This window comes from Cupressus sempervirens, chromosome 6 (assembly GCF_028749045.1).
Source record: "Cupressus sempervirens isolate cs-2001-9-10 chromosome 6, ASM2874904v1, whole genome shotgun sequence".
Lineage (NCBI taxonomy): Eukaryota > Viridiplantae > Streptophyta > Pinopsida > Cupressales > Cupressaceae > Cupressus > Cupressus sempervirens.
In genome coordinates, this window is record NC_143123.1 from 616,592,447 (window position 1) to 616,653,394 (window position 60,948).

The 60,948-nt window shown below is 34.1% G+C and overlaps 1 pseudogene; it reads left to right on the plus strand.

The window, feature by feature from the left end:
- The first annotated feature begins 9,300 nt into the window (after positions 1-9,300).
- On the plus strand, positions 9,301-59,878 carry LOC149553753 (protein CTR9 homolog pseudogene; annotated as a pseudogene).
- Positions 59,879-60,948: the final 1,070 nt, after the last annotated feature.

A 60,948-nucleotide genomic window follows, 5' to 3' on the forward strand; every position in this document is an offset into this window, starting at 1 on the left:
TCTTTCTAAACATACGTGTCAAAAATTGTATATAAAAACTTGTGGCCTATTGTTGATCAACTTGACATACTAGAGAAACAATCTGCATATACAAGTTTTAGTCTTTCCACTTTCTTATTCGAGTTCTCTTTTACTGTATTAGAATTACTGATTAGTGCTCATAGTGCATAGGATGCCACTTCAATTGTGCTCAAGTTAGTATAGGCAAATATATCATCGGATGTTTTCGCTGTAAGACACTACTCCAATTGCCTCTGCAAAATGAAAATTTTGGGTGATAAGTATTATCTGAGGATAGAGAATCTCCTTAATACATTTTCCTTGTCAAACTCAATGCTTCTAATAGCATTGTGGATCTTCTACATCTCAATTTCAAAATCTTCAATTCTGGCCTCTAGTTTTTGCAATCTTGTAGTGAGTATATGAAGCTCACTCATTTGGCCTTTGATCTTATTATCAAAATCTAATAGGTAACTGCATGACATTGCACACTGTCCATACAATTTCTTACCTTCATATGTTCTTTTCCTCAATTTTTTGATCCACTAAAGTTTTTAGATCATTTCTAACATTTGTGCATACTATATCAAATAGTGATGTATCATGTTTGGCCTGTGCTTGCGCTAAAGCTACATCAACTAAGGTTTTGAATTCCTCATCAAGAGTCTTCACCAATTCCTTTTCTTTCGATTGCAAGTCTGGACTAGCTACAGTTATAGTAACTATCTTCTACATTTTGTACAAGATTTCAATTAGAGTCTTCTCCAAAGACCTTACATATTTGTTCTTTTAGATAAACTTGCTCAAAGAGATCATTAGACCCTTTTGATCATCATCATCTGATGGTATTGCTATTGTTGTTGCTGCTACTGGAGTTGCAATTGGAATGGGTATAACTGCAATCTTTTTCTCTTTCTCAACCTTCTTTTCTTCTTCCAATTTCTTAGTTGCTTATACTGCTTTCTTCCTTTGCTCTTCATCTTCTTTCTTCTTCTTCTTCTTGCTTTCTTTTCTTTTCTTCTTCTGCTTGCTTTTTCTTTTCCTTTTCTATCGTCTTTTCTTCCTTTAACTTCTCAATTTCTTTCTTCTTCTTCTTGATTTTTCTTTTCCTCTTCTATCCTCTTTTCTTCCTCTTTACTTTTCTATTTCTTTCTTCTTTTCTTCTTCTTCATCACCTTCAGAGCTTGAATAAGTCATGATATTGCCAACAATGGATTGGCCAAAAGCTGCAAAAGGATTCTTCTTTGCATCCATAATTATGTGTGTATTGTCCACTTACATGGATTTAACACCCATAACAATATGTGGTGGTGAGAGTGCTCGTGTCTCTTCTACTTCTTCCTCACCATTGGAAGGTGTACTGGCTTGTACATACACTAGGCTCTTAGGCTTAGATTGTGCACTCACCTCTATTGCTGTAGGCATTGAGGTCATGTATTTCACAATGGTCTCTTTTGTTTCCTTCTACACATCCTCATAGTTACCTACCATTAGAAGAATTGCTCTTCTTTTGTTCCTCAACAAGGGCTCAATACCCTTCAAAATTATGTCTGAGTCCTCCTTGGAGTTAGTTACACACAACTTGTTGATCATTGTTATTCTCAAATTTTCTTCTTCTAACAGCCCTTTCTTTTTGTTCAACAACCTATTAAATAGGTCTTCTGGAATCTTATTTTGTATACTATCAAATCTTTTATTTCGTAGTATCATGTTCCTTTCTATCCATGTTATTGTACAAACTATAATACTTATTTAATTGCACAAAATTGTGATGCTTTCTTGCGTGTGGCTATCCTCCTTGCACGGCTTGCTCCACTGGTCTATCTTCAATTTCATCCTTAGACTCTTCAGAATCATTGACTTGCATTGTTTTCCTTCTCTTTCCTAGTCTAATGGTGGTCTTCTTGACCCTTTTCTTGGTGGATGGTGTTGGTTCTTTTTTGACTTTTACTAGTCTTTCTAATTTCCTCTATGCAACAGGTGCTTCTACCTCTGGCTACCTCCTAGATTGATCACTTTGTGTCCTTATTGGTTGCACTTGCGCAACTGCTGCATATGGCATAATAGGGGCTTGTGCACATGGTTGTGCAATGATTACACCTTTTGAAGGTCCTGCAACGACAATTAGGGTTGCGGCTATCACTTTAGATTGCCCACTTGCCTTCATTTCTAATGCAATTCCTTTTGCCTCATTGAATTCTTCATGAGTCATACTTGATTCCTTAAGGATGGAATCAGTTGCCTTTTCTACTTTCTTCTTGCTCTCCTTACTCTGTAGGTCATAATGAACTATTCTCATTTTCTCTTCATAGGTTCCCCATCTAGGGCACTTGATGTCCTTAGATTGAAGTATGATCTCCGCATATCTTTCAATAATTTATGCGCTCATCTCATATCCCATGGGTTTTATGAACTTTACCCTTGGTTCCACAACTTCCATGCAGGGGTTATTAGTCTCCTCCATGAAGCATATATCATCCTTATATTTCTCTACCATGCAAGGGGTATTATGTTCCTCTATTTCATCTCAGTCTGGAAGTTCTAAATCATTCTATCAATGTCATTATCTCTGACACTTTCTAGGCTTGACCTGTAGCATTGATTTACCAATTTCATTGCTCACTCAAATCTCTCTGGAATAGTCATACCTGAGAACTTCCTTGTTGCATAGAAAAACAAATGAGTCACAAACAATTGTTGACTTGAATGTCTCATCTAGTGCATCGAAATACTGTTCCTCCAAAACTGTATGAGAGCTTTCTAGTTCCTTAGCTTTCACAAATTCTTCTTTGAATTCATCAACATGTTCCTTGATTGCTTCCTTTTGATTGTTATAACTGCGATTTCCATTCCTTCTGTCATTTTTGTTGTTGTTCTTTTGTAGTTAGAATTTCTATTGAGATTATTTTTGTCCATTCTACAATATCTCGATATGTGTCTAAAGTTATTACATAATTGATCTACATGTGCATTCCTTTTCTGATTGGTTCCATTTTGACTTTTAGGTGCTCTACAATTTTTTGCAATATGTCCAGGATTGTTACACTTGTAAAATATAATCTATTTCTTTTCTTCATTAGGTCTTCGTCCATCATTAGATCTACTTAGTGATCTCCCTCCTTCATTACCTACATGGTTAGTATTCCTAAACATTCTATCTACTATATGCATTATTACCATCAAACTTAGGTTTCTTACAATCTATTGCTTTATGTCCATAACCATGACAATTATAACAATAGAAATTAGTAATACGTTTAAAAGACTTACCTGTGCAATCTCTTCTCATATGACCAACTTCGTTGCATATGAAACATCTACCTCTGAACTCATGTCTTACTTACTTGGGTGGTTCATCTGGCTTAGGTTTATCAACTTGCTTTGTTTTCTTAGGCTCATCATGTTTCACTGATAAATCAACTAATTCAATCTATTTAGATACTTGAGTAGTTGTGCTTGATTCAACTTTACTCATATCAAATTCTTTAGGGGATTCAACAATTGGATTTGGTTCTCTTTCGATTTCAACTTTCTTGGCTGATTTCTCATGAATAAGATATCCAAGTCACTTCTTATCATAAGGAGGTCTCTGGTATTATAAAAGCTTTTTCCCACAATTGAATATTATTACTTACTTTGTAACTTGTATATGAAAGCAAACCAATAATGTTGAATAGTAAATATAACCATACACATAGAGAATTCATAACACCATTATTTGTTAACTAGGGAAACCCTGGCCAAGGGAAAACCTCGGTGGGGATGATACCCACAAGATGATTCACTAAACAAAAGGATCCTGTTAAGGATATTGACCTCCTAGGAGTCTATGAAGTACATATAGTGTCTCGAATCCTTGTTAGAGGACTAGGCCTTCTTAGAAGCCTCAATCCTGTTCGGAGTTGTTAGAACAATTACAACTTATGCAAGGCCCATTGCCTTAACATGCATTTATACAATAAAGTTCTTCACAAGAATATATATACATACAATAATTTATGATTGCTACAATTCAAAATTGCTCTAGTCATACATCAAATCTCGCATCACATAAGGCTCATATAACTTTCAAGTTGTTTATACAATAGTTTGCATATCGTACAATTTCCACATCTAGCACACTTATTTGCGCAAGATAAGATCTTTACTTCGTAAATTAGTAGTTCTCTGCTCAGTCGGCCTTCATGTGTTCACACCCTTGATATAATATAAAATAACTTATGGAATAATATCCACAAAGTTGGCTCATCATAACTTAGTAATTATTTTGCTAACAAAATAATTCCTTAAGTTGTACAACTCAATTCTATGCTATGCTTTGTTATGCTCTATTAAATACCTATACTAGTATTTTAATTATAGCTCACGCCCTACTGTCCATACACATCTGCGTACTTTACCATGTCATCATGACATTGTCATAAAGTTTTCCTCAATTGTGCATAAGCTAACTTGAAGTGTGTCGCCCGTACACATCTCATATGTCTTTGTGCTACTCTAAACTGTCTAACACCTGGACATTTTTCTAACTCTAAATGCATAAATGAAATGTTGAATACATGTTTCCATAAATGAAAACTCTCAAGAGATCTATTTGACCATATTGCCAACACAGATGGCGTGATGGAGGGGGATTATGTGCGATGGTTCAGAGAGAATCCCTTTTTGAGATATACAGATCGAGTAGAGCTAATTCTATCCATTGATGAGTAGTCTAATGGAGGTGAGGATGATGATGGTGAGGATGGTTGAGGGGGTGGTCGAGGGAGGGGGGAGTCAGAGGTAGAGGTAGGCATAGAGGTAGAGGCAAAGCCATAAGGATGCCACACTAGAGAGCCATTCCACAAGTTCTAGTGCAAAGACACATTTTGGTTTAGAGACCAGGGGTGTAGTAGGGGATAGACCTAGAGTAGTCCGTGGTCATAGGGGTATTTTGTTGGGAGCAGGCACAAGGCTAAGCTTGAGAAGGGCAATGGTTGGTAGCAGTGTTCCTCATAGGAGCAATAATGTGGGTCTTAGCAGGAGGATGAATGATTTTGATGAAGGTGTAGTGGGACATCAGAGGAGGCAGAGACAACATGTGGAGGAGCCACTTAGTCAGGAACGTATCCCACAACAACCACATGTGCAACCACCTCCAATTCAGTAGCCTCCAACACAAAGTGAGAGTATTCAGTTGGTAGCTCAGATAGATTCATTAGAGACACGTGTGACATAGATTGGTTCTGAGGTGTCACAGTCAACGAGTTTGATGAAGACATATATTGTGGCAATGGTACCGAGACCTCTGTATCCTCCGCCAAGAATATATGGAGCTACCACAAGTTAGGACAATCCACCTATACCAGGCACACAAAGTACATGTGGGAGTATAGGTGTGCCTAGAGGGTCCAAATCAAACACAAAGAGATGGGACTAGGTCCCTAGTGATAAGACACCTCCAGATCAAACTTAGATAGACGAGGTAGGTGTCCAAAGTGATGAGACTCAGTGATGAGATTTTGTTTGATAGACAAAGGATTGTGGTCAGATATATCATGTTTTTTATTAGTTGGATCATCAGATGTATCATTGTTGTACTTACATGAACCATTTGATAGACTATTTATGAGCATTTCGATTGAGTTTGTTATCTTGAACGTCATTGTACCATGGACTTTACATATTTTATTTGTGGTATCTTTTATATATATTTTTTATGCATGATGTAACGTGTATATCTATATGTTTGTGATGATGTAGTAGATTTTTGTTGTATGTATGATTATGATGTGTGGATTAGAAATGCTTAATGTTATATGTTATGGATGTGCAAAAGAAGAAATCTAATGTATGGATGCATATGTGATGATATATGTGATGAATGTATATGGTAGGTGCAAATGAATCTCTATGGATTTATTTATTTCAATGGAAATTATATGGATAATGCAATAGATGGTTAAGATAGGATTGATCTATGTAAATAAAATTAATGTGTATGTATGTGATGGAAATGAGAATAATAGTTGATAAAATATGAAAATGCAACTAAATGTAATGATGTGTAATGAAACATGGTAATGAAACTTATAAATGAATTGTATAAATGATAACATGAGGTGACTAAAATGAATGGTGATGAAATGAATAATGAAAATGACTATAATGAGATGGAAGTGCAATCCGAAAATTTGAGATTCAAAGGCCACAAAATAGTTCATTGAATAACTATATGCAATCTAAAAAATGAATGATGTGATATAATGGGTGAATGAAGTGCAACTAAAGGTAATGATGTGTAATGAAATATGATTGTGAAATTTTAAATGAATTGTATAAATGATAACATGAGGTGACTAAAATGAATGGTGATGAAATGAATAATGAAAATGATTATAATGAGATGAAAGTTCAATCCAAACTTTTGAAATTCAAAGGTCACAAAATAGTACACGAAGTAATGATATGCAATCTAAAGAATGAATAATGTGATATAATGGGTTAATGAAGTGCAACTAAATGTAACACAAATGTAATTGAAAAAGAAAGTCGACAATACTCAATCAACAAAATTCGTTGTGATGGTGTTTTTATTTGTGAATTTTTTTATTTTTTTGTTTATTTATTTTCTTCTTTCAATTTTGAGTGCCAATCCTTTAGATGATTTTGAGTGATATCCCCCTTTTGTGCCAACCTTTGGATGAGTTTGGAGTGACCCAACATGAAATGCAATCTACACAAAGACAACTAATTATTAATGTTTTGTAAAGAGATGCATATTAAACATCATCATTGAGTGCCTTAAAAAGGTTATAGTACAATCATCATTGGTTCAACTATGGCAATATGAATACTTTATCATTCTAATCATTGGAAAAATATTGTACATAGAAAGTAGGGTAACCATTAAACAAAAAATTGTTGTAGTAAAGCATAGAGAGAATTATGGTACACACAAGTAGACAAATTTAAAACAAGAGACCTCACCTTGGATTTTATGTAAAACTGGAGTAGGTACACATGGCCTTCCAATCAGGAGGAGGCACTTATAAAGGGACACCAATGTTACATGAAATTGCAGGATCATTGGATCAAAACACCATAAGCAAAAAGCAAATAAAATGTCATGGTTTCATCTTGGCTCTTATAGTCATTTACATCATCGAGTTACTAGGTACACTCGATAGTGAAAATCTAATATTCTTGGATCCTTGTGCTAGTACTTCTATGCCACAATGTGAATTGTGTTACATCTTTGTAGCTTAAAGGCATTGTGTGATTCGTGTAGATAAACATTGAGTGATATAGTGTTGATTTTGTATCAGCTCTTTAGAATAGGGTCATTGTGTGATACAAATGTGTACATTGGAGGGTGGAAGATATGTACATGTGTATCAAAATAGTTTTTGTGGATTTGTGGATATCAATGTCATATGGTGTCTTATGAGGAAAGTTCTTTGGTAGATGTATTTTTGGTTGGAGGGTGATTTGGTGTACTATGGCATAGTAATGTCAGAACTCAGTGGTTACCACACATGGGTTTGGTACAACTGGTTGCGTAGAGTGAATGTGTGGCGAGATGCAAAAATCACAATAACCATTGTGTTTTGGCCATAAATAGAGGATTATGAGCACTGGAAACAAAGCACAATGAAGTGAAAGCATTGTATATGTTTTAGATTAAATGTTTCAAGAGGCAGAGTGAGTGGAAAACTATGATCATAGAAGGCTCACAAGACCAGACACAACAAGAGGCATAGATGGGGATATTGGCTGTGGAGGATGGGTGGGAAAGGGTGACGAGTAAAGCATGCCCGTCATATGTTGAGTGAGTTGGTTAATCAACTTGAGCTCCAAATACCAAACCATGATTATGTTAGGTTGATTTAGATGAAGGTTGCGTAGGAGAACCCTGGGGGTTTAGAATCCAAGGTGGAAGAACCTCCCTTGTCAGCTCTGTTAATGTTGTCAAGAAGTGTAGTGCAACTCATGCTGCAAGAGGATCTAGGCATTGATTCTATGAGTCAAGTGGAGGGGGGTCAACTGGAGGCGACAAAATTTTTCCAAGAGTTATTTGCAGGTGTGGGGGTCACATAAGAACATACTGAAGAATCAATTGAAAAATGATAAATAATCCATGGAGAGATATAACAAACCAAAAGAGGCAATAAATTACTTTGAAGAACTTATGAAGTCTTCAAGTTGTTCTAATGGGTTAGGACATTCATGCACTAAGAAAGGAGAATAATCTAGGAATGGAGAACTGAGGAATGCAAAGTCAAAGAACAAATCAACATGCTATCACTATGGAAAACTTGGTCATACTGCAAATATTTGTCGAAGAAAACATGGTATGCGAAATTCTAAACCTAAGTTTACTAATTACTAGTTTTACTGCAAGAAATAAGGACATCAAATACATGAGTGTAGGTCAAGACTGAAGAATACAACTGCTACACCTAAATTGGTTATAACTGTCAGAAGTATGGGCATAAAGCATATGAATGCATATCTTAGAAAAAATCTTATTGGACAAATTAGAGGAAGAATTATGCACCTAACAATGCATGTTCCAAATGTCACAAGTTTGGACATCAAAGCAAGAATTGGGGGACTCAAGTACATTCAAAAAATTAGACAAAAGGCAAAGGCAAAGGAAAATTGGACATTAAGAAAATTGTGAATGAAATGAACCAGAAATGGAAAAGGAAAACAAAAGATGGAAGTAGTGGAGCTAATGGAGAAGAGATCACCCAATCCAATGGAGAAGGTGATCATGTCACATCAAACTAAGCAAGAGAGTTATGTATGGAAATGTATACTTAATTGATATATCATACATCAATTCCTTACATGAAAATGTGCTAAAAGTTCATATCCGCATATGGGAAGATGCATAAGAAAATTTGTGAAAGGTTTTCGAGTGTCAATAAAATTGTCTATGTTGACCAAACATTGCAACATAGACCGAGCACTTAAGAAGAGGAATGGTAGAGACCGAATGATATGGAAGAGACTAAGCTATAATACAAAGACCTACTTGGAATGCATCAATACCGACTGAGACAGTTGGCTTCCACTCACCTAAGTACATAACATTAATGGAGACCCTAAATTGATCAAAAGAAGGTATATAACAAAATTTGAAGAAATTATCACATACCTTGCATTCATATTTTTAGAGCATAGAACGATTTGGAAATTTTAGCAACTAACAAAGATTTCAAGAGCAATTTGGGCGAAGAAGCTTGAACGAGTGAAGATCTGAACCGTGTCGAGTATCTAGAGAAGTAAGAACTTCAAACCTTAACTACAAACATGGCAGCTTCATCAACTGCTGGAATGAATCAAGAGGTTAGTAGAATCCAATTGGTGAAGAGTGATGCTTGTCCTCCACCAAAGTTTTGTGCTATTCCAAAGATTGCTATGAAGGGAGACTCAATGGGTGCCCTATCCTCAATACCACCTAAAATCATTATGATCTATGATGTCAGAAGTTGTTATATTTGTAAATTTTGGAGAAATATGAGATTATGAAATCAAAGAAGCTTATGAGAACTTGTACTTGATGAAGGAATCTTGAAGGACAAATTTTAAATTGTTACGAGGAAAGGGTTAACTCATGCCCTAGAATTCATAAGAAATTTCAAAATCAAGTAGATTAAATTTATTTTGAGTAGAATTAATGAAATCAAGTATTGGCTACAAAATGGACCCGTGGAGATCACAAAGAAAATGATTCATATGGTTATAGGCTATCCAACCCTAGACAAGAAGAAAACCATGTGATGTTTGAGTTGTGAAGAAATAGAGGAAAACAAAGGAGCCGATTGGAATGGACGTGGTCTGTCTATTACAAACATCTATGATCCACTAATTGAATTTGTAGTGAGGGTCATAGCTCAAAAATTATATCAATTGAGTAGATTGAACAGTGTGTCTTGTATGGTTGTGGATCAAGCATGGAAGATAATAATGAAAGATCATGAGTATGATCTTGCCAAGCTACAAAGACTACAACTTGCAGATAATCTATCATCCATAAGAAAAGAGAAGAATTCAATGTGTAAGTTTGTATCCCTCATTGTTTGTATATTCTTTTATATCTAGAAGTATTTTCTTGGTATTAGTAATGTTGTATGGGAGCAAGAAAAACTAGTGACAAGGCAGATAAATGAGTATATTACTCAATTAGAAGAAACTTTTGAGAATGTAATGAATGCTTATTTTGATGAATTCAAACAAAGGATGAAAAGGAGGATGAGGATACCTAAAGAGTTGGTCACAAAATATTACAGTGACATATGTTTTCTTGTGGATACAGACAACACTTTTGTACAGGCATTGAAGCCGAGGAAGGATTGGTTATAAAGTTTTTAATATGAGATGGACAGTGATGTAGTAAGTGCAAACATTGATGCACTACTGAAAGAAGAGATAGATGTCGAGGTTGAACCTTTTGGTAGATATAAAGAATCCAAACAAAGAATAACTCTGAATATCAAGATAATTTCCAAGGAGAAGAAAAGGAAGAAAATGATTGAAGACCTAGAAGTTAAACTGGGCACCCAAGGCAAGGGAAAAGAACCATTACAATTGACACGAGGTCTTGGTCAAGATGAAGAAAAAGAAAATGGTGATGAGGAAGAGGAAAAAAAAGAATGTGACAAATGAAAATCCCTAGTTGTTGTCATGCCACTGAGAAAGAAGGCTCAAGGAACAAAGAAGAAGTCAACAATGACACCTCCACCATCAAAAAAGTCAAGTAGACTGCAAAGTAGAAAGTAATAGCGGCAATTGAGGAGGCTATGGTAGAAATGATCTCAAATCTCAAACTAGTTCCTATTGAAATAGAGAAGAAGATACCTCAAGATATATATGATAGATTGAAGAGAAGATGGGAACAAGCATAGAAGGAAGAGAAAAAGATAAGGACTAATGCATTAGTCAGAGTAATGCTTGATTTATCCGAGAAGTGAGATGACACATTTTTTGAGAAGTATAGGAGTATATTTGTTCCAAATTGTAGAACATTTTTTATCAAATAAAGTTGAACCGAGTGCATCTATTGTTGTCTCAAGCATAGATGCGCTAGCAAGATTGAGTGGTAACACCCCTTCACCAACTCTTAAGGTAGTGTCAAGCAACAACATTCCTTTGTTAGAAATAATAGTTCACCAAGATAATTGAGAGGGGGGAGGGGATTAATCTTTTATCCAACTAAAATATTTATCAACCTTAATTAATCTTAATTAATCTTAACCATATAACCAAAGTAAATAGCAACCATAACAAGATGCACATACACAATTACACCAGACTTGTTAACTAGGGAAACCTTTAATTAGAGGGAAAACCTGGATGGAAATGATGCCCACAAAGATATATATTCCTTGTTAGACGATGGACCCTGTTAGGAGTCTATAAACACATTCAGTTGATGAGAGTCCCTGTTAGGAGACTTTGAATCCTTGTTAGAACATTGCAAACCTATTAGGAGTTGTGCCATCCCTGTTATAAGTTGTAGAAGGCATAAGGACCCACTTTCCAAATAGCTTATGGGGCAAGACCATTAAACTTCACTGTCCAACTGATCTCTCAACCATTTCTTGTAGAATGATTGTTTGTAAAGTGCTTTATCCTCTTTCCTCTGTCCTATCAACCGAACAAATCATTGTCAAACCTTGTAGACCAGGTCACAAACTTTGGATCCAAATATCAAACCTCAGATCTCAAAATAAAACCTCAGCAATGAAGTTTTCTCCAATTTCGCTCTGCTCTGCTTATCTTCACATATCAACCTAATTACTCGATGTTTATATCCTTTTTTTTTTTTTTCTCTTTTTTCTTACTTTTTTTATAATAAAGGAAAATGTCCTTCCTTTATACTGAGTCCATAAAATAATTCTCTTGAGCCGACTATTACACCTTCTCAATTAATTATTATACGACTTCATTAAGAACACATTTTACTTAGTGATAACATCAATATGTCACCTTGTAACTTGAATATATTTCCGTATGTGTAATATTATGATGAGCGAGATTAGCCACATCATCTCCAGCATGTCTTCTACACACCTTTTAACTTGATTCTCAAAATAACAACTTTGCTAAGGGATATAACAAGTTTATCAAAACATGCTTCTGTAAACTCTATCTCTGAACAACCTTCACCAAAACTTGTATAACTTCTTTCAGACTTAATATTTTTGCACTCGAGGTTAGCTGCATTTACTAAACACTTAGTAGTATCTCCTAGTAACCTCACTAGTGAAAATACTCAACGATCTATTTGTACCAACTTAATCTTTACCGTTGTTCTTCTGTCACATACTACAGAAAACTGTTATGTTGACGTCAATGACAAACACAATCATGAATGTAACATATCATCATGATAATGATATAATCACATTTTTACAATACTCCCCCATAGGAATATCATCAAAATCCATGCTTCCAACAATCTCCCCTTTTGGCATTGATGTCAACATAGATGAAAAACATCTAGTTCCAAAAATACCAACTGTTAAAGACTTATCCTTTCTTTTCAAATCCTCTTCATCAATCATAATGGCTACTATGTTTTCTTAACCTTATTACTGACATTAATTGTTCACACACTTCTCCCATGTATCAAAATGTTTTTCATGCTATAATCTCTCCCCCATTGACATCAATGACAAAGGTTTTGGCAACCATCTATCATTGCATCTTGTCAATCTCTGCAAAAATTGTCTATGACCTCCTCAAGTGTCCAAAGACACTATTCAAAACAACATCTATCAAGAGTCCTGGATGACTCTGTCTATCACAGATACTCCCCCATACAGGAAGCATCAACATTCAGTCCAAACAAACAATAGTGCTATGTATCATTGGACTGGTGCACTCTTGCATCATCTACTCTGATGTAGGTAGGGGCATAACCCCTAACATACCTCACAAATACTCAAAAGTCTCTTTGAGAAGAGGCTTAGTGAAAATATCTACAATCTGTTCTTTAGTGCTTACATACTCCAATCTGATTTCCTTTTATGCAACTTTCTCTCTCAACATATGATATTTGATAGAAATGTGCTTAGTCTTAGAATGCAACACTGGATTCATAGACATATTCACTGTGCTTGTGCTATCACAATATATGACAATAGGTTCACTAAATTTTATCCTTATATCCTTCAGCATTTGCTTCATCAAGACAACTTGATTACAATTGTTTGTTACTGCAACATGTTCTGCCTCTATTGTACTCTGTGACCTACAATCTTGTTTCTTGCTTAACCAATATATCAATCTTCCTCCAAGAAAGAATGCTCCACCATTGATGCTCTTTGTGTCATCCATACTGTAATGCCCCACTCGAGAACGCAAAAGAAATAATCCTAATTTGTTACAATGTTTGCTAAACTATTTTTTTTTAAAATTTAAACAATATGAAAGTAACAATAATGTGGAAGCAATATATACATACACATCAAATACTCATAAGCAATTACAAATACAGTTTCAATTCCTCAAGGGTTATTTCATGTTGAGTCACATTTAATAAAGTTTTATTAATAAGTTTAAGTCTCAATTACAATGTTCATAATCATAAAATGAATAAACACATACATAGTCATATAAGCAAATGCATAAGTACAACTAATAATATGAAAACACATCTTATGAATAACATCCATTACACATGTTATAGGGTATGTGAAATAGATACAAGTACATCAATATACAATACAATATTTCGTAAGATTTCAAAACACATGATACATAGATACATCAAATGAATATAAGTCTTTAATAAGAGGAAGAATGATATTGGTACCACTGTATCAAGAAGCATCCAACATCTATTAATTTGAGGGGGACCCAAATGGTAAGAATACACTACCTCCCGACCGCATGGTCACCTAATCAAGCTCCCACTCCCACCGTGTAGGAGAGATAATGTACGATCCACACAAATAATCAAATCATAAAATAATCCTAGGAAATGAATCCTAATAGCCAAAACTACCTCAAGGGTAACACAAACCACTCAAGATGAAGACATAATCAAAATCAAAAGGACACTCATTCCAATACTAACATCTCATACCAAGTCAACATATGAATACCAAGACAAAAAATATACAACCACCTCAAAATCAATGTCAAGTGTCACAAGCACAAAGACCAACAGATAACAACTGTCATCGATAAAAGTAAACTACCAATCACTAACTCCAACAATAAAAACACCACCAATGAATAGTTGATCATTCATTAATAAAACTCAACTGTCAATAATAAATGACATCTAATTAATGAGTAACAACTCACAATAAATGCACCATTAAAAGTAATATCCAACAAGTACACCACTGTAGGCAAATATTAAAAAAACTATGAAAGAGATTCAGACTACATACTATGGAGTGTCATCACATGAGAGCCAACTCTAAGGTTAACCTGGTAGTCTCTCAAGACCTTGGCCCCCTAGTGACTCTATGCAGAACTAGGGTACCCTCTCATGAAGACGAGGAAACTAGTCATACCTCTCAAGGTATCATCTCCATCTCATCCTTAGTCTATACAAGCACTCAAGGCATGGACAAGGAAAAATCTCCAACTTATCTTTTTAATGTATCTGAAGGAAAAGGGCTAGGCCAGATATTTTAATTACTATGTTATCAGTTGTTACACAACTTACAATGAGTTACCCTAGCAGTCACCGCCATTGCAAGCCACACCCATAGACATGCACCTAGACTGCACCTAGACTACCTTCCCAAAAATCACAAACCACAATAGTGTACCATACCACAAGAGTAATATTGATCGAATTTGGTTCCTTAACAAGTAACCCAAAAAAAAAAAAGGTTTTTGAAACCCAAGTTTTTATAAATGCTCAATAACATAAAGCTTATAAAACATAAATCTCAATTCAAATAATAAATATCATCATGACATCAAGTCAAATAATCATAAAAGAAATCTCAAAAATGCCTCTAGTGCACATCCTAAACTTGGCCAACTAAACAACTCACAAAGAAAAACCATCACGAAAATAAACATCACAAGACTATAAATAGAATATTAGAAAACACATAGTTTTCAGCCACATGATTTAATTCCACCAATTTCTCTTGTTTAGTTTGGGTTATAAGAACGTTTTTAGAAATAAGGTAAGAATATACATGTTAGTATAAATTGTTATGCTAATATACTTATTTAAAACAATAAGTATTCACTATCCAATCTTTTTGTGCATATAAAATATCATGCAATGTTATCATATTATTAATTTAAATAATCTCAAATCATAAATAATTTAATTAATAACATAAATGTATATTATTAGATTAAATACTAATATCAATTTCATTTCTAAAATATTAATATGACTTCTATTTAAGTCTAATATTAATATTCACTTTTCCTTTAATTCATAATGCAAACAAGATAAAATTATAAATTTAATTTAATTATTTATAATTTCTCTCATAAAATCAAATAGTTATTAACTAAATGATTACAAAGTGAACTCCACCACAACTTCTCTTAAAATATAATAAAAATATAAATATTTATTTATTAAATTTCCTTTTGCATTAATAAATATAAAATCATTTATATACAATTAAGAGTTTAATTAGACTTAAAGAATTAATAATACTAACATTCACTTTATAATAAATGAATAATATTTATTTAATTTTTGAAATTAATAAATTATCTATTTATTTATTTATTTTTAATTAATTAATTTTTAAAAATAAATAAATCTGAAAATTAAATTATATTTTTTATAAAATTAAAATAAATAAATCATGCAAGTATACTATACTTAGTTTTCTATTTTTAGCATATTTGATTTCACATGCATGTAACCTTACTATACTTAGCTTTCTATTTTTAGCATATATGTTTTCACGTGCATGCATAAGTTTAGCTACGTGTTTTCCTCTTAATTAATCTTTTTTTTTTCCCAATTTATTTTGCAATTAAATTATTTTAGATATAAGAATAATATTTATCTATATTTAGAAAATTTATGATAATCACATGATTCTAATGAAAAATATAAAGTTGAAACCCAAACTAATCAATTTATTGTTTTTTTCTAATTTTCAATAATCAAATTTTCATTATATTAGAAAGGGTTTTATAAAAATACAGTCACAATAATTTTTTACAATTTTTCTATAGTTTTCCTCAATCAAGTTTTCTTGAATAATAAGTTTTCCTTTTCAAAGTCTACAACATAATTCTTTATTCAACAATCAATATAGTAAATTAATAAGCAATATGCAAACACCTAGGAAGACACAAAGTAGACAAATCTTTCAATAAAATTATACAATGGGTTTTGAAACCTTACCTCAAAACCACAGCTAAAATCTGAGACAATCTGTGAACGTATATAAATCTTGACCCCCCTGAAACTTTCAACAATTCTTTTGATCCAATTCTAAATTTTGCTCCCGAAAACATGTCTAATTGCAAAATAAGCTTCAGATCTCTGATAAAAAATTCTCTCCTAAATTGGGGCTCTGATTGTGCAATCACAAGAGGGAACTCACTAATCAATTATTGTTTATTACTTTATTACCTTTTACCTTTTCATGCATAACTCTTTTAGATATTTAATTACAAAATATCTTAATTTAAATAATTAACTTTCTCTCTTTAATTAATTTTTGAAGCATTTTTAACAATATATTTATTAATTTAGTTAATAACATTATTTAAAGTTTATTATTAAAATAAAACTCCTAAATAATTATCATTAAATTCAATAAATATAACTACACCACAATTAGAACTATAAATTTATCTTTAAATTTCATTCTTTTATATTTTATTTTCCTCCAGTTTATTAATTAGTACATGCACTAATTAAGGCATAGTTTATTATTTAAATTAATAATAATAATAATCAAAGCTCATTGTTTAAATGAAACTTTAATTTAATTATTATTAAATAAATAATTATAATAAAATAATATTAAATCTTTAATATTTTAATTCACTTTTTGTCCAACTTCTTAAATAAAACTTTTATAATTAAATCTTTTAAACTGAAGTGCATATTTAATTAATTTATAATTAGTTAAATATCATCATATTCTAATTTCTCTTTACCCAATTTTCTAAATTTAGACATCTAAATTAAGACTTTTAAATTAAAGCACATATTTAATTAGATTTTTTAATTAATTAAATATTCTCATGCTTTAATATTTTCTTTTTAATCAAATAATATTTAATTATATGATTAATCCAAATATTATAGTTAAATCATTTACCAAATAAATCACATAGTGAAGTCCACATAAAAGCAACATTACCAAAACAAATTAAAACTCAAAATCAAACAACACAGACAAAGATAAACTCACAGATTCAAAAAGGGTGGAAAGTCAGTTACGAGTCCTCTTTGCAAGACAAGTATTTAGGCTATGGCTGGGATTGGACTTGAAAATTATCTCCCTATTCTTACCATTGAGTTATTGTGATAGGGCACGCTCATCCTGGCAATTCAGGGAAGTCAATGCCCAGTACCTACATTCTGCATAAAAGATGAGCATATACATGTATATAAATATATCTAAACTAAACAAGCAATGGCAGGGAGTGGTACATCATGTAGATCCCGACTAGCAGGTGACTACGACTCCCTCCCTTAACCACATTAAACATGACAAACAGAAAAGTAAAACAAACATGCATACCATACACATGCAAGTATGGGGTAGGTACTATAATAAATCTTGGGTATAAATAATCACATATTTAAACATGAAAGCTCATCATTTGACATCAATCTGAAAGCAACCACATTTATTAACTAAGAATCATTAAAACATTATTAATACGGTAGTAATCATAATCAACAATCAACATGTGAAATATAATAAACTAAGTAATTCTTTGTTGTTATACATGTAATCTAAGTCATGAGATAATGTCATAATTATAAATCCAATCTCCTTGAAAATAACACATGCATGAAATAGGCATAAATGAGTTTGGTAAATATAACGAAAAAATAAACTATGGGTGGGCATTACACACAAATCCAATTTTGTAATTTTATTCTTTTTGCATGAGCATCACCTTCAAAAGTAACTTCTAATGCTTTCCAAATTTCATGAGAAGTTTGAAATGTCTTTACCTAATTATATTTATTCTCTGGAAGAGTTTATAGTAGGGCTTCTTTGGCTCTCATGTTACACATGAATAGATCTCTTTCTCCCTCACTGTATTCCTTTAACTTTGATTCTTCAACAATTTCCTTCTTAGCTCTTGTCAAAAGCTAATATCCTAGACCCATGCATAGTAGATGAGTCTTCATTCTTTCCTTCCAACTATCATAGTTGGCCCCATCAAATCTTGGACTATCTTTCTTGAATATATTCACCATTAATCTCCCAAAGTTGTTGAGCCTTATCTTCAAGGACCTGATGCTCTGATATCAATTGTTAGAACATATAGTCCATTGATATAATTGAGAGGGGGCGGGGGGTGAATCAATTATACAAATATCATCATTTACATCAATCTTAAACAAACTTAACCATGTGGGTAATGTAAATTGGAACCACAACAAGATACTCATACACAATTAACACCAGATATGTTAACTAGGGAAAACCTTGATTAGAGGGAAAACCCCAGTGGGGATGGTACCACAAGATGATGTGCTAATATAAATATTCCTTGTTAGAGGATAGACCCTGTTAGGAGTCTGTTACAACATTCATTACATGTGAGTTTTAGTTAGGAGACTTTGAATCCTTGTTAGGATATTTCAACCCTATTAGGAGTTGTGGAAGATAGTTGGACCCACTGCCCAAACAACTTCAAGGTTAAGATCAAAGAACCCACTATCCAAATGATCTTTGTATTATTCCTTTTAGAATAATATAATTGAAATGTACTTCCTTCCTCCATGTCTATCCTATCAATCAGACTTCTAATCCTTCAGATCTTGTAACCAGATCTCATACCATGCATCCAACAATCCCTTGGATCACTTAAACGCATTCAACAAGCATTCTGCTCCTTCTTGCAGTATGCACTAATACTTTGCATTCCACTTGATCTTCTTCTTCAAGATACATTACAAATAAGGAAAACAACTTTCCTTTATACCTTATCTTCATAATAATTCCTTGAGTTAACCTTAAGGCTTTCCTAATTAATTAAAATAAGATAATTAATTAATTACAACACTGTCGGCTCACAGTTTATACCAAACTTCATACATTTGAAACCACGTCTTGCACACATGCTAGCATCACCATTCGACTGTCCTCTATCACTGTGTAACTGTGCATCTCTTTATTACATATCGAATGAAAGATAGTGATAGATCATCATAACTCTATTTTCTAATGCTTTGTTTCTGTACTACTTCTAGCAAAACAAGTGTAACTTCCATACAACATTGATTCAAACTTAGTCCTTTGAACTACCTCATCAAGACAATCTCATGAACATTTCCTCTACTATGCATCATTTAAAACATACTCAAATTCTATGCATCTTAAGATTACTGACTACTATTCTTCCAATCTTAACATAATTACTGTTGCATTGACATCAATGAAAAATGCAGTCATGAATGCAACATATCAATACTCTTCAATGCTTAGAATACTCCCCCAATGTAGTATCATCAGAATTCATGCCAAAATTATCTTCACTTCTTCTGCCTCTTTTGCCTTTACCTTTGCTTCTTCTTCTTATTCATTTGATTCAGACTCAACTATTTGTGTCCTTCTCCTTTGAGTGCCTTGAAGCGTTTTCTTTTCTTTCCAAGTTTGCTAGCCATTTGTCTGGTCCTCTTGTGTGTAGGAGATTTTATTGGTTCATATTTTACCTTAGTTAACCTCACAAACCTTCTAGTACTAGGAGAGGTAACTATTTATACTTTGACAATACTGACATATTCTTCATCTTGTTTCTTCTAAACTGGTGGTACAAAATGTGGTTTCTCTTGTGATATTGTTACGTATGGTGCACTAGCTAATGGTCCAATTACTATCACTCCCTATTCTGATCCATAATCAATTGTTAAAGGCTTAGCAACTAGTACTTTAGACTGTCCACTTGCTCTCATTTCTAGAGTTATTCCCTAACTTCCTTGTATTTTTCTCTACTCATGCTTGTTTCCTTCAAAAAGGTTTCTATCTTCTTTTCCACTTTTTTCTTGATTTTCTTGAGGTGAAGCTAAGTGTCTATCTTTTTGACCTTCTATTCATATGTGCCTCATCTTGAACACTCCTTGTCTTTCTCTGATTCTAGAAATGTCTTGCATATCCTTCTATCAATTCCTCTGACATTTCATACCCCATAGGGTCAATGAACATAACCGTTGGTTCTACTGCTTCCATACATGTTACATCAATTTCAACCATGAAACAAATGTCATCTTTGTATTTCTCTACTAGGGATGGAGGGATTTGGTATCTTTGTTTCATCTCTACTTGAAAATTCCTCATTATTCTAGTAATATCGTTTGTCATTCTATCTTCTGGATGCTTCATGTAGTAGTGTGTAATAAGGTTTATAGTACATTTATTGGTATTTCACTCAAAATCTAGCATTCCAATAAATTTTCTTATCACTTGGAATAATAAATGTGTTATCAGAGACTCAAACCTAAATACTACATTCTTTGTTTTCTTGATTCTGTCAATGTTGCCCAATAATTGTTGTTTCAAAATCTCACACATATAAACACTTTTTCTTTCTTCATAGTCATTAGGTAAATTGCATGGATAAATCCAACAGGTACTGAGTTCAACTTTGAACTATAATTCATCTTGTAGGCAATTATCTTTCTTATCAATCTAATATCAACCTCATTAATCAAATCCAACTTCATGTTTCTATCATTTGACTTGATTTCAAAGTTCTTTCAACTAGCTTCTTCACATTCTTCTCACTCACAGGATTGTTACCTTCATTACTTAGTCTAGTAAGTTTATAAAGTATGTCATTGTCTATCATAACTATTATATCACCAACCCATAACATATCTTCACAAACCCTGCTCAAAATAATTCTTGTCCATTCATGGTTGTCAAAATCTATGTAAAACATATGCCTAATGATGTTCAAGTCATTTAGGTGTTCAAACTCTTGCTTGAAAGATAGGTCATTGTTGCAAACTAAGTCCAAGAATAATACCTTTCATGATGTTTGCAAGATGCTCATCATTATTAACTTCACATAACTTATGTATCATGTTCCCCTTATTTTCTTTTCCTCTTCAATTACTCTTTTCTTCTTGTTTATCAATCTATTATAGAGATCTTTCAGAATCTATTTCTTTATATCTTCAAATCTCTTGTTAGACAAAATCATATGCCTAACTACTACATTTTCCATCTGCAATATATCCATATTACTATACAAATCATAAAACTTATTTACCTGTACAAAATTTCCATTGTTTATGATTGCATGTTTAATAACTCTATCTTTGGCTTCAAGGTTTCCTTCAAGTAGGAACCTTTACTTATGTCTTCACTTCTTCTTCCTCTTTTGCCTTTACCTCTTCTTCTGATTCATTTGATTCAAACTCAACTATCTGAGTCCTTCTTTGAGTTCCTTAAGGTGTTTTCCTTTTTCTTTCTAGGCCCACTAGCTATTTTCTCGGTCCTCTTATGTATAGGAGATTTTGTAGGCTCTTTTTTTAACCTCAATTAACCTCATAAACCTTTTGGTCCTAGAAGGGGTAATTGTTTGTACTTTGATAATGCAAATATCTTCTTCATCTTGTTTCTTTTGAACTGGTGGTACAAAATGTGGTTGCTCCTATGATGATGTTGCGTATGGTGCACTAGTTGATGTTCCATCTATTGTCACTCCCTATGTTGATGCAAAATCAATTGTAAAGTGCTTAACAACTAGTATTTTAGAATGTCCACTTGCTCTCATTTCTAGAGCAATTTGCATAGCTCCTTGTATTCTTCTCTACTCATGCATGTTTCCTTTAGAATGGTTTCTATCTTCTCATCCACTCTTTTCTTGATTTCCTTGTTGTGAAGCTGAGTGTCTATCTCTCTAACCTTTTCTTCATATGTGCCCCATTTAGGACATTCCTTGTCTTTCTCTAACTCTAGAATTATCTTCGCATATCCTTCTATCAGTTCCTCTGATATTTCATACCCCATAGGGCCAATCAACTAAACCCTTGGTTCTACTGCTTCTATACATGCCACATCAGTTTCAACCATGAAATATATGCCATCTTTGTATTTCTCTACTAGGGACAGGAGATTTGGTATCTTTGTTTCATCTCTACTTAAAAATTCCTCATCACTCTAGTATTATCTTTTCTAATCCTATCTTTTGGATGCTTCCTTTAATGGTGTGTAATCAGATTCATAGTGCATTTGTTAGTATTCCACTCATAATCTGACATTCCAAGAAATCTTCTTATCACTTGGGGAAAAAAAAGTGTTATCTAAGACAAAAAATAAATACAACATTCTTTATTTTCTTGATTCTGTTAATGTTGTCCAATAATTGTTGTTTCAAAATCTCACACATATTTACTTTTTCTTTCTTCATAGTCATTTGGTAAGCTGCATGGATAAATCTAGCAGGTACTGAGTTCAATCTTGATCTATAATTCATGTTGTATCCAATGGTCTTACTTATCAATCTGACATCAATCTCATTAATCAAATCTAACTTCATATTCACGTCGTCTGACTTCATTTTCAAAGTCATTTCAACTAGCTTCTTCACATTCTTATCAATCACATGATTTCTACCTTCATTACTTAGTCCAATAATTTTATGAATCATGTCATTTTCTATCATAACTAGTATATGATCACTAAACCAAAACATATCTTCATGAATCCTTCTCAGAATATTTCTTGTTCATTTGTGGTTGTCAAACTCTATGTAAAACATATGCCTAATGATGTTTAGGTCATTTAGGTATTCAAACCCTTGCTTGAATGATAGGTCACTATTTCAAACTGAGTCCAGGTCTCTATGGATGTCACTATCACCTATATTCTCAAACTTGCAGTGAATGTATGCCCTAATGTCCTCTATGTGTAAAATGTTGCAGGGTACTTGTGAAAATGCTCCTAGAGGGTCATCTTATAATGAAACATAGGGATTCTTCTTGAATTTATACCTAGGCTTTTCACTAACATCACATAATGTTAGGGTTGCCATTCTTTCAAATTACAACTGCATAAGTGATAAATACCTCAATTTTGTGAAACTAGGGCTTGTTGAATTTGCTACTCAAATCACTTCAATTTTGCCTTCAATTTTTCTCCAAATCTCTTCTTTAATTCTTGCACAATCAAATAGTACTCAAGAACTTAATTTCAAGCTTTAAATCAAATCAAATTCACTTCTAAATCAATTGTGCAAGTATGCAATTACCAAAAATTTGTTCATGTATACTAAACTTATTTTTCTTTGCACACTCATATGTGAGATCCAAATGTCATATGCTCTTAACCATAGCTTCTTCTCACCATATTCTACCTCATACTAACTACAAAATTCTCCAAACTTCTCTTAATGTTTTAACTAAGTTTTTGATCCTAAATTTCTAATGTCTTGCTTGTAGAATAAGTTGCTCAATCAAATAATGATTAGTTACCAACTATCACTAATTTCAATATGTTATCTAGTGCTCCACTCAACTGACTTTCCAACACAATATATGAGATTTATATCTACTTAACTTTACCAAAATATTCATCAAAGTTTCCTACAAGATTTTTTATGTTTTCTATTTGATTATTATTGATATTCTCATTCCTTTGGTTGTTGTTTGTGTTCCTTCTAGGGTTAGGGTTTCTCATGTTGTTCCTCATGTTCATCCTACAAAATCTTGGTGTGTGTCCCATGTTGTTACAAATCCAACAGACTATAACATTGTTTCCATATCTAGGTCCTAACCAACTAATCTATACTCTGCAATCTTTAGCAATATGTCCAAAGTTGTTGCACTTATAACATATAATGCCATTCCTTATAACATTGGTTCCTCCAATAGGGTCTGTTTTCTAGAGGGTTAGTACCTCTAAACATTCTACCATTATTATTGTTATTATAAAAATTAAGTTTTCTACAATTTACTGCTCTATGACCAAAACCATAACAATTATAACAATAACAAGAAAAAGGTTTGAATGACTTATCATACAATCTCTTTTCATATGACCAAATTCATTGCATGCATAATATCTACATTTTAATTCCTTTCTCACTTCGTTAGGTGATTTGACTTTCTCAGGTTGCTTAGGTACATCAACTTGCCCAAGTTGATTAACTTGCTCAACTTGCTTAAGTACTTCTTTAGATTGACTCAACTAAATCTTGTTATGATTATCTCCTTCATGTTCAGGCTAATGGACCACAAGATACGCTTCTTGTCTAGCTCCAGACTTCTTAGCTGACTTTTCTCCAAGGTATCCAAGACCTATCTTATCATAAGAGGGTCTCTGTATAAATATTTGTTCATCAAGCTTTTTAGTATTAGAATATAACTTCTCAAGTTGTAGCTTAGTCTGAGTTAACTCTCTTTTTACAATACTATTATACTTCTCAAGTTCTGCATACTGCAACTTTGTATATTCAAGCTCAAATATTACTTTGGTAAGATTGGATCTCAAACTATATTTTTAGTTTTCAAATCTAACTCAACTTTACTATCATCATCCTTCAAGCTCAACTTCAAATTAGTAATCTTTAGTTCATGCTTTAGGATCTCATTTTCTTTTTTTAGTCTTGAAAATTCATCATTGTCCTTGATCTAATCTTTAGACTCTTTCTCAGATTTAAGATAATCTATCTTATCTTTCAACTTCCCAGTGTTGTCTTTAGTATCTTCATATCTATCCTTTAAAGTATCTCTTTCTTCAGTAACAACATCAATCTGCTCAAGAGCTTCTTCTATGTTCTTTTGTATCTATTCCATATCCATAGGGATCTTACTCAAGTTGTTAAGCCTTCTTTGATTAATTCTGCTCTGATACCAATTTTTATAAATATGAAATATTGACCGAGGGGGTGAATTAGTATTTCACAAACTTTTGCCCAAAACTGAACATCTTTAATAACTTTATAACTTGCATAAGAAAGTAAATTAACTATGTTGAACAATAAACATAACCATAAAATAGTGTAACTCATAATATCATATTTTCTTAGCTAGGGAAAACTTTGGTGGGGATGGTACTCTTAAAATGATCCACTAATCAAAAGTATCTGGTTAAAGATATTGACCCTGTTAGGACTTTGTTACATCTGTCTAGTGTCTCGGCCCTTGTTAGAATACTTAGACCTTGTTATAAGCCTCTTCCCTATTAGGAGTTGTTATATACAATTAAAAAATTTATGCAAGATGAGCCTACTACCCAAACATGCAATGTACAATAAAGTTCTTCAATACAAAAGATAGATACAAAAACATTTGCACTACTATTGATATCTTCAATATTTGATATTGGCTTCACTTCTCTTCATTAAAATTTATCACAATTCACACTGCTATGATCATACATCAGAATTCACATCATATACATATCATGCTTACTTCATACAAAAGCACACTGAACATCACATTTATGATTTTCCTTTATACCTTGTTATTTTGATGATTATTTTCTCTATCGTCCTTCATATCTTACACACATTTGCAAAATATAAAATCAACTCTTGCTAACTTAGGGTTATCATTTAGGATGTCGTCCCTAATTAGTTAAGTAATTATTTTGGTAAATAAAATAATTCTTTAACCCAAAATACTCATTTCCTTATCTTGTTTTGTTTTGCCTGTAAAATACTACAACTGGTAAAATCATTATAACTTCGATTGTACTTACTATACTATTTTGTTCTCTTACACACATCATCCTCATATTCTCTACCTAACTCCACATGTGCCAATATTTCTTGTGTGAACCACACTGATCAATACTCTAACTATTTTGTTAGATGAACTGTGTAACACTTAAGACAATTTCCTAAGTTTGTAACCTAATTCTTCATCCTTATGAATTTCTCACTTCACATGACTTATATTTGCCATAAATGACAACATCATGCTGGCCAACCTAGAAAAATTGCCAACAGTCCTTATCTTTCACTGTTCCCCCCTGATGTCAGTTCTTGTCAGTCTTTGTTATTCCTTTTCTTATTTTAGCTATTTGTTACTGTTTTTGTTCCATTCACCCCTTCGTGAGTATGTAGTATTATACTTTTGTAATCTTGATGAATGATTAATTATCTATCTCCCTTTGTTATCTCTCTTCCTTGGCTCCTATCATCTTTTGTTTTTTATTTGTTTTGTTGCTCTTTCTCATTTCTTTAGATAAAATGGATGTGCTAATTGATCCTTGGTGTTAAGGATGCATTGTAATTCATGGAGATCTTAGCAATTCATTGTATTTGTTTTATTTTTTAGTTTCCTATTTTCTCCCTTTCTCTACAGTCTATCTCCTGGCTTCCTCGTCTGTTGGTATGTCTGTTGTGGTCTCTTCCTTCTTTCCTAGGTATGTGGTTTGTTTTCTCTTCTATTCTCAGGGTTAGTCTCTTTAACTAACTATTTATTGGATTGAGTCTTTGAGTTTCTCTTAAGGTTGGATGCCCTCCCCTTTTGTTAGTGCATCCAAAGAACATAAGGTTTCTCATAATACAATAATCTATGGGAAGTATCCTTCCCTAAGACATGTAAGTATCTCCTCTCTCTTTATGTCCCTATTGTATAGAGACTCATTCAATTGGGTGGTAAGCTTCCAAAACTTTCCCAAAATCAGATAAATGGATTGGCATTATATTATATTTTCTTCTATAAGAGCGTATTATTAAGATGATTTGAATAATGCATGATTATAATCATTTCCTTTCTTTTTGATGTACTAAATCTACAAAAATTCTTCTAAATAATTTATTGGTACAATTATAGAAATGAGTTTATTCACATTTGAAATAAGAAAGATGAAGAAATATACTAAATTAAATAATAAAAAATACACATTTATTTAATTTTATTTCATGATAGCAGTGAAGAAAAACTTGGATTTCATAGATTTGTGTTGGAAGGATTAATTGGAAACAAGATACTAAGAGGGGGGGCGGGGGGAACGGGGGGCGAATGGGGGGAGGGGGCAGGTGAGAGGAGTGAATTGGGATTTTAAACTTTAACTTTAAAACTAAATTATTGAATTCACACTTAATTCATCTCATATCTTAGATGTAACTTAAAACTGTAATGTTGAAACATAAATGAAATACATCACATCAATGAAAGATTCAACACATGACACAAATGATTTGCTAACCCAGAAACACTTCAATGTGAAGGTAAAACGAGGGTGGGGGTAAAACCCACAAATCTTCATTGTTGCAACAATAAAGTTAACTTGTTAGGGTTAAAAGGTTTGATCATAATCTATGATCTACCCTATGAGGGGTTTGCCATGTTACAAGCTTCAAGACTATTAAGTCCTATGCTATTAAAGGATTTTACATTTATAATTAAGGAATTTGTTAGGAGGTTTACATAGATTTGTTAAGATCACTCAGTTAAGAGATTTTCCCTGATTCAAAATTGATTTGGCACTTGACCCTCGATTTTCTTTACAAGATGATTTTGGATCTCCTCTATACGATCTCTCAATCTTATATCTCCTTTCAATCCTTCATTGCTTTGATTGTCATTGTCTAAACTGATTCTAGACTTAGCCTTTCTTGTTTTGTTATGTCCTTTGTTCACTTGTTCTCATCACACACACATACATTCACATACCCATCCACATATCAATTCTAAGGTTAGAATCCTCCTTAAATAGATGTTATGTGAAAGTTCTAGATCTTAAGCGATGATTTACAATTCATCATCTTTTGCCATTTATTATTGATTTTCTGATCGGTTGAATTGCATTCCTTGGGATCATTACCTTCTGTGATGATGTGTAATCTCCATCTTAATTGTCTCTACAAATATTAAATCTTATATGGAAGTTGGCCAAAACAGTCTGCATATTTGTTTGTGCAATTACAAACTCATATGACAATACTGAACTGCTCGTGCTGATACCCGATCATCGTTTACATTCATACTAGCACTCAACTTTTATATGCATGTGCTTCTTTTTTTTCTCAACAAATAATGTCTTCCCAATTTACTCGGTCTCTATTGAAATGACTCAGCTAATGTATATACTCATTCTCAACTGGGGTGCTTAGCAATCACTAACTTGTTCAACATGTTATGCAAAATAAACAAGTCATTTGGTATGCTCGAGCTTTACTAGATGAATTGGTTGCAGTGATGACCATTTTGTTGTAAATAAAAATGGGAAATGTATACTTTTGAGAGGGGGGGGGGGGTGTGAATCAGAAGTATTAAACTCTAACCAATAAAACCTTCAACTTTAAAACATTGCATGCATAAACATATAGAAGTAATATGTAAAGCAAATGCATCCACACAAACACTTGACACCATATATGATTACCCAGAAACCCTCCAATGAGAAGGTAAAACTGGGGTGGAGATGACACCCACAACTCTTCACTACTGCAACAATAAAGTTCACTTATTAAGGTTACATATTTTGACCATTCTCATGATTTGCCCTGTTAAAGGCTTACAAGGATTGTTAGATCCTACCCTGTTAAAGGATTTTAACACCCTGTTAGAAGTGTGCCTGGCTAAAGGACTTTAGAACACTCACTTGGAATGTTACCCTATTAAAGGCTTTATACAATGGTTGTTAAACCAACCTAAGTCCATAGGATTTCATTCTACTATGACAATTGTTAGAGAGTACAATAGAATGTTTGATCTGATACACTTACAATTTGATATTGTTGATTTCAGATCCCTATTTAGTCCTTCTTGCTTCTTGATCCTTCTAATCTAGTATGAAATTGTTGTAACCTTGATCCTTTGTTCTGCTAACTAATTATGCAATTTTGTCCTTCATCTAAGTCACTTTCAACCTGATCAATTCACCCCTTTCACTTCCTTCAAATATTTGCTAGCATTACCTCCTTGCATGCATTCTCTCTTACACTGTGTCTACGAAATATGGGGCTTCGTCTCTCTTTAAAAAAGCTTTGGTGGCTTAGGGTTAGGTATGAATCTATGATGGAGATTCATCCAACTTTCGTGCTCAATTCATTCCACTTTTCTGATTAGTTGCATGTAGATCACATAGGGAATCCAAATAGATTCAATCTTATCTTCAAAGCTTCGAGATCTATCCATATGTCGGCTCAAAAATGGTTTACATAATAGTTTGTGCCTTCACAAACTCTTATGTCAATTCTGTGTTGCTCGGCACTTGCTTAATACTGATGCTCGACACATACTATAATTCTATCTAGCTCGACACTTGAACTTGCTTGACATCTATAGTTCACTCGACACTTGAAACTTTCTCGACACTGTCTATTTGTTTGGCACTTACTATTTACTCGGTACGTGAGTGACTCAACACTCATTGCAACCCGACATCTATATTATACTCGGCATGAACTTAGAAAATTTCTTAAGTGTGTTGACACTCAATTGTTAAAACCAATCTGAGATCAACAATCTCCCCCTTTGACATGAGTGGAAAAAATACTTAACTATACATGATGAATCTAATCTCCTCAAGTATAATATACATTTTGTTCGACATACATACAAAATTTCAAAATTTTGTAAAGAACTATATACCTCAAAATTGTTGTAACTCCCCCTGATTTGATGTGTCCTTTTGTATCCAAAAATCTCTCTAATTGGATTTTCCTCATGCTAATTCATTCTGATACTCTCTATCTAATCTGATCTGATATGCCCTATTTTTGCTTTTCGCTTTGTTTGTTTTGGCTCCCCCTTTCATTATGACTTTCCCTTTCACATGTCTCCCCTTGCAGATCAAGTCTCCTTCTGGCCTTTTGATTTATCTCCCCCTTTTGACAATTTCCTCCCCTTTTTGACACTTATGTCAAAGGGTCTATATGCTAACTAAGTATTTTTCCAAGGTCTTGTTTACTTCCATTACAATTCTCAGAGTAGCATCTTAGTTTTGTATTGCAACTTCTAGAGATTTGATTTGTATTTTTGTCTTTGCTGTAAGGTGAACTAAGCCATCTAATGTTGAAAGATTAGGATCTTTCTTCAATACAATTTCTGCATAGGCTAGTTCTTTTTGTAGAATCTCCATGTGAGGGGTTAGGGAGGCTTGTATTTGAACTAATTTGGCTCTAGTATTAGCCTCTTCTGCTGTCAATACAACTAGTTCCTTCTGTGTGTGAAGCGTTGTTTGAAAGTGCTTCTCATTTTGACCTAGATCTTTTGGCAATTGCATGCTTCATACTTTCATATTTCTTTCCAAGCTCATTATTCTTTGGCTGGTTTCTTGTGTGAAGATTGAAGGATCACACAATTTTGTGTACAGTGAGAATATATTCTCAAGTACTGTCTTCACCTTCTTAATTTTATTTGCTAGCTCTACCCATGATAGTGCTATTTCACTAGATATCCTTTCATTTACCTTTCCTTGAAACTTCTTCTCAGACCATTCCATGAGTTTTACATTAGTCTCCTAGTCTTCATTGGTCACCTGTTCAAAAAAATTTGACAGTTGTTCCAATATTGGCTTGGTTTCTTCAGGTGCCTTCAAGTTGAATGCATCTAGAAAGATGTCTTTTATCTCAATTAGTGCTTGCCTTTACTTATACTCTTTTCTGAGTATCTCTTGGTTTTTCTTTCTTTCCAATGCATCCTACATCTCATTGATCTGGTCTATGTTCATGGTTGCATAGTCATACTTTGGAATGACTATTTCTTCATCTAATGTAGGGTCTCCATAGTGAAGTACCCTTGCAACCTTTGTGGAGCTCGAGCTTGGTGCTGAAATTTGGAGTGGCATTGCTTCAATGCTCGACTTCTGAGGCATTCTTGTAGGAGTCCCAGTAGTTGGTAGATTTACCAAAGTTTGAATTGCTTCTTGCTCCTTTTCCTTTGGAATCTCCTTCTCTTCCTCTAACTTGTCTTTATCAATAATAATTATTTGTGGTGGTGCACCTTGTACTTGTGCAGTAGGAACAAAAGTATCCATCTATCCTGTTTGTTCCTTTGCCAACTCCTCGACAGTTGTAGCAACTTTAACTGTGGTATCAAGCTTAGTTGATGTATCTTGTAGTGCTTGCTTTTGAGGTTGTCCACTTGTAGCTATAGGGATGGCATGGGATGTTTCTTGTGTGGCCACCTTGTCCCTAGTTAGGTTAGCTATTGCTTTCTGCAACTCATCTACACTGACCAATACTGGGTTGTCACACAACTTTGCTTGTAAAGTTGATTGGTCAAGGATCTTTTTAAGATCCTTTGTAGTCAATGGATTGATGTTCTGACCAGAGTTGTCAGGAACATCCTTTACTTTTATTGTGTCTGCAAGTGTAGATGTGTCATATGAAGGGCTCAAAGGTGGCAATTATGTGTCTGTCACATTCTATTTTGTTTGTTGCTCTTCAACAGTAGCCATATTATCTTCTTTTTGTGTTCCCTCCTCTATTGTATCGTCTACCTTTTCCTTCTCACCTTCTCCTTCCTTATCATTGTCTTCCTCTTCTCCATTATTTCTTCCCTCAAAGGGATCTTCCTCTTCTTCCTTAACAATGGTTAGGCCATATATTAGCTTCCACATTTTAGTGGACTTCTTGACAACATCTTCAATCTTGTTTTGAAGAATGTTGAAGGCTCTATATTTGGGTGCAAATTTTCTCCCATGCTTCTTGTTAGCCTTAGTTATTTGTCCTTTTGTAAGCTCTGGCATTACTCAAGCCAATGTAGACTCTCTTATTTCCTTTTCTATGTTAAGGCAATAATGCTATTTATTTTCAACAATGGAATATAAATATTTAGGCATTGAATTGTCAAGTTCAAGTGGGGTGTTCTTGAACTTAGCCATCATGGTATAGATTGATTCCTCAACCATGTTTTGTTCTTCCCTACTCAACTTATTGAAATCAATGTTCTTTAAGCCAGCTAATTCTGCATTATCTTTAATATTATCACAAATATTTTTTAAATCAAACTTGGTGGCATGGCTTACCACTCTAAATTGGCTTGTGTCTTCTGACTCGATCCTTTCTTCATCGAAGTTAGGCTATGCAACATATTTTCTTCTTAATTTCTTCTTGGCTAGACCTTGTTGTTATGTAGCCTTCTTCTTTTCTTGCTCCTTAGCCTCTTTAGTTGTGGCTCTTGTAGCTAGGATAGTAGGCTTGGTTGGGTTTGGCTTTGCAGTCTTTTTGACCTTAGGCTAAGTTGCAAGCTGTTTCTAAGCTTTTCTCTTCTTAGGCTCTGGCTTAGTTGGTGCTTCCTCAGCTTGTTCCTCCTCAACACCTTCTTCTTCTTCAACATCTTCTCCCATGCCTTGTGTCAAGGCAAGTGGCTTTTGGCCCTATTCTTCTTCATCTTCTTCACCTTCAACTCCCTCTCCAAATTTTGGTTTGAGCTTCTTAACCAATTTATCCTTTTTCTTTAGAGTTGAGGCAGTTTTCAACTCCATTTCCACCTTAGAATTCACAACATCATAAGTGCCAAAACGTTTTGCACTTTTATCAATTTCTTCTACAAGCAATGTTGTGATTGCTGCTGATGCCCCATCAATGTTTATCTCATATCCTAATGGCCTTAGTCATCTAACTCTTGGTACTGTTGCTTGGATATAAGTATAATCAATATCAACTAAGAAACACATATCATTGATGTGCTGGCCCACTAGAGAGACTGGGATTCTCAGTCTTTGCTTCATGGACTTCTTGAAATCCTCAAAATAGCTTATCATGATGGTTTCAAAATTGGCTCCCATCTACTCTATGTACTCATTTATCTGTACAGCTATAGACCTATTGGTCTTCCATCCTATTTTTCTAAAAGAGGGAAACTCATTCTAAACATAGAAAAATATACATATCAAAATGGAACCAAATTTGCATTGATCACCTTTTGATCTCCTTATTGCTCCTAGGTTCTCCATGATTTGTTGCAACTATTGCTCGGCCAGATCATAAGTGTGATCTTTATTCACAATCTTGTACCCTACATTGACTACAATGCATGGTACACTGTTTAGTCGACTTGACTGATAAAATTTGTGAGATATAACCCTCACTACAAATTCTAGAAGTGGATCTTTGATGGTATCAATGGTCATGCCCCTTTTGTTCCACTTAGCAACTATATTATTCTCAATATCTTCCTTTGAGTTGCTTTTTAGGGTTTTGGACCATTCTAGGGTTGGAAACCCTAAAACCCTATGCATAATCCTTTTTGACAACTTGATGGGTCCTCCTTCTAACCATAAACATCCATCATGGATTTTGCTTAACACAATTCTTATCCATTCAGTCTTGAAGATGGTGGGAAAATCTAGGGCACGGGTTAAGCCCTTTCTCTCAATGATTTGAAATTCTTCCTTTAACACTCCATTCTCACATAGTTTGTCATATGCCTATCAAATTTCCATATCACTTATTGCTCCAACCTTACAGATATAACACTTTCTGACATCTTGGACCATTATGACTTTAGGTGGAATAATGGATAGCGCGCTAGCAGGGTCGTTCTTGTATGCGACTTCAGGTATTGGCCTAAAATTTGGTTGCTTGACTTCATTACTAACTAGCTGAACCTCAAACGGTTCCTTATCTTTAAGATTTATAGAGCTAGAGGCCATTTCTGCAAACTAGGGTTTAAAATTATAAAACAACGTAGCTTGACACTTGAAAAATACCTTAGATCAATGAAATGGTACTTGGTCTTTGCTAGAATCTATGCAAAAGCTTCAATCTTTGGTCGCCAATTGCTTCTGTGCTCTACTCACTCTTGCTCTGTGTTCATAATGATGAATAATGATAAAAAAAATTGACCTTATACCTTTCAATGTATAGCATTTAATGCTTAGTGCATATACAACTGTACACTTAGCTTCTATGCAATTCTACTTTACTTGGCTTACATTGATTCTCCATCACTCAGCTTCAATAGAAATTTCCTTTTACTCCGTAACTACTACTAACTTGGCTTCAATTGACTTTGGCAAACAACTCAACACATACCAACATTCACTCAGCATCTAAAGTGAACTTCTCACACTCGACAGTAAAATGAACACTTTGAAGATTTAACCTTACATCTTTATTCATGTTGATCTATCCTTTTCAGTACTAACTTATCTAGGAACTGATGTATGATAAAGCATTTAAATATCAATCCCACATACCTTTTTTCTTAGTTTGATGAAGTGTGATCACTTGACCTTTCAAGTGAAGTGATCCTTTAATTTGATGTGATACATCCATCTTTCTTCTTCCATGTCTTGTTCGTTTCTCCTCTGATGTGCTCAACATCTACCTTGCCTTTTCCCTTGTTTGACTCTGAGTTGGGTGCCTTTGTCCTTGTTGGGTACTGCTTGCTGATATGACCAGTCTTCAAACAACTAAAGCATGTAGTTTGACTTAACCATTTGTTGTAGCTTCCACTGAAATGTGTTCTTATACAATTCTCAGGGATGTGTACATACTCTTGACAGTAGTGACAGCTATGTCTTGTATTGTAGTCATAATTATAGGAATTTTCATGGCTTCTTCCCTTGTTTGATGACCATGTGGACTTGGATATGCATTCAAAGGCTTTGTGTCCAAACTTTTGACAATTGTAGTAGCGTCCTTCAAATCTTGGTGCATGCATGGTCCTTGTTCTACATTCATGTGCCCGATGACCTTGTTTGTTGCACTTGTAACAATGGATCATGCTCCTTGGCTTGGCATTTTGACTAGCATTCTTGTTGCTACAAACATTAGCTGTATGTCCTTTCTTTCCACAATGATGAAAAATAGGTTTAGAGTTTTTAACTTTGTCATTCCTTTATTCAATAGTCTTGGATGACTCTACTTCTTTAGTGCTTGTATAGCCCAATCCTGATGTGTCTTTGTTGGATCTAGGGGATTTCAGTAATTGTTCAAAGTACTTGATGGCTTCATTTGGCTTGTTGAAACTTTCATCAAACTCTTTCTCTCTTTTTAGGTCATTTTGCAATTGTTCATTTTGTAACTTCAATGTAGTTATCTCAATGTCCTTGACATTCAACTCATGATGGGCATTCATCATTTGGCTTAGGGTATCCAACTGCATGTTGGAGATCTTAGATAACTCTGTTGATTTTTCTTCCAATCTATTTTTCAAGATTCTTTTGTCTTCTTCAATCATGGCCTTGTCCTGTATAGCTTTCTTCTTTTTCTCAGCCACCTCACATAACAATATAGCTTGTGATTCTTGCTCCAGTTTGAGATTTCTAATCTCTTCATCTTGTGCTTTGTTCTTGTCCATGAGATATGCAATTTTTGAATCAAATTCATAGGAGTTACCATCTGCAAATAGCTTTGTGGTGTCAATCTCCTTGTATTGAGTGTCATTTTCTGCTATGGCAATTTCTTTCCTTCTCTTTAGTGAACTCCTCAAAGCATCTCTGGCTTCATCCAATTGTTGTAGTAAGAGGTGTATCTCAATCTCCTAATTCTCAATGGTCTTTCCCAACTTGTAGACTTCCATCACAAGATCTTTTCTCCAAGTTGTAAGGCTTCTCCTAATGAGAACTAAGCTTTGATACCAATTGTTGGAGATACAAATGGGAAATATATACTTCTGCGGGGTGGGGGTGGGTGCTAAATCAGAAGTACTAAACTCTAACCAATAAAACTTTCAACTTTAAAACATTGCATGCATAAACATATAGAAGTAACATGTAAGGCAAATGCATCCACACAAACACTTGATACCAGATATGATTACCCAAAAAACCTCCAATGAGAAGGTAAAATTGGGGTGGGGATGACACCCAAAACTCTTCACTACTACAATAATAAAGTTCACCTATTAAGGTTACATATTTTGACCATTCTCATGATCTACCCTGTTAAAGGCTTACAAGGATTATTAGATCCTACCCTGTTAAAGGATTTTAACACCCTGTTAGAAGTGTGCCTGGCTAAAGGACTTTAGAACACTCACTTGGAATGCCACCCTGTTAAAGGCATTATACAATGGTTGTTAAACCAACCTAAGTCCATAGGATTTCATTCTATTGTGACAATTGTTAGAGTACAATAGAATGTTTTATCTGATACACTTACAATATGATATTATTGATTTCAAATCCCTATTCAGTCCTTCTTGCTTCTTGATCCTTCTGCTCTGGTATGAAATTGTTGTAACCTTGATCCTTTGTTCTGTTAACTGATTATGCAATTTTGTCCTTCATCTAAGTCACCTTTAGCCTAATCAATTCATCCCTTTCACTTCCTTTAAATCTTTGCTAGCATTACCTCCTAGCATGCATTCTCTCTTACACTCTGTCTACGAAATATGGGGCTTTGTCTCTCTTTAAAAAGACTTTGGTGGCTTAGGGTTAAGTATGAAGATGGAGATTCATCCAACTTTCTCACTCAATTCCTTCCATTTTTCTGATTGGTTGTATGTAGATCGCATAGAGAATCCAAATAGATTCGATCTTATCTTCAAAGCTTCGAGATCTATCCATATGCCAACTCAAAAACAATTTACATAATAGTTTGTGCCTTCACAAACTCTTATGTCAATTTTGTGTTGCTCGACACTTGCTTAATATTGATGCTCGACACATACTATAATTCTATTTGGCTTGACACTTGAACTTGCTCGGCATCTATAGTTCACTCGACACTTGAAACTTGCTCGACATTGTCTATTTGCTCGACACTTACTATTTACTTGGCAAATGAGTGACTCAACACTCATTGCAACTTGACATCTATATTATACTCGGCATGAACTTAGAAAATTTCTTAAGTGTGTTGACACTCAATTGTCAAAACCAATCTGAGATCAACACATTCATCTTTTTGTAGTAAATGACTAAGTGTTTGGGCACTAATAGACAACATAGGCTTAGAGATCAACATATTCATAGTAGGAATAATTTCCTCAAAAGTTAATTTATGAATATAATAAAACAATTTGTTTATCATTCTAAACAATACTAACACTTAGATCTTAGACTAGGCTAAAATCTTGTAGGTCACATTAAAAGGACATATGAGGTCAACATCTAAAGCAATATTAGATAAATGAAATAATAAAAAACAAGGAAAACAAAATGTTTCTCTCAAGAATGAAGACATCTATAGAACTATTTGGCCAACAAGCCTTTTACCTATGGAATTTTTAAAAAAAATATATATATATCGATTGATCAAAAAGAAAAAGTACAAAAAGGAGGAGTGGGGAAGTGGAGCCTCAATCACCAAGTTCACAACATAAGAACCAATTACAAAGTAGGACTGCTCATTACTGAATATAACAATTATCGAGAGTAAAAAACACCAAAAAGGAGCCAATAGTAATCAGTACAAAACATCACTATAGTCTTCAACTTGGGAGGTCCACCCTTGAGCACCCTCCGTCCAAACAACTTTCTTCGTTTCAAGGATATGAGCAAATAATTCTAGCTTATCAAAGTAGGGCGCTCTAGTATCCTTGATTTCTTGCAATAGTTTTTTAAGAGCATCATCAAACATAGCCTGATCATATGCAATAGTGGCCCATTCATAAGTATTCTTCATTTCGTAAATAAACATGGTGGCACGACCATCATGGAGAAATCTTTGCAACTTCTCCCACTCAAGCCGCATCACACAATAGACCTGCAAAATAATTTTAAAATGTATGAGTTTCCAATGAAACCCAGTAAGAGCTCTGCCATTACTTTGAAAGATATCCTCATTTTAAAATTTCCAAATAAACCAAAGGATGTAAGAAGAGAGAATATGCCAAAAAAGGTTAGCATCTTTTTTGAGACCAAGAATAGAACCAGTGATGATATCAAAAGAATAAGCATGTTCAGTCAAGGAAATTCCAAATAACAACCAAATTTCTCTAGCAAAAGAACAATCAAAGAAAATATGTCTCATCACTAGTAAATTTAGGCCTAATTTGCGAAGCAAAAAGGTCTCAATTTCAACACAAGTTGGTCGCTAAAGCCACCAAAGTCGTCATCGAACAAATTTGGTCAATTTTTTGCCACATTCATTGCGCATCAGAATTTCGACTACATAAACGTCGATTTACCGACACAAATTTTGACCATTTCTCTATCCAGCCTAAACTATTATTTTCCCAATTTCGACATAAACTTGCCCAATTTTGAGTTGGAATTTCGATGAAAAACCCTTAGCTTTCGACGCCGGAGCCATACTCGCGACGTAAATGGTGCTAGTTTGGTGTCTCAATTGCGATGAAGATTGGTCACAATTGAGACCAACATATGTCGCAATTGAGACGTGCTGTCCCCTTTTTTTTTAAAGCTTTGCTCTCATAGGAGCGTTCAAAATTGCACAAAACTTGATTATAAAGTGTAATTGCTTGATGCATGAGAGTCAAGGTATCATGCACATTTCTTCCTCCACACCATTGTTTTGTTCGTCAAATGATTTATTTTATACAAAACAATGGGAAGGAGGAAGAAATGTGCACGATATCCTGTTTCCACTGAGCAATTATGCTTTACAACTCAAATTTTGTGGAGTTTAGAAGGCTCCTATGAGAGCAAAGGCTTTGCAATAATTGGCATAGCGCGTCTAAATTTTGGTTCCTGCAGGGAAGAATAAAATTAGGAAATAATTATTTATCAGGAATGAAAGCCAATAATTTCATCTATTTTTCAAATAGATAAACGTGACAAAAAAACTTACAGTCCCAATCACATTATCATAAGAGTGCATATATAACTATAACTATAACTGTCTAAAACCAACATAATTTACAAATATCCACAATTCAAATATTATCCCTTGATGTTTTCTTTAATAATGCTCCAATGTCTTAGGGCATTCAGTTAGAAACTTCAAAATGCTATCAAGTTAGATGTCGTTTCATAGCCACCAAGGATAAGGTCCAGAATAAGATTCAATATCTCTTCTTCCATAATGTATATTAATGCTATCAAGTTAGTTGTTATATTAATAAGATTCAATATCTCTTCATCAATATACCTCTGGTTCTCGATGGAGACGTGCTCCAATCAATAGGAAATGTCATCATGAAGCAGGAGGTGAGGTTGAAGGATTTTATGGAGGCATTCGGAAGTTAATTACAGAGGAAGAGATTTTAGCCTGGAAGAAGTTGTGGCCAAAAGAATCGCTAGAATGATTGATTGTTACATTAGAATTATCTTCATTTAACATTAAAGCTGCATGCATATTGGAATGGCTGACATCATCGTTAAGTGCATTTGATGATAACACATTTGTTTAGGATATACATAGAGAATGTCAAGAGTGTTGTTGACAAATTTTGTATTTCTTTTGGCTTTAACATTGATGACTGTGTTCCAACTATTTTGGGCTAATATTTGCTTCACAAATGGCCGATGTATATGAATCTTGTGCCAATAGAATGACTTTTGTTGAAGTTAACCATAATGTATACATATATTTGTAATCATTATAGTCAGGATGACAACTGTTGCAGTTCACTTGCCCATTGAAGAGTTGATTTTTTTATGACGACACAACAAAATGTTCTGAACCATAGATTGCTTATCCTAAAAATATTTCATCATCCTCCAAAACTGATCAATAATAATGCAATATATTATAGTATTAACTGTTTAAATTATTCCTGCAAATGAGGAACTTAATATAATTTGATTGAGCAACCTTACATTTTGTACATTGCCATTTTGTATTATACCTCAAACAAAAAAATGATGGTGCCATGTGATCAAGACAGCAAAAATCTCTATGGAATGTACAAACCTTGGCACTAGACTTCTTCTCCATCTACGAGGCATTCAATGTTGGAGACAGAACCTTGTATCTACTCCACAAATAATGTGCTTACTAAAGTTGCTGTGCAGAAAGTTCTCATAGGTTAGTTCTAATCAGGTCTGGTGAATAATATGTCAAAACATCAATATACCCAAGGCACTAATTTTGCCCCATTTTCCTCATGTATGAGAGCCTTGAAGAGAAGCTCAGATAAAAAGAAATTAGTCGTATGGATTAACTTAATAGTAGCAAAACTGAAGAGAAAAATTGTTGGCGGTGAACTACTTAAGCTGCAAATACAAGAAAAAGACTGGTCGCAATGTATGGGCTATCCTAAGTGGTAGAAATGGTCATAGTACAGTGAAGTTTACAGTTTCAATTAATCTAATTTGTAATTAAAAATAAATTTCACTGTATGGAAATATGAGGGCTTCTTTTACAAACTTTTTTTCATTTATAAGAATTTTAAGAAACTTTTTTTGTCAAATTTTAAACCAAAAGGATTGCATTGAGCTAATGTTTGAAACTCTACCAAGAGGAAATTGAACTAAGGCATCCAAATCTTAACACACTATATTATAACAATTTCATAGTTAAGAGTTGTGCTTGTAGACAACATCCAAATCTTATCTGATGGGTGCCTCTCATATTAAATTTTTAAAATTATTTTTTTCTAGTTCAACATGGAATGACCTTTCATGTTGGTTAGTCTACTAACCCTAACTCATCTCGTCTAGGTCATATCAGATCTTGATAAAGGCTAGTTTACAACAATTTAACTTCTAATAGCTAGTTTGTAAAAGTAGTTAAAATAACTTGTTAGTAATACAATTATCTTCATAAGGAGGTCTAATTTGCATTCTCAGTACAACACTCACCCAAATATGCTTTCAAAAGGTATTTAAACAACAATTAGATCTTGACAAAATTAGATATGAAAGTGGAAATGATAATCAGGTCATGTAACTCTTCTTCATCTCGTTTGTGCTTGTTTTCCTTAACCTTTTCGTGAAGATTTGCAATGTACTTATCAAATATCTCCTGACAGAAGCTTTCATCACTAATTGCACTGAATATTCATATCCAATATAATTATAGCTACTACTAGTGTAAGGTACGTGGTAACTACCTTTAATTACTCACAATAAGATTAATACCTGATAGTGGCTCTTTTACCTGTATGCTTCCGCATCTTTGAGAAAAGGTATGCAATCCTCCCATTCTGAGGAAGCAACAATTTCCTGAAATGGAAAAACAATATATAACTAATTTATCGTTACATAGATAGAAATTTGTTTATGATAAGAATAGAAATTCATTCATATTCAGGATTTTTAATGTACAAAACTCTGTGAAATTTTACTCCAAGTGTAAAAGTAGTAGAGGAAAAAGAGACTGCATTAGAAGGATTTTTTCCAAAATGAATAATGTAAACCTTCAGAGAATAAAGGAAAGCCGTGAAATCATCTGCCAGCCTTTCCCTCCTTTTTGCTTCTTTCTCTTCGTTTTCCTTTACTTGTTCAATCACTTCTTCAAACACAAGCTGCAAGCAATACACATGATGTCAGTAAGACCTAACAAAATCATATATCCCAAAACAACTTGCATTACTTTCAACATTTGCAATTGTTTCGATTTAACCTAATAAAAATCCATTATCCACTAATGAGAACAGACTAATGCATTTGTGATAGCGATTCACTTCCAGCAACTACCTACGAGTGCAAATGAGTCAAAACGTAATATAGCTAATGCAATGATCGAAGAAGTTAGGAACCAGAGTCATATGGAACATAAGGATAAGATCCTTGTTTGTATAAATAGTAGTTACTAGGAACATAACAATATGTGACAACATTGTTCAAAGGCAAATACCAAATACTTTTATTGTGAAGTCTTCTGTAGCTGAGACAAAAAATCTAGAAATGTAACCAGAACAAACCTTAAGATTTGTTTCAGATGCAGCAGCCAAATCATATAGTTCCCCAATGGAGGCTTTGAACTTGTCAAGAGTCCATGATGATGTTACTGCGAGCTGCAATCATTACATCAAAAAGATTACAATATATTTTACATCCAATGGAAAATCTTAAAGCACAAAAGGCACACCTTTCCTGACTCCATAGCATCTTTTATGTTTGATTTGTCCTCCTAGTACTGCCAAAGATACATATTCAAAAAATGGTTACATCAAAGGAATCAAACATACATTGCCTTGAGTAATAATGATTGCAAGCCTAATTGTGAAAGTGCAATTAAATCCTGCAATCAAATCATTAAAATATATGCAACTTTCTTACCTGCTTTTTCATCCCTTCTACAACATCTTCAAACAAATCCTTGGGTGGTGAACCAGATGTATTTGAAGCAGGCTCTTTGCTTTATGATCCTCCAGTTCTTTGCTTTATCAAAGAACTGGAGGATCATAAAGCAAAGAGCCTGCTTCAAATGAAGTGTGTCTTTTCTGTAAGTAGGCCAGTTGCTTTATGATCCTCCAACAATCTTCAAAATTCATCCCAGTTTTTACGTTCTTTTTGGCACAGTTCTTCCTGCATTTAAAAATATTCAAGTCATTCCAATATACAAAAATAAGACAGATGAAAACTATGGAAGCACACTACTCTCTCATTCTAGACAACCTTTTGAATCGTTTGTACTTCTTCCTCCTCCAAATCAGATATAACACGTCAAAATTTTAGGATGTTCTCAGGTCATTAGGTATGATAGCTTTTGGAAGGATAAGATGCTCGTAACCGAAGCCATTATCCACATAATGACAGCAAACTATTCATCAATCAAGATAAAAACCAAACAGCTTTCCAAACACAAGCATTTCACAGCTATGCCATCACCAACGTGCCTTCCAAATTTGAGTACAACAATATGGGTTCTGAGATTACACCAAAAGCAGGTCCAAAGAGAAAGTCAAATAAATTCGTAGGTTAACATGTGTATTCAACACAAGATCACAATTTCCTACAGGCAAGACTTTAAGATAGAAAAAAAAGAATGTGAATTTGAGATTTGCTGGGATACCTTGCAAAGTCATTACAATTTCAGAGATTCCTGACTTCAGAATTCATAAAAGAAATGGAATAATGTTTTAAGGAAGATCAATTGGGGTTATAAAACCCAAGCATGAAATTGAGGAATAGGACAAAGAATGAAATGTCATTATTTTATCAATCTAATTTCGTGTTCATGTTTTCTGCTCACCATAACCTTCCTACCCATCTCAAATATTATAATGTGAGCAAATGCCGAAAACTCACCTTGGTTGAGTGACTTGTCCACCCTTTTGATTCCCTCCACTATTGAAAGAACTAAAATATATCAACAAATTAAGTGTTAGTGAAACTACTTGAACAAATGAAAGGGAAAAGTTAACAAATTTTGTACAATCTAAGGGATTTATTGTGAATTAAGTAGACTTCGAGATCATTTGATTTCTAACATATGATAATAGATCACACTATTGAAACATTGATATAACAAGCATACAATATATTAAAAAATAACAACAAAAAGCATTACATATTGTAAAAACAATAATATGTACCAGAGATGCAAGGGGTGAGGACGCCATCTCCTATAACCATACAAGTCCCCACAAGGGCTAGTATTAACAAACATCTCTTGGAAAAATTACTTTGTTCAAGAGCTTCCTTTATCCTAATGGCTCTATTGAGCTGTCTACCTGCAACTTCAAGTGTATATGAGGAGAGTTTCCTGTCTTCTTCTTGGTGATTGGGTATCATACTGACATTTGCATGGCGGCAAATCAAAGAATAAAGAGAAAACGTTCCACCTGTATAAGAAACCATCCCTTTAAACTTAGAACACATGTTTTCACATCAAAAAGATCAAACTTTGACCTAAAAACCAAGTGAAACTAGAGCTATTATAATCTTACCATCTCCGTTATCATTGGCCCATAATATAATGAAGACGTATTTGATGAGGGGCAAAAGAGTGAGAGAATATATGATCAAAGACAAAGCCCCAAGAATGTCATCAGGATGTTTGATGTCATTAGGAAAAGTACTCGCATACACATAAAGTGGTGATGTTCCTATGTCCCCATAAACCACACCAATACTCTGAAACGCCAATTGCACAACTGCAGCCATGCTCAACATCTGAGAAACAAGATTTGTCATAAAGCGATGTTAGAATAGTTACTGAAATGGTCATAAATTATGTTGTTATAGTAAAAGAATACTTTAACTTAAGAGAAAAAAACTATACAATATTAAAACATGATATCATGCTTTAAAAACTAAAAAGGTACCTGTAACGAAGAACTTCATTTCAACTTGCTAATTGGTTGTCACTATTAACTATAAGCTTATCTTTAAAGTTTGAGCTTCACTTGGTTTCGAGAATAGTTAAATATTCTCTACTTAATAGGGCTAACCACGTGAAGGTGGAAGCTCATTTGGCCCCTCCCCCCCCCTAACATCACTCTAAATCCCCATTAACATTTAATAACATTCAATTCATCCATTTTTGAAATAGAACATTAAATCATTATAATCACATGATAACATTCATTAACACATAAAATTCATAAACATTCACAAATAATTCATTAACACGCAACATTCAAGAGTAAGTCATTCATGAATAATTCATTAACACAATATTCATTAACAATATTCAAGAATAAGTCATTCATGAATAATCATCTCTTTTTTGCTTTCTTGCCATTTCTTTTTTTCAAAAAATTTCTAAGAGGAATATCAATTTCCTTGTTAGGATCCCCCTCCTCTATTGGTTCTAACACATGTCTCCTCCTCATCCGTTCAAGAACACCATGAGGCCGCTGCACCAAAGGGGGGTCCGTTGCAATAAAAAGTACTTCATGAGGTTAAATTCCCACCATTTTATATTAGTGAATTACGAGTTTTTATTTAAGTAAAAGAAATATAAATCAAAAAATTAATTTAAAAGAACAAAACATAGATTTTCTTTATCTGAATGTGCCACATGATCTACCTACTTATCAGTCTAAACATCCTCTGGCACTCGTTCAGCATGACATGATTCTATATCCTCAACACAAAAGGTTACACCAAGTTCAATTAAAGATGTTAAATTGTATTAATAATTACATAATTAGTTTTAAATAAAAAATGAGCACCTCCATCGATGGTACGATGCACATTAGGGGCTTCATGATGCTGCGTATGATCTGTGTCAGGATTAACAGGCTGCATTGCAATGTCATGCACATTATTATCAAATAAATTGTTGCTCAAGTATTCAATTTCTAATATATTTTTTGGCATATTTACCTGTGCACATGATGCAGGAGACTGTTCGGTTGGGGCAATGGAAGCTTGCCGTAGGCGTTCAGCCACCGCTACATAGCCTTGCTTGAAGGCAATTTTTTTGTGTTCTTTTGTGGCCTCCAGATTAAAATCAACGCCCTGCATTTTTTTATTAATTAAAAAAATTATTTGCATTTTATAAATAATTTTTCTTTGCAATTCATTTATTGCTACTTACAACGCGTGCTTTGATTTTCGAATATCCCCCAGAGCCAAGTTTGTGTTGCCTAACCTTTTCCAGCCTCGCCTGTGTTGCCTTTGATGTGTCCTGCAACCTATGAAAAGTTTGAAATATGTTAGATGATATAAAGAGAATACTAGAATCATTGTGGAAACATTTACTTCACTTGGGTTTGATGTCTTTGGAGGAAAAGATGCGCCATATGTATGGGTTTGATTTCCTGGTCAAAATTCATGGGATATTTTTATTGAGATCCTTGACAAAGCACATATAGTTACAACTCTAGGAAGTGGGTTTGGACCTGCAGGTGAAGGTTTTATAAGGGTGAGTGCCTTTGGTCATAGAGAGAACATATTAGAAGCTTCATTTGTCAATATATCTTCATTTGTCAATATATCTTATGTAGCATTTATGCCTAGATTGAGATTGAGATTTATAAGCAATTGTGTCAGCATATGAATTACATACCTTTCATATTTACAATAACAAAATTTAAATACCAAAATTGAGGATTATGCATGGTAGTATGTTGGAGAAATAACTCCTATTTTAGGGATTTTGACAAAATAGCATAGTGAGAAATATTGAATTCAAAAGGATGAGAATGTGAAGGAACAAGAGGTGCAGGTGAAGGTTCAAATCACATGAAAAGTCGTTTGTACACATTGTGAATTTTGTTGTACATTATGTTGTATTTTAAGAGTGCTCCCCCAAGGTAGATGTGTTAGGCTTGGTACTTTGTCTCTTTACTTCACTGATATATGTGTTTGAATTAGTCTACACACAAATAATTAACATGTTACCAAAGCTGATACGCCTTTTGTGAACTTGCAAAGAGCTAAGGAACGGAAGACAAAGATTGGAAGCAGGGTGATATCAGGAAAAATCTCTTAATGAGTTTCCATCTTTACAGTTTCCACAGGAGAAAAAGCAGGGATTCCCTAAAAAGGATAATCTATTGGTTGGGTATAGACACATAATCCATGTGATCAAAGCTTTAGCAACAACGGAAAATACTAAAAAAGAAGAATGGATTTTAGATGTGGTGGAAATGCTTAGCTTTAAATTCTTTAGGATTCTCAGAATACATTATTATCTGAAGATAGAGATTAGATTTTGTGATGCTTCACACTTAAATCTGATGTATAGTGTATATGCACTTCTTTTTTGATTTGCAACAAAGCACAAAATGGAATTGATGACAGTATAAAATAACAATCACTAATGACAACATTATATACTATTATCATAGTTAACAAAATACTACAGAATATGGGATTTGATATTTTCAATGATGGATTTCATCAGGATTTACATGCAGATTAAGTGCAGATTTGATGCACACATGACCCAAAAGAAAACAGGGGATAGGAAACTCAAGATAGCGAGCAATTATTGTAAAAGAAAGGGAAAGTCAACAAGTATAGTGGTCAAGGCGTTGCCTATTTTTATGACTCAAAATCTAACATGGTACATCATATCACAAGATTCGGTTGTCACAACTTTGAGTAGGAATTTCTTAGTTGAATTAGAGTTTGAGTTCAGCGAAGATAAAAATTGAAAAAAGAACCCATAGGAGACATAGGCTCTAAAATTTGTCACTAAATATGAATAAAGGGCTTCATTTTGTCAATATATCTTATGTAGGATTTATGCCCAGATTGAGATTGAGATTTATAAGCAATTGTGTCAGCATATGACTTACATACCTTTCATCAATAGATAGATTAGATTGAGCTAGTTGAAATTGTTGATGCTGAAGTTGAACCCTAAATTTGCTCATTAATGTACTAGTAGTTAATACTATTGCATACCTTTTTGGATTTGTTGGTGCACTTTCTTTTGGCGGATGTTGCCCTTTCTCCTTTGCATCCAAAATGAACTCATTCCAGTCCCTCACTGAAACAAAGGGAGGACGCTTGTAGTTCAGGTTGTGGACGAGGCTCTTTCTATATGTGTCCCTCACAACCTTAAGATGTCTGGCAGCTTTTTGTAACAATTTCTTACGATCAAAAATATTACTACCAAACTCATGCTCTATATCTTTGATGAGCTCATCTTTTAATTTTTGAGATTGGTAGTTCCACCTTTTAAGAAAAAAAACAAAATCGTTAGATATAGCTAGTATAAGAAAAGACTCGAATGAAAGGAAAAATGTTGCACCAATTAATGATATGAAAAAAAATAGTGGGATAAAATTAGTTCAGTTATGATGTACAGCAACCTAGTACGTATGGTGGGCCCGAATCTTCGTAGCGTGAGGTCATAAAGCCTCCTATAAAATGTATCATTTCCTGCAAAAAATGTCATGGGATAATTAATAGTAAAAACCATTAAAATGAATCATATGAAAGAAGAGTCCCACTTTTGGTTCTCTGTAGAAAAATTAGTTAGTATCTTCTATTCAAAGCATGAAATTGCAATGTACCAAATTACTAAACTAGAGAATTACTGGTATAGACAAAAGGTCATTGATAATTCAAATGATCCTACCAAACCCCTAATAAAAAGGAATTTCAGAATAATTAAACAACTTGCACAATACAACACACTAAAGGTCACGAGGCATCACTCCACATCAAAATCCCTTGCATTCACCACTTCCTATCATGTTTACATCTTGCAAGAAAATCCTTATTACAATATAAAAATAATTATTTAAAGTACCTGGAAGCTTAGGACATTTCAAAGGCATTAATTCATTATGGTCAATCAACAACGATGTCTCCATAGATCTCGTGCTAGAAACACGGGTAGCTCCAGGAAATGATGGTGAATTATCACCAATAGATGTACTATGATTCGCATTTGGCAGCATACCAGACGGTGCATCTCCTACCACAAAAAAAACAATACACTATGTGATGCATCCCAAGATTAAAGTACATATTATCAACTCATAATTAACACAAAACCAAATATAGCAAAACAAGGATTTACTAGCTGGATGTCCCCTTGTTGCCGACATTGCAGTCAGCAATCTCGTACGAGCATCCGTCAACCTTGTAGGAGTCTCCTGCACTAGATGACTTGAACAATACATTGTTAGCAAAGACATTATGAAATAATAAAAGTAAGAGTTAAGAAGTTTTGAATGTTCGAAATAAAAAATTCCTTCTAACTTGTCAACTAAAAGGTTATTTTACCAGTGGCAGCCGGAACTCTGCTACTAGTGCCCTCACCGCGTTGTCCTTGACCACATTCTGGATCAATTCCCAAAAATTCCTGTATAACAAGAATTTAGTAGTTAAAGTTTCTTACAACTCTTTAAAAAAATTGCATCAATAAAGTATTTTTGCACATATTACATATTTTACTTCACAACATAAAAGATTATAAAATATAAATCTTTATTAAACTTTTGTTATAACTAAATATTCATTGGAGCTTACTTCATAACGCTGAGCTTGCGCTTTCAATTCTGATAGCCTCTTCCTCATCTCCTCGGGTTCCATATTTGCCTCATCCAAAATTTTCATTGCTTCTAAATTAATTTGCCTAATTTTTTTTTCAACATTTTTATAAAATTGGGAGTATCAGCAATATCGGCCTCATCAGAATGCATAGCTAGTGGCTCGGTGGTCACTGCTACTGCTTTACCCTTATCCTGAACATCAAATTGTGAGAGGAATATCAGTAAAACTATCATAAAAACTCAAAAACCATAAATAAAATAACATAATAATATAACATTTTTCAACTATCTAATTTGTACAATTTCAAAAAGGTTTACCCTCGCTAAAGAAGGGGTGGGAGAAGCATCCTGCTGACCTCTATCATCTGTCGGATCCATATCATCCTGTCACAAAGATTAAACATAAAAAATTCAGCTAAGTGAAAGCAATAGACAACAAAAAAAAACTTATTAACAAAATGGTAAATAGTACTTACAACCCTCATGATAGTAAGATTGTTTGTATCTATGCGATTTAAATGGTAATCAATTAGCAGTTCTTCCCCTGCACTTATTGATTTTATTGCACAAACAAAAATTTCATTCCCCTCACGTGCCTCAAATATGCAATTGGGTTGCTTACTAGTTGAAGCAAGTCGCGTACTATTTATAAAACCTGCAATATTACCTATTGCTTTTGGTCTCCCATCACTGTACATAGAAAATATGTTACTTTGATCATTTTCTTTCTGTTGTATATAATTAGCTGATACCCCATACCTACACATACTTTTTTTATATCGAACAATCTGCATCCAATCATTGTAATTGTAACATGGACCGACATACTTGAGCAATTCGACAACTTTGTTGTAACATACCTTCATCCCATCCATGGAAAATAGGCCCAAACCATGTAATGAGGATGGAGCAATGCGATATATCCTCTCGTTAACACAAAAATCTATGTTAATTGGAGGTAGCTCATTGGGTATCCATTCTTTCTCAATGTGTGAGTACCGAAAGGGCACCTTGATGTCGCGTTGGGTCTCATCATCATAAGAACATGACCCCCCATTAGCAAGGAAAAATTGAATGTGTTTATCAAAAAATTTCTATTCTTTTGACCTCTAGTTGATCTCCCTCTTTTAGCCGTACTACATGTAGAGCTTTCATCTACCATTTCTTCATTTCCCTCATTCGATGTAGATAGATCTGACAAGTACCTATTTGGTGGGTCATGCAATCCATCAAATGGAAAGTGAAAGTGACATATATAAAATGTAGTAATTTGAAAGTGATTATACAATTATATTTCTATACGAACCTTCTTTGTCTATATATACATTATATGATTATATAATGTCTATTTATAACATACGTGCTCAATGATAAACAAGAAGAATATAAGAAAATTATGTCTATTTATTGACTTATACCTGCTGATCCATGTCACTGTGCACAATCCACGCCAAACAGGTCAAATCTCTTGTAGTCAATTGACTGTTTGCAAAAAGGGTGACAATCAGACACAATATAAACATTGGTAATTATAAATAACCTATGTTGTAATCATTAGAAATGAACACAATAAATATGTAATCAAATTTCCTGAATATGTTAATCATTTACCTTAAGTTAGCTAAAAATTACATGATACACGTTTGCTACAAATAACTTAGAAGACAACATGAACAATAGGCAACATCGCAAACATGTCAACAGAAGGGGTGATGATGTACTTGTAGTCAATTGACTGTTTGCAAAAAGGGTCATAATCAGACACAACATAAACATTGGTAACTATAAATAACATATGTTGTAATCATTAGAAATGAACACAATAAATATATAATCAAATTTCCTGCATATGTTAATAATTTATCTTAAGTTCGCTAAAAATTACATGATACGTGTATGCTACAAATAACTTAGAAGACAACATGAACAATATGCAACATCATAAACATGAACAAATTTACCTTATATATGGAATGAAAGATCGTCAATAGAAGGGGTGATGACGTTTGTAGTCATTGATTACCTTCTTATTCATCATCATCATCATCATCATCATCATCATCATCATCACCATAATCATCGCCATCATCATCGCCATCATCACCATCATCATCGCCATCATCACCATCGCCATCATCATCATCATCACCATCATCATCATCATCATCACCATCACCATCACCATCACCATCACCATCACCATCACCATCACCATCACCATCACCATCATCGTCATCACCATCATCTTGATCTTCATCATCTTCAATATCTTCTTCTTCCATAACATTATACTTTATCAGCCTTCCTCTTGGATCATGTCTAACAACAAATGACCAACCCTATTTATTTGGAACCTCTGAGGAAAACACTTGCTCACATTGGCTTGGAAGAACATAGGGCTCATCTCCAACTGGCTCAAACGACCTTGTATTGATCATTGTAAATCCATTATCATGTTGAATAACCGTTCTATCTGGATCATTTTGATTTAGTCGTAACCTATACCATTTGACGACGAATAGAACTACTTTGAAGGTGTTAAATTCACACTCAATTATATCATCCAAGATGCCATAGTATTGATTTTGAGATTGTTGAGGATGTATGTCGCTTCTAGATGATATATTGGTGACCTCGAAAACTGCAGTTATCCCAGAATCACAAGTTTTCTTTGTGTCATCCAACCTTTCTATGTGGAATTTGTGGCCATGATAGTACATAGCTTTTTGGTGCTTGACCTGCAATTTTTGAAGTCTGTGTAAATTATTTTCATCGTGAGTTGATACGAAACATACATTGAGTTATGATCATTAATAAATTTCTACGTACCTCTCCACCTCTTAAACCATTTACTAGATCAACTACCATCAGCATAACATTGGAATCTCCATTACGATGAGCTTCCGTAACCAATGAAGCAACACCTTCCCATGTTAATGAGCAACCATTTTGTTGACATCGTTCAATCCATTCCGTCATCCAATCAAGATTGTTCGCAATATACAAATGTATTGCATCCCATTCTCGACCACCTGTTTCAAATAAATACGCCAATTAAAAATAACTTATATTGAAGATTTATATGAATTAATTAACTACAATAAAATCTTAGATTTACCTCTCACTTTCCTCGATCTACCTTTGCCCATCAAGTACTCCCCTTCGAATTTGTTAATTGAGTTGGGATCCCGAATATGATCTACATGGATGTTTGCTACAAACTTAGGAAGATATTTAGTAATGTACACCATGGTCTGGTATACCATATATCCCTCCACCATAGAACCCTTGGGATGTGCTCTTTGTCGAACCAAGCCTTTCAAAAATTTCAAGTGCCTCTCAACCATCCACATTGACCTGGTTGGTACAGGTCCACACAATTCAATCTCCTCAACTTGATGTATGAGGAAGTGTTCTTGTGCATTGAAAAAACTTGGAGGTAGACACTTTTTCATTTCACACATCAGAAGAGGAATTTTTCTCTTCCAATATTTTATATCTTCTTTATTGATTTCTTTAGATGACAACCACCTCATGTATTTTCTAAGATCACATATAACCTATTTGACATTGTTGGCAAAGTGGTGTGGGAGAGATAGAGGTAGAACGTACTGCAATATTTGTAAAATGATCTTGTCAATATTTTATAAAAGAATGCAATTGAAACTACATGCAGTATATAAATATATAGTGAATACAAAATAACATGAATTACCTTAATAAATGTATGTCAATCGTGTGTTTTCAACCCTGGCCCAAATTCACTTTTATTTGATATGACATTGTTTATGTTCGCAACAAATCTTGTGGGAAATCGTATTTTTTTATGACTTCTTTTATAGCATTGCTCTGCTGCTCTGACAATAACCAAATAAGGGCACTTGTATCAATCTGGTCTCCATTGTTATTTGGTCGAATACCATTTTTCATTGCATGGTTGGATTCTTCAATGTCACTACAAGTTTTGACAATTTGATCTTTGTCATGCCTTCCATCCAAGATTTTCCATAATGTCTCTGCTACATGCTTTCCAATATGCATAGGATCAAACAAATGCACAATTGGGAGTTGCTTGTAGTACGAAAACCTAGTAAATTGTGTAGGATAAATTTTTAGTCCTTTTGGAAGTTGGACATTGATGTCTTGACGACCTTCACAACCATCAATCACATCATCAATAAACAAAACACAATATCGAAATATAAATTTGAAACAAAAAGCATCAAATGGAATGACATTACCTCGATGATTTATTTTATTGTATGTCAACTTCCATAGGCGAGGTGTCATTCTCCGTGGCTTTGATGTAGTCTCTTCTAGACCATTGAAAATATGTTTTTCGGTAATTCGGTACTTATGATTTCTGTGCATAAAGTGTCTATTCTCATCAAACACCTGCTTTCTTAAACTTTTTGAATGACGAGATTTTGTCTTTGGACCACAAACTAGACATGCAAATTTACCCTTTGTTTGAAGACCTACAAGATCGTGTATAATTGGATTAAATGTGTTAACTTTGACATACCAAAAAAGAGGTGTCAAGAAGAGAACATACCACAAAAATGTGTTAGCCCAGGGGCATCGTGTATTGTCCATACAAGCATTGCATGAAATTGAAATTGTCTTTGTCCTATTGGTCTACAAATGTCATACATAGTAACCCCATTCCATAACACCACCAACTCGTCGATAAGGGGTTCAATATGTACATTGATATCTTTGACTTGGTACTTACCTAGTTGAATGAGCAAAAACATTACATAATTATTTTGACCATTTGATGGATTAGTAATAATAAATTAATTTAGATGACCACTAAATCAAAAAATACCTGGAACAATCAGTGTCAACATTATGTGCTCTCTCTTTATGGACAACCAAGGAGGTATGTTATTGTTGATAACAAAAACAGGCCACACTGAGTAAGTAGATCTCATCTCTCCATAAGGATTGACACCATCTGCTGCCAATGAAAGCTTGAGATTACGAGATTCTTCTTTAAAGTGTGGCCATTTTTCCTCTATTTCCTTAAATGTCGAACCATCTGTAGGCATTCACATAATGTCATCTTGACTTCTATTGTGTGCATGGTAATCCATAAATTGTGCCAAGCTATTGCATTGCACTTGAATAATCGTTGCAGACGTGGAATAATGGGAATATGCCGAAGAACCTTGCGAGGCACCTTTTTTGTTAATCGATCTGATTGATATCTACTGATATGACAAGTAGGGCATTGTGTTGCAAATTCATGCTGTTTATAATACATAATATGATTGTTCAGACATGCATCTATTGTTTGATACTCCATTCCAATATCTTTCATGATGGTAGATAATTCTCGGTACGAGCGAGGTAGAATGTTTGATGGTGGTAACAAACACTCACCTATCAACCTACGACCAAAAATATAATTTCTTAATTTAAAGAATATTAATTGCTACACGAACCCAATGTTAATTGTAAGGGAACTACGAGTAAAATAATGAAAGAAGATGGCATACCTTAACATACGTGTCATTGCTACATTGGATAAACCATTCATTACCTTCAAGTTCACCAATAGCAATACAACGACAAGAAGAGTTGTTTTGGAGCCTTCATATAGGGGCTGCTCTGCCTTCTCAAGTAAAGGTACATCAAACTCTGCATCATCACCACCACCATCACCATCATCATTATCATCTTGATCATCATGATCTTCTTCCATGGTATCATTACCTTCTACTTCAATATTTACACCTCCATGTTCCCTTGTTTAGAAATCCGCATTCTCTGAATTGTCATGGTCCATAACATGAAACTCAGGGATGTTGACCTATATGAAAATGATGACCTTATATTAACCATGACCATGATGTCATCATCAAATCATGTCTCATGTAATTTATAAACTATTAAAATACATACCAATTGGCGATACTCGTTTCCCCCTTCAATGTGACCATGTTGCCTACAATGTTGCTCAACTGTTGTGATTAGATATCTTTGAGTCTTTAAGCCCTTACACATTTTGCAAGGACAATAACATTTTCCATCACCTTTTCTTTTTAAGTTAGACCGTAGTCTAGCAATTGCCTCCCTATTTTTTTGTGCATTGATATCGTCAAACATGGTCTTTCTTGAATGGAATGACTTGTTGGTGGAAGAAGGATGATTTGTTTGCAACCTGCAGATGGAGTAGTAAGAGGAAGACACATATAAAATGGAGTTAGGTCTCTGAACCAAGTAGGAGTTAGGACATGTTGGAGTGCGGTCAGCCCAAGATATTTTGGAATCTTGAAGAACTTGGTAAAGGGTATCTGGAAAGGTGAAAATAAACAAGTATTTTTACAGCTACAAAGGAGGAATCGAGAGCATTATAAATAATGAAGAAGAAACTTAAATCCATACAACTTCGCCTCTATTTACAATTTGACCTTTCTGCAAGTGAAATATGACAATATACAAAATTTCCAATCACATTTTCACTTAAAAAAGAACACCAAATATACCTTTGCTACAATATCTTCTTCAAATTCTTCGCTATCAGATTCTTCAGAACTGCAAGCTCCTGTGCAGAAAAAAGATGAGATGTACTAAGTAATTTTTGATGGGGAATATTTAAACAAATCGACTATCAAAAAAAAATTTTATGAAATTCAGTTGCTTTATTATGTACGGAAGACTTGGCAAGATGTTCCCAAGTCTATCTATAAAATGCCTATCTGCATGGTTGTTTGCAAATAGTCTAGTATGGTGCCGCTTTTGAACAACAACAAATGTCACTGGGGCCTTAAATTCATTGACTATTATTTTAAAAAAAATCTATGGCGAGACTTATTTTTCAGATGCATGATCAGAAACGATTTCCACATTGAAAAGTTTTATGAGAATTCCTAGGTTCAACAGCTATGTCTTTTCTAGGGCTTATATCATCTCTTTTTTTGAGCTTATGCAAGTGACAAAGTATGAGAAGGGTAGACTTTAGCAATGGCTATTGCTTTTGTTATTATTCCATTGTTTATTATTTTTCTTATCTCATATCTATGTTTATTTTACATTTTTTCATTTCCACGTAAATTCTGGCCTGAGGGGCCACACCTTTTTATATTGATTTAAGAAAAAAGATCACACATAAGGGTGCATCTATAGCTAACTACTTAACATCTAGAATCATATTAACAAAAAGGTTCATATTCATTCTCAAACATATTAAATTGTACATCAGCATAGCCACCAGGGCTAGCCTCCAAGAGCAATCTAGAAAATTTCCACTATTCAGAAGGGTGACAAGAATCATAGTCCATCTTGCAAAAATCATTTTCCAGACCGATACACAGGCTTTCTCAAAAGTATAGAGAATAGCCCAAGCTTCCATCTAATTTTTAGAATGAGTACTTAAGGAAGTAGAAAAGAAAAACTAAACAGGGCTTAAAGTTCCACTACTAGTACCACCCATTCCTGTTGGACATGGATTACTCCTTCAAAATCCACCTATATTGATTTTGAGGAAATCATTTGGGACCTAAATGGTTCACTTTCTTGACTTGCTGAACTCTGGGACCAAACCTATTTTGTGAAGAAAGAGAAAAACATTGATCCAAGTGATTAGCAATGTGGAGATCCAAATGAACAGTTGACTGAGATAGCTCTTGTTTCAACAGACCACCCTCTCATGAAATCTCATTCATAGTATAATCTTGCACGATCTTATCATAGCAAAGGTGATTATGAAATTGTTGGCCACTGCTACTATTTGGCACCCTCAAATTACATGTTACGCTTTGATGTTGGTGTTGCCATTCAGAAGTTTTCAACTTCAACACTTCAAAAGCAAAAACGTACTGCTGATGAGGTTATGAAAATGTCACCTATGCAAATAAATGTTACTTATACAAATGTCGGTTATGACATCTTGTACATATGTTACTTATTCTAGTGTCACTTAATCAGTATCACTTTTAAAATTTGTAAAACTAATATTGTTCTTCAAACTTACTCTTTTGTTGGTTTAGAGTCAACAATTTATTTTTTTAAATTAAATATTTAAATTTATATTGGAAAAGGTAGAAACGAATACTTATTGATTTAACTCAATTTATAATTGTTATTTAAATATTTCTTAAAATAACATAATCCTTAATCTTTTTTTTAAATTCTCTTCCAACTATCTCTATTTAGTGCCTACCATGTTTATGTGCATGTTTTTTATGTGTTTTGGATAGTAAGTCTAATTTAATTTTTCTATGGACTAAGACCTTAAATTATTGAGCTTCTCTTTGTTTTGTGAAAACTATAGCATTCTTTACTTAACAGGGCCAACCACGTGAAGGTGGAAGCTCATCATGGCCCCTCCTAGGAGTCTCTTATGACCCTTTACGACATTTTAAGAGCTCTAAGATTTATTCTTAGGGATCGTAAATGATTGTAAAGGGTCATAAGAGATCTTAGGACACAACAACTAAGAAATATAATTGTAAGCATCATGGTCACATTTTTTTGGAATCAATGTAATTGAGTTGTATACCCAAGCGACGAAGTGCATCTAGAAAATGAAACTACAACCTATTGGGATTGAGACAAACCTTTAAACAAAAGCAGCTAGGAATGATCGCTTGCCAATATCTGTTAAATAGATTTTTGGGAGGACCTCGTATTCATGACCTACACCTTGTATTCATGAGCTAGGAATGATCGCTTGCCAACAGTTTGTAGGGCCCATTTGTCGTTGCACCAAAAGCCATGACTGTTAGTGAACATGGAACACCACATAATTAACCACCTGTGGGCAGGGGAGCGCGTCGCATCACCCAACAATCCCCCCCTCGACGCGCATACCAGGTGCTTACGCGGGTCGGGAAGGCACCGGGGAGATTTGAACCCATGACCAGGCCAAAACGAGGCTCTAATACCAATTGTAGGGCCCATTTGCCATTGCACCAAAAGCCATGACTGTTAGTGAACATGGAACACCACATAATTAACCACCTATGGGCAGGGGAGCGCGTCACATCACCCAACACAGTTGTTGAATACATTTGTTGGAGGACCTTGTATTCATGAGCTACAAATGTATTCAGCAACTGTTGGCAAGCGATCATTCTTACAGATGAATTAGACTTGGAATCGAAGGTGTGGAAGTTGCTTTACATTGCTTGGGTACACAACCCAATTACGTTTCCAAAAAAATGTGACCATGATGCCTACAATTATGTTTCTTAGCTATTGTGAAATCTACATATTTGATAGGAGAAGCATTTGAAGTTTATGTTGTGAATCCACTAATTAGGGTCAAGATTTGATTTGGGAATGTTGGTCAGATGATCTGAGAGAAAGAATGGACAGACAGATGGAGAGAGAGATAATACAAGTGGTAGAAAGAGCCATGCCATTTGCAGGACGCCACCATCCTTTTGGTAGATCAAAGGAAAACATGGTAAGGACTATAATACACATTGTCCTCAAGAATATTATCTAGGAGTCTTTCTATCACTTGTATTATCTATCTCTCCATCTGTCTCTCAACTCTTTCTCTCAAATCATTAGACCATACTATTTAATCTTGCCAGGCTGTTTCAACAACTACATGACACTGAAAAAGCAAATCTTTTGTATAGGCTAATATTGTTCAAGTTTCCTGATTATGTGGATGCATATCTACGACTTGCAACCATGGCCCAGGCTCGAAATGAGATCCAACTAAGCCTAGAATTGATTGGGGAGGCACTTAAGGTGGATAAAACCTCAGTAAATGTGATTACCATGCTTGGAAACTTGGAATTGAAAACAGATGACTGGCTTAAAGCAAAAGAAACAATTAAAGCTGCACAAAATGTATCGGATGGTAAGGATGCTTATGCTGACATTAATTCTCTTGGAAATTGGAATTATTTTGCAGCTTCACGCAATGAGAAGAAGGATCCAGATGCAGAGCAAATACATCTTGATAAGGCTAGGGAACTGTATTGTAAAGTGTTGGCTCAGAGACCTAGAAATGTCTATGCTACAAATGGGGTAGGCATTGTGCTAGCCAAAAGGGGTCATTTTGATATTGTAAAGGAAATTTTCACACAGGTTCAAGAAGCTGTAGCAGGAAACATCTTTGTTTAGATACCTGATGTGTGGGTAAATCTAGCACATGTTTACTTTGCACAAGGACAGTTTGGGCTTGCAGTGAAAATGTATCAAAATTGTTTGAGGAAATTCTATTTTGGCACTGACACCCAAATTTTATTATATTTAGCTCGATCACATTATGAAGCAGAATAGTGGCAAGATTGTAAAAGAACATTATTAAGAGCAGTACATTTGGCACCCTCAAATTACATGTTACGCTTTGATGTTGGTGTTGCCATGCAAAAGTTTTCAACTTCAACACTTCAAAAGCAAAAACGTACTGCCGATGAGGTTCATCAAGCAGTGTCTGAATTAAAGAATGCGCTCTGTGTGTTTAGACAACTGTCAGTAGTGCCAAGCCCTCATACACATGGCTTTGATGAGAAGAAGATAGAGTTGCATGTGGACTACTATAAACACTTGCTTGATGCTGCCAAAGTTCACAGAGAAGCAACAGAACGCGAAGAACAACAAAGCCGTCAAAAGCTAGAAGTAGCACGCCAACTTGTCCTGGCTGATGAGGCAAAATGAAAAGCTGAGGAAGAACGAAGGATTATGATGGAAAGGAGAAAGCAAGAAGAAGAATTGCGGTGGGTGATGCAACAAGAGGAGCAATTTGAACGTGTGAAAGAATTATGGAAGAGTAAGCGTAAGGACATGGATGATGATGATGATGATGAGGCTGGTCAGTCTGAAAAGAAAAGAAAGAAGGAAAAGAGGAAAAAGAAGAAGGATAAGGATCACAAGGCTTATTATTCTAATATGGAGGAACTTGATATTGTCATGGAAAATGAGGCAAATTATATGAGTGATAAGGTAGAAGATGATACAGAAAATGCCCAAGATCTTCTTGCAGTTGCAGGTCTAGAAGACTCTGATGATGGCGACACAAATTCTCTAGTTTTAGCAAAATCATGAAGGAGACGTGCATACACTGATTTTGAAGATGAAGAACCCTTACAGAAACAGAGTCCAAGAGAAGACAATACTTTTGATGATGATGTCTACGCTTCCTGAGGATTAACTAAATAGATTCCAAGAGAAGATGATCCATAGAGTGATGATGGATAAGCTACCTAAACATTTAGTCAATCAAATATGCCTTGTCCCTTCCAAATCTGTTTGACATTGTTCCAAGTCAAAAACATCAATTGAATCATCTGTATGGAATCTTTTCTTTTTTTCCATTTATTGTTTTATATGGGCAACCTATTCTTGTCCTTATTCTAGAACATTTTCTGTGTTCTTCAATGTATATGCTTTATCTTCCTATTAGATTCTAGATTAGAAGAACACACAATTGAAAATAGATTATCTATTTTCTTGAGGTTTAACCTAACAGATTCCAAGATAAGATGATGCATACAATGACGATGGATAAGATACCTCAAAGTTTAGTCAATTAAATATGCTTTGTCCCCTCCAAATCTGTTTGACATAATTAAATGAGATCTATTCAAAAAGCCTCAAACGAATCATCTGTAGGGCATCTTTACATTTTTTCTGTTTATTGTTTTTATGGCAGCCTATACTTGTCCTTTTTTTATATCATTTTTTGCGTACTTCAATGTATATGCTTTATCTTCCTATCAGAGTAACAAGTAGTTGGTGTTGCTATTTCTATTAGTGTGAATTATGCAAAGTAGCCAATTGCGTTTGATAAGAAACTCAGTGTCAATTCAAACGACATCCATTTCAAAGGAAGAAGACCGTAATCTATTTTTTCAAGCACTTCTTCTTGATGTGATAAATCGGTAGATATAAATAGAAACTAAACTTTGATCAAATTAGTACATATAGTTTGAACCTAGAAGACTTTTATCTAATTCATCAATTGTAGCAATATTAATCATACCATAATAGAATAATACTAAAAAAATAAATTACAAATTACAATTTTCATACCAACACTTTTCATGGTGATCCACGAGAATCACCAAATGCATTGCAGAATAAAAATGTAAACATATTCATATTCTTCAAAAGTTTTCAATTGCTTCCATCTAATTAGTTTCACAATAAAAATTCTATGAATCCAAAGTTCTGAATCAGCAAGACACAAGATTTTTAATAAAATGTATGAGTTA